This window comes from Mus caroli, unplaced genomic scaffold (genome assembly GCF_978045245.1).
Source record: "Mus caroli unplaced genomic scaffold, Mus_caroli_1 scaffold_5, whole genome shotgun sequence".
Taxonomy (NCBI): Eukaryota; Metazoa; Chordata; class Mammalia; order Rodentia; family Muridae; genus Mus; species Mus caroli.
Window position 1 is genome coordinate 146,478,398 of NW_028227260.1, and position 72,089 is coordinate 146,550,486.

The 72,089-nt window shown below is 43.5% G+C and overlaps 1 protein-coding gene across 1 annotated transcript; it reads right to left on the reverse strand.

The window, feature by feature from the left end:
- Window positions 1–6,500: 6,500 nt before the first annotated feature.
- On the reverse strand, window positions 6,501–35,983 carry Atp6ap2 (ATPase H+ transporting accessory protein 2). The gene is made up of 9 exons (XM_021153168.2): window positions 35,835–35,983; window positions 28,753–28,883; window positions 27,349–27,480; window positions 18,703–18,798; window positions 18,410–18,547; window positions 17,341–17,394; window positions 16,343–16,492; window positions 14,498–14,617; window positions 6,501–7,578 (listed from the first exon to the last, which is right to left on the reverse strand). The coding sequence occupies exons 1-9, from the start codon at window positions 35,872–35,874 to the stop codon at window positions 7,387–7,389; spliced, it is 1,053 nt and encodes a 350-aa protein (XP_021008827.1). The 5' UTR covers window positions 35,875–35,983; the 3' UTR covers window positions 6,501–7,386.
- Window positions 35,984–72,089: the final 36,106 nt, after the last annotated feature.

A 72,089-nucleotide genomic window follows, 5' to 3' on the forward strand; every position in this document is an offset into this window, starting at 1 on the left:
TTTCTGCAAAAGAGCCTTTTGCCTATACCACTACCATTAGGCATAGCCCATGAAATTGTTCATTTACTAACCCATTAGAAAGTTTACAGACTGGAGATAAAGCTCGGCTGATGAACTACTTGCCTAGCATGTCGGACCCTCACACAATAATAGTGGGAGACTTCAACAACCCACTCTCACCAATAGACAGGTTATTGAAACAGAAACTAAACAGAGAAACAGTGAAACTAATAGAAGTTATGAACCAAATGGACTTAACAGGTATTTACAGAACATTTCACCCTAAAACAAAAGGATATACCTTCTTCTCGGCACCTCATGGTACCTTCTCCAAAATTGACCATAAGACAGGCCTCAACAGATACAAGATTGAAATAATCCCATGCATCCTATCAGATCACCAGGGACTAAGGCTGGTCTTCAACAACAACAAAAACTTCTGAAAGCCCACATACACATGGAAGCTGAATAACTCTCTACTCAATGATAACTTGGTCAGGGAAGAAATAAAGAAACTAAAGATTTTTTAGAATTTAATGAAAATGATGACACAGCATACCCAAACTTATGGGACACAATGAAAGCAGTGCTAAGAGGAAAACTCATAGCTCTAAATGCCTCCAAAAAGAAACCGGAAAGAGCTTACACTAGCAACAGCACACCTGAAAGCTCTAGAACAAAAGGAAGCAAATTCACTCAAGAGTAGAAGGCAGGAAATAATCAAACTCAGGGCTGGACTCAACCAAATAGAAACAAAGAGAAGATACAAGGACTCAACAAAACCAAAAGCTGGTTCCTGGAGAAAATCAACAAGATAAATAAACCCCTAGCAAAAAACTAGAGGGCAGATACAGTATCTGAATTAACAAAATCAGAACTGAAAAGGGAGACATAACAACAGAAACTGAGGAAATTCATAAAATCATCAGATCCTACTACAAACGCCTATACTCAACAAAACTGGAAAACCTGAATAAAATGGACAATTTTCTAGACAGATACCAGGCACCAAAGTTAAATCAAGAGCAGGCAAACTATCAATAGGCCCATATCTCCTAAGGAAATAGAAGTCATTAAAAACCTCCCAATCAAGCTGGGTGTGGTGGCACACGCCTTTAATCCCAGCACTTGGGAGGCAGAGGCAGGCAGATTTCTGAGTTCGAGACCAGCCTGGTCTACAGAGTTAGTTCCAGGACAGCCAGGGCTACACAGAGAAACCTTGTCTCAACAAACAAACAAACAAACATAAAAACCTCCCAACCAATAAAAGCCCAGAGCCAGATGGCTTTAGTGCAGAATTCTACCAAGACCTTCAAAAAGGAGCTAAGTTCAACACTCTTCAAACTATTCCATAAAATAGAAACAGAAGGAACACCACCTAATTCATTCTATGAGGCCACAATTACTCGGATACTCAACAAAACTGGAAAACCTGAATAAAATGGACAATTTTCTAGACAGATACCAGGCACCAAAGTTAAATCAAGAGCAGGCAAACTATCAATAGGCCCATATCTCCTAAGGAAATAGAAGTCATTAAAAACCTCCCAATCAAGCTGGGTGTGGTGGCACACGCCTTTAATCCCAGCACTTGGGAGGCAGAGGAAAAACAAAGACCCAATGAAGAAACAGAACTTCAGACCAATTTTACTTATGAATATTGATGCAAAAATACTCAATAAAGTTCTAGCAAACCGAACGAATCCAAGAACATATCAAAACCATCATACCCCATGATCAAGTAGGCATTCATCCCCACCCATCACCAAACCTCCCCACTCCTTGTGGCCTCAAGTCTCTTGAGGGTTAGGCGCATCTTTTCTGTCATTCATCCCAGGAATGCAAGGTTGCTTCAAGATATGAAACTCCATTAATGTCATCTACTATATAAACAAACTAAAGGAAAAAATTACAGGATCATCTCCATAGATGCAGAAAAAGCATTTGACAAAATCCAACACCCCTTCATGTTAAAAGTATTGGAGAGTTCAGGAATTCAAGACCCATTCCTAAACATAGTAAAAGCAATACACAGCAAACCAACAGCCAATATCAAATTAAATGGAGAGAAGCTGGAAGCAATCCCACTAAAATCAGGAACTAGACAAGGCTGCTCACTCTCCCCATGTCTATTCAATATAGTACTCAAAGTTCTAGCTAGAGCAATTAGACAATAAAAGGGCATCAAGAGGAAACAAATTGGAAAGAAGTCAATATATCACTATTTGTAGATGATATGATAGTATACATAAGCAACCACAAAAATTCCACCAGAGAAGTTCTATAGCTGATAAACAACTTCAGCAAAGTGGCTGGATATAAATTTAACTCAAACAAATCAGTAGCCTTCTTTTATACAAATGATAAAAGGGCTGAGAAAGAAATTAGGGAAACAACAACCTTCACAATAGTCACAAATAATATAAAGTATCTTGGGGTAACTCTAAGCAAACAAGTGAAAGATCTGTATGACAAGAACTTAAGTCTCTCAAGAAAGAAATCAAAAACCTCAGAAAATGGAGAGATCGCCCATGCTCATGGATTGGTAAAAATGGCCATCTACCAAAAGCAATCCACAGATTCAATGCAATTCCCATCAAAATTCCAACACAATTCTTCAAAGACATCAAAAGAGCAATTCTCATATTCATATGGAAAAACAAAAAATCCAGGATATCGAAAACAATCTTTTACAATAAAAGAACTTCTGGAGGAATCACCATCCATGACCTCAAGCTTTACTACAGAGCAATAGTGATAAAAAGTGCATGATGTTGGTAGAGAGACAAACAGGTTGATCAATGGAATAGAACTGAAGACCCAGAAATAAAACACACACTTATGGACACTTGATCTTTGACAAAGAAGCCAAAAACTACAATGGGAAAAAAGAAAGGAGCTTCAATAAATGCTGCTGGTCTAACTGGCAGTTGTTATGTAGAAAAAATGAAAATAGACCCATATTTGTCACCTTGTACAAAGCTCCAGTCCAAGTGGATCAAGGACCTCAACATAAAACCAGATACACTGAATCTAATAGAGTAAGTGGGAAAGAGCCTCAAACTCATTGGCATGGGGAGAGGAGAATATTTCCTAAATAGAACTTCAATGGCTCAGGCTCTAAGATCAAAACTTGATAAATGGGACCTCATGAAACTGGAAAGCTTCTGTAAGGCAAAGGTCACAGTTAATGGGACAAATCAACAACCTACAGATAGCGGGGAAATCTTCACTAACCCCACATCTGATAGAGGGCTAATATCCAAAATATATAAAGAATTCAAGAAGCTAACCACCAAAACCAAAAAACCAAACAACCCAATCAAAAAATGGGGTACAGAGCTAAACAGAGAATTCACAACAGAGGAATCTTGAATGGCAGAGAAGCACTTAAAGAAATGTTCAAAATCCCTAGTGATCGGGGAAATGCAAATAAAAATAACCCTGAGATTCCACCTTACACCAATCAGAATGGCCAAGATCAAAACCTCAGGTGACAGCACATGTTGACAAGGACGTGGAAAAAGAAGACCACTCCTCCATTGCTGGTAGTATTACAAACAGGTAGAATCACTGTGGAAATCAATCTGGAGGTTCTTCAGAAAACTGGAAATAGATCTACCTGAAGACCCAGCTATACCACCCTTGGGCATATACTCAAAAGATGGCCCACCATGCCACAAGGACCTGTGCTCCACTATGTTCATAGCGGCCTTATCTGTGATAAGCTGGAAAGAACCCAGATGTCTCACAGCAGAAGAATGGATACAGAAAATGTGGCTCATTTACACAATGGAATACTATTCAGCTATTAAGAATGAAGACATCATGAGTTTTGCAGGCAAATGGATGGAACTAGAAATGGAATCCTGAGTGAGGTAACTCAGTCACAAAAGAACATACATGGTATGTACTAATAAGTGAATATTAGCAAAAAAAAAAAAAGTTAAGAATACCCAAGATACAATCCACAGAACTCAAGGTTATCAAGCTGAAGGGCCCAAGTGAGGATGCTTCAATCCCACTTGGGAGGGAGAAGAAAACAATCACAGGAGGCAAAGGGAGGGAGGGACCTGCGGGGCAGAGAACAGGACTGAAGCCCTGAGGGCCAGCAGAAAGAATGCAAACAGGCAACCTCAGGAGGTAGGAGGTGGGGGGGGGGACCCTTTAGAATGTACCAGAGACCTGGGAGGTGAGAGACTCTCAGGACTCAAAGTGAGGGACCTTAGATGAAATGTCCAACAGTGGGGAGAGGGAACTTGTAGAGCCCACCTCCAGCAGAAAGACAGGGCATCGAGTGGAGGGATGGGGTTGCCATCCCACAGTCAGACACTCTGACCCAGAATTATTCCTGTCTAAAAGAACTGCAGGGACTAAAATGGAGAAGATCCTGAGGTAAAGGAGGTTCAGTGACAGGCCCAACTTGGGATCCCTCTTAAGGGGAGGCCCGAAGGCCTGACATTATTGCTGATGCTATGGTGTGCTTACAGACAGAAGCCTAGCATGGCTTTCCTGTGAGAGACCCTACCAGCAGCTGACTGAGACAGAGGCAGATACTAACATCCAGCCAATGGACAGAAGCAGCTGACCCCTATGTTTGAATTAGGGAAAGGCTGGAAGAAGCTGAGGAGGGAGGTGACCCCATAGGAAGACCAGCAGTCTCAACTAACCTGCCCCACATCAAGATCTCTCAGACACTGAGCCACCAACCAAGCAGCATACACTAGCTGGTCTGAGGCCCCTGACATATACATATGTCAACAACAGAGGACTGCCTGGTCTGACCTCAGACAGAAAAGATGTGCCTAACCCTCAAGAGACTTGAGGCCACAAGGAGTGGGGAGGTTTGGTGATGGGTGGGGAGTGGAGGTATTGGGGACATCCTCTTGGAGACAGAGGGGAGGAGGAATGGGATGAGGAACTGTGGGAGGGTGGACTGGGAGAGAGGTAATGACTGGAGTGTTAAAAAAAAAAAAGTAATTTTAAAAATGTCAGCACTTGGGAGCTAGTGGCAGGAACATCATGAATTCAAGGTTAGCCTCTGCTACATATAGCAAGTTTAAAGCCAGCTTGAATGAAGTATATGAGACTGTCTCAAAATAAAAAGGCTCACGAACTGGCCATGGTAGTAGCACTCACCTGTAATCCCAGCACTTGGGGGGCTATGGCAGGAGGATTTTCCCAGATCACATAATCTAGCATCTATTACATCCTGAGACAGTGTCTCAGCAAAGCAGTTTATGGCTTCTAGTCAATTGAGAGGGGTATAAAAGACAAATACATGGCCAGAGAAAATAAAAATCGATTCTGTTAGCCCTTGAGGGTGGGCCAACAATATTTACCACACATAGAAGCTCAAACATTTTATAAAGGTGGGATACTTCAACACTAGAAGTGACCCAACAGTCTGCCATGAGTCTGCCTTGCTTTTCACACAGTCTCCACACTGTGACTTATGTTCCTCAATAAATTAGACTTCATTTTGGAGCAAATGGACAGCAAGAGGCATAGTCATCCTGGCAGAACACTTATTTTAACGAATTGCTTTCTACCTAGTGCAGACAGAGGGGGCTGGCGGGGCCATTTATCCTATAAGGATCAGTCCTGTCATGAACTCAGTTTTCTTTCCCTAGAACTTAGTTTCATCAGTTTTCAATTCCAAAGACATTGTTTTACTTTGTATCTAATCCTAACAATCTAACTTTCCTGGCAAAGTTTATGTCAGATACTTGTAGGGAAAAATGGATTCTAAGACCCTTGCTGCTGTCCACAGATCTGGTCAGATACCCAAGAGTCAAGAGTGGGAAGTTTCAGGGCTAGGCAGCTACATGACTCCCATCCCTGTAAACTTGGTGAGGGGTAAGCATGCTGGACACTTGTGTGGCTTTAGGACAGCATCCACTTTCTCTCCATGAAACCATCACCTTCACTAGGGCTTAACTTTGATAGGATGTAAAAAGAAAAAGATTTCCTTCACTGAGTGCAAATTTAACATCTGTCAAAAGCAAACTACCACTCCCTTTCAAAGCTGCCATGCTCAATGTTGTCTAGAAATGAGCTGATGAGCATTTCTGAAGAGGTGGACTCAGCTACAAGCCAACTAAGGGCTGTTTCTGGTGGAGGTGGGGTACCACATAATACAGGCAGGAAATTAAAATTTCAAATACATGTGTTTTAAGAAATAAAACTGTAACCATAATTCCTCACCTTAGAAAGCCCTTTATTTTCTAACCAAGTGTTTGTTCATCTTTTAAAAGGCTACAGGAAAATTTAAACCTTTCCTACACAGTCACGTGTAAATTTATTATGCACAAGTTCAGTAACAGGAAGAGCAATTAAAATACTTTCCTTACATTGGTACAAAGTCTTAGGAGGCAATGAGAATAAGCAAATGTAGAAAACAGTATGAATTCACCCTTGGTATAATAAAACAGCCCGTCCTGGTGAAATAACGCCCTGTTTACTTAGGTCTTTATAATATAAATTCAGAACTGCGTGACACCGATTTTGAATCATTATCTTTATTTGTCATTCTATATAGATATTGGTCCATTTGCACATGAACAGTAGCAATCATCCACTTCCATATAATAGTCTACAGATTGAAGCCATACCACACACAAACCAGAGTAACTTCACAGGGGGAAAGTTACAGAAATAAAAATATTTTATATTCATGCTTCAAGATATCCCCCACAGATTTGTTTTTATATACCTAATTACAAGCATCTATATTCCACAAAGCTAGTCTCTTCTGAAATCAACATAGTATTTTTAATATTTTTAATATCTCTACTAAACCACATGGATCACCAAGCTTGCAGAAGAGATTAAAAACAGCTGGCTTGCTAGTCATAGACACGCCCACAACTAAGCGATTGTAGAAGCATATCCAGTATTTTTGGGCTGCTCTTAGTTAACATATTTCCTCCCGTCTCAGAGATATTTACATCAGATCAAGACATTTACAAATAGTTCATAGTGACTAACAGCTGAACTTGCACGTAGCCTGTGCAAGGAAGTCAAGCATTTGAAAGCTTCTCTAAGAAACCCAGTGCGTTCTCCAACGCGAGTAACATGACTATTCTAAGTGGTTTACAGTTCTCTCAGTGCATATTCCCACATGTATTAAATGGAATGAAATTACATTATTAAATGGCTATGTCAACAATATTTGAGCACATTGAATCTATATCACAATTCAACTTGTCAACACTATAAATCACTCTAAAGAAACAATAGGCACACACAAAATAGATAACGAAATCTATGTTTTCTTTTTAATAAACTTAAGGTATACTGTCTACTTTAAACAACACTAAAAGATATACTTTAACAAAACAGCCAATTACCAAACCTGTTGTCTAAGTCTAGCATAAGGAAAATTCAATCTATTCGAATCTTCTGGTTTGTCATCCTATAGATGATGCTATCATATCCAGGATCCATATTCCAAATGTTGTAAGAGGTGATTATCACAGCCAAGGCCAAGCCGATCATAATCCACAGTACCAAGTTGAAAACCACTGAATACTCCAAATTATACTTATATGCAAGGTTATAGGGACTTTGGGTGTTCTACAAATGAGGAAAGGAAAAAATATAAATAGGAAAGAACTTTAAGATTAAAACATCATTCTGATTAAATGTCTGATTTGCTAGCTAACAGACACTTAGGACTTCCTAAGTGGAGTAATAGCTGCCTATCTACCTGCAGAGGAGCCAGGAACCCGCAGCTTCCTGGAGAAGACACTGGTACCGGTACCGGTACTAAAAGAAGAAAGTCCAACTTTGTGAGGATTTTCTTTGGTAACCAATGCAATTGGTTTGCAGATCCTGTGATCTAGAAGCCTAGCCCTGAACAAAACCATCTCTATGTGAACCAAGAGGCATGCACAAGACTATCTTTAACACAATGGACAACTGGGGCCTGTTCAGACAGTAGCACACAGAGCAGGAAGATGACTCAGCACCACTGATACTTGTTTGTTTAGGGTTTTGAGACAGGGTTTCTCTGTGTATCCCCTGGCTGTGCTAGAACTCACTCTGTAGACCAGGCTGTAAATCAGGCTTGCCTCTGCCTCCCAAGTGGTGGGATTAAAGATGTTCATCACCACTGCCTGGCCTCCAGTGATATTTTTTTAAAATAACACTAAGCAAAGAACATGTAAGCATGTATGCAGTGTGGTTCCATTTATACAAACCTGGGACAAATGAACCACCACTTAAGACTTATAGCGCAGGGCAGTGGTGGCGCACACCTTTAATCCCAGCACTTGGGAGGCAGAGGCAGGTGAATTTCTGAGTTCGGGGCCAGCCTGGTCTACAGAGTGAGTTCCAGGACAGCCAGGACTACACAGAGAAACCCTGTCTCGAAAAAAGAAAAAAAAAAGACTTTATAGGGCCAGCATTGGGGGGTGGGGGTGGGGAGATAGGGAGAGAGAGAGAAAGAGAGAACATGAATAAGAATAAATACACCTAGCAAACACAGGAGTGGATGTTCACAGTCAGCTATTGGATGTATCACAGGGCTCCCAATGGAGAAGCTAGAGAAAGTACCCAAGGAGCTAAAGGGATCTGCAACCCTATTGTTGGAACAACATGATGTACTAACCAGAACCCTGGAGCTCTTGTCTCTAGCTGCATATGTATCGAAAGATGGCCTAGTCGGCCATCAATGGAAAGAGAGGCCCATTGGACTTGCAAACTTTATATGCCCCAATATAGGGGAATGCCAGGGCCAAAAGAATGGGAATGGGTGGGTAGGGAAGTGGGGGGCGCTATGGGGGACTTTAGGGATAGCATTGGAAATGTAATTGAGGAAAATATGCAATAAAAATATTAAAAATCAAAAAAAAAAAAAAAAAAAAAAGAAATCCGCTTACATATGCAACAAGATGCTGCCTCCGAGACAAAGCAATGAGAGGGGTAATGCTACTGAAATCCCTCTGAGAACAACTTATTATAAAGCTCTGAAGCTAGAAAAAAAAAAAAAAGAATAAATACACATACATTCCAATTATAAAGGAAAGAAGGACCGGCTTCCCAGGATACTGGAGAGTAGTATAAGGGGGTGGCTCAGTGCTAGAGGCTTGCCTACAATGCCTGAATGTCTGGTTTCGTCTCCAGCATCATATTTTTAGAAAGGGTCAAACGCAAGAGAAAACTTGCAGAGGGATAAGATAAGGGGATTTGCCACGAACAAGCATTCTCTCCCGATAGAGTATTATATTTACCTTCAATTATATTACAGATTAGCTACTTAAGAGTGGAAAATGTGATGTTGCAGCTGCCTTTTCCATGCTGAAGTGGTACACGTGTCAGACCTGGGGGCAGGGATCAATTCCTTGTGTACACTGTCTGAAAAGCTAAATTTATTCTTGGGAAAGGTATCATTTGGAACACGTCTGTCATTCACTCTGGCTAGAAAATTTCAAAAGTAGGATGGCAGGAGAGGAGGCTAGAACTAGGGAAGCTATGGAGGATCTGGACTTGAACCTATATGCAGGGAGACACCACTGACTGATTTCAGGCATTGAAAGTAAGGGATACAATCAGATTTGCCTTATAAACAAAGGTGGCAGTGGCTCACCCAGGTCTTGAAGTTGCTGCTGCTGGTTTCATTTGCCTGTGCTAAGGAACAAATGGAGAGAAATCGAGAGCCTGTGTAGACTTGGCAAGTGTTCCACATATGCAAAGTCTTTTTGCTTTATTGAGATGGTTGACTTGCTATTCAGCCTTGCCTAGCCTGCGTTTAACAATCCTCCTGCCTCCACCTCCGGAATTCTGGGATTGCAGATGTGTGATCTCATGCCTGGCTTAATTCCTTAAACTCTCACCACAGCTTAAAGTAACAGAAGAGACTGATTTCAACTGGAAGACAGAGAGTAGACCATGGGCCCACAGCTATGTGCGCCTTCCTGTGGGGGGCTCAAAGCTGACACAAAGGACTTCCGTTAAGTCCCTCTTTCTTGGATTTATTTGCTGATTCGGTTCCATTTCATGTGCATTTTGAGTGTATATGTATTGAACAGAATTTTTCAATCTTGACTACATACAGTCTAATCTAAGACCATCACGTACTCAGAAGACACCTCACAGGGGAGTCTCTCGTCCTCTGTGAAGCAGGCCATCCTAGTACACAGCTAAGGGTACTGTGAATGTAGGGAGTGATGGCGCTGATGGTAGGTGCCCAATCACACTAAAATGATATTCCAAGGAATGTTTCAGGCCCAGATACATACAATCTTGCTGATCAATTCTAAGTCTTATCTCTTATGTCCATATGTTATTTGATGTTCTAGTTCTTGGTCAATTGGCCCTGCCCATGCTTTGTACTTTTGTGAGTTTGTATTTGGAGGACTAGCTGTGGGGGTTTCTCTGCCTTGGGTACTGACGGCAAGGACTAACAGAGGTTTTGCATTTACTTCAGCTCAATACCAGAGAGCTGCCATTGGTCTGGGAGCAGGTTTTATGTTAACTTCTCAATTGGAGGCTTCCTAGGCAATATACATTTAACCCTCAAATCCATATAAAGAAATCCCTGTGATTAAAAATGTCCCAGGAAATAAGTCCTGCTCCCAGGGCTGAGGCAGACGACTGAGTGTCTTTCTGTTTCCTTTTGCTGGTAGGTAAACAATTTGGCAATTTGAACATGTTTGGCCTATAGGGAGTGGTACTTGTAGAGGTGTGGCCTTGTAGGAGGAAGTGTGTCACCGAAGGATGGGCTTTGAAGCTCTGCCCAGCGCAGAAGAATCACTTTTCTCCTGGCTGCAGTCAGCTCAAGATGCAGAACTCACAGCTCCTCCTGTCCCATGCCTGCCCGGATGCTGCCATGCTCCTGCCTTGATGATAATGGACTGAACCTCTGAACCTGTAAGCCAGCCCCAATTAAATGTTGTTCTTCATAAGACTTGCCTTGGTCATGTGTCTGTTCACAGCAGTAAAACCCTAAGATACTATCACGATTCCCCTTTACTGCAGGTGCAGCTGTTTCTGCCTCCCTGACTTTATAAGGAAGTGTTAGTTCCAATCTCAGAGTCGATGCCTCTTGGCACACCCAACTGGCAGACTGCTAACTACAGATCCCCCTCTTTACTTTGTAGGATTGCCTTATTTGAGAGCTGAGCTATGCATTTGAAACTTTATTTTTTATCTAGAACTTCTAGAAGTTTAATAGTGGAAACTGAGGAGAAGAAAGAAAGAACTCCAGGTCTTAGCTGTGGCTAAGTGTTGCTATGTAGCTGAACCTGGCCTTGAATTGACACCAAACATTGTGATTTGAATATGCTTGGCCCAGGGAGTACCACTATTATTTGGAGTAGCCTTTTTGAAGGAAGTGTGTCACTGGGGGGGTGGGCAATGAGACCCCCCTCCTAACCACATGGGAGCCAGTCTTCTCCTGTCTGCCTTTGGATGAAGACATAGAACTCTCAGCTCCTCCAGCCTCACATCTACCCTAGACACTGCCATGTTTCCGCCTTGATGATGATGGGCTGAACCTGTAAGCCAGCCCCAATTAGATGATGTCCTTTTAAGAGTTGCCTTGGTCATGGTGTCTCTTCACAGCAGTAGAACCCTAACTATGATAGAGGTTGGTACTGGGACTGGCCATGCTTTTGTTTGGAAGAATGTGGGTTTGGGGACTTTGGATCTGGAAAGCAGTGCAATGCTTTAAGTGGGGTTTAATGGGCCATCCTAGTAGGAATATGGAAGACTTTGTTAGTGACAGTGATTTGGACTGTGGAAGCCCGGCTCTAGGTTTCAGAGGGAAAGAATTTTAATATGTGGACAAGGGACTGGTCTTGTGATACTTTGGTAAAGAATGTGGCTGCTTTCTGCCCTTCTCTGAAAAGGCTGAGGCTAAGTTAAAGAGATTTATAGTAATTGCATTGACAAAGGAAGTATCAAAAAAAAATGCCCATCAGAGACTTTGTTCTCTGGTTAAGTCTCACTTTGAACAAGCATAGCAAGCTGAGAAAGGAAACATAAAATTTACGGTTCAAGTAATAAATGGGCACCAGGAAGTGAAATGGAGATGAATCCTTTGTTCCAGGAGATAAACAGATTGAGGGAGTGGTGACTTTGTGGCAAGATCCCACCCAGCTAAATTTAGGTCCCAGCGTGGTAGTAAAAGCCTTTAATCTCTGGAGATAAAGTCAAGCAGATCTCAGAGTTCAAGGCCAATGTGGTACAGAGCAAATTCCAGGCAAAGAAAAGTTTAAATCCAGGCGTGGTAGTACATGCCTTTAATCCCAGTATTTGGAAGACAAAAGCCAGATCTCTAAATTCAAGGTCAATTTACAGAGTAAGTCCCAGGACAGCCAAATTTAGGCAATAAGGGAGTTCGAAAGCAGAAAGATGGTAATAGAATAAGAAGGGGCCATGGTCCAGTCCCTGAAAGCAGCAGAACTCAGCAACTTTGGCCATGTGGCTCTGGCTTTAGAGTCAAGAACAGAAGAGACTACTGGGACAATTGATGTTTGTCTTAGTTAGGGTTTTACTGCTGTGAGCAGACACCACGACCAAGGCAGCTCTTATAAGGATAACATTTAATTGGGGCTGGCTTACAAGTTCAGAGGTTCAATCCATTATCAAGGCAGGGACTTGGCAGCATCCAGGCAGGCACGGCAAGGGAGGAGCTGAGAGTTCTACATCTTCATCTGAAGGCTGCTAGCGGAAAACTGACTTCCAGACAACTAGGAACCTTAAAGCCCACACCCACAGTTACACTCCTACTCCAACAGGGACATGCCTGGGCTGGGGGGAGCAGGGAATGGAATGTGGTGGTTTGAATATGCTTGGACAAGGGCGTGACACTATTAAGAGGTGTGGACTTATTGGAGTAGGTGTAGCCTTGTTGGAGGAAGTGTGTCACTGTGGGGGCGGGCAATGAGACTCTCTTAACCACATGGGAGCCAGTCTTCTCCTGTCTGCTTTTGGATAAAGACAGAACTCTCAGCTCCTCCTGCATCATGCCTGCCTAGATGCTGCCATGTTCCACCTTGATGATAATGGACTGAACCTCTGAACCTAAGCCAGACCCAATTAAATGGTATCCTTTATATGAGTTGCCTTGGTCATGGTGTCTGTTCACAGCAGTAAAACCCTAACTAAGACAATCCTCCTGCCTCAGCTTTCTGAGTGTTTGAATTCTAGGTATGAGCCTCACTGAAATGCAGTCTTAAGCAGATACTCTTCCATCTAAGTTGGATCTGGAAGGCAACAATATCCAGCCAGTCATCTCTAGACTGTCTTAAATCAGCACTTGCTATACATAGCTATACTCTCATGCTAATCCTTCAGACTGAGCATGGAGGACCCTGTAAATGGGCCCATAAGTAATTTTTGTTTTTCCTAGACAAAGTCTCATGTAACCCAGCCCAGGTTAGCTATGAACCCACCCTGTAGGTGAGGATAGTCTTTAAGTCCTCGATCTTCCTGCTCTGGCCTCCCACATGCTGGGATTACAGGTGTGAACTGTCAGGCCAGTCTAGTGACAGCTGCAGCACTTTCCCTTCATGGTCAAATGTGCTGAGGCTTTGTGTTTGAGACCATGCACCCACACACATTTTACCATGGGCAGCAAGCTTCTCTCTGAGCCTCTATGTCAGTGGGTCTCACCCTTTCTAATGCTGCAACTGTTCATACAGTTCCTTGTGTTGTAAAGGTACTGTAATTTCGCTCCTGCTATGAAGTAGAAGGCAGATACCTATATTTTTCCATGGTCTCAGGCCATCCCTGTGAAAGGATCATTCAACAGCCAGAGGTCATGACCCATAGGTTGAGAACCACTGGCTGCTCTTTGTGCTTTCAGTCCAAGCAAGATCAACACTGACATACTGATAAACTAAATTAAAATTAGAGAGGTGTATGCAGGCGGTCCCAGAAACTGAGGAACTGGGTCACAAAAATAATGTGTCTCTAGAAAAGCAGAATCTAGAGGCTGAGACAGGCACCCACTCCCTCTCATTAACTGCTGATGGTTCCTTAACAGTAACTATCTTAAACACACTGAGAGGTTTTCTTTCCCTCTCAGACGAACAGTTTCTGGGTTTTTTTTCTGTAGGCGGTTACTGAGACAGGTTCTCATACAGGCCAGGCTGACTTCAAAGTTATTATGTCGTCAAGCATAATCTTCAATTCCTGGGCTGCCTGTCTTTACCTCCCAATGCTAGGATCACAGGCCTACACCATCACCCTCAGCTTCAAGATTTCAAATTTCTTAATTACACCTTATTTATTTTAAGTGTATATGTATGCAAGTGTGTGGGTCTGGAGGTCAGAGGACAAAGTTCAAGAGTCCCTTTGTCCCCTCTTCTACCATGTGGGCCCTGAGAATCAAACCCAGATTGCCAGGCTTACAGCCAGTATCTTTACTCACTGTTATCTCACAGTATCTTTACTCACTGCTAGCCATTTTGCTAGCAGCCCAGGCTTTTCTTCTTTAAAGTAAGCTAACTTCATGCATTAAAGCAGGATCCAAAAACTTACTCACCTCTTGTTTTGACTCAAGGATGGTCCTTGACTTCCTCACAAGGGATGTGTCGAATGATTTGACAGTCACTAACTCTACCACTGCGTTCCCACTATAGAGACTGTACATGTCATCTGCAAACTGAAAGTCATTTTTTTAACATTATGACTAATCGCAAAATACATACATTTTGTTTACATTTGTATCTTTGGTTAACAAAAATTTTATAAAACTGTCCCTTGGTAACAGGGAACTGGTTCTAGAACTTTCTACAGATTCTGAACTATATACTCTTACATGAAATGGCATAGTATTTGCATAGAACCTATGCTCAGCAGCCTGTATATTCTAAATCATTTCTAGAAAATATATATCACTTAACATTATTGAAATACTATGTGGATAGTTGTTATACTATATTGATTATGAACCAAAGACAAGAATTATGGATATAAATGTCATATACACAGTATTGTTTCAAAAAATATATACATTGTGGAATGGATAAATTAGCAAATTAACACACTACCTTTCATACTGATTATTTTTGTGTCTAAACAAATCCATATTTGTTAAAATTATTTGTAGCTTTACAAATTACATATTATACAATATTAATGCATATTAGCACAAATATGTTTAAGCTTTAATATGCAGTGTCTCAGATAGGAAAAAGCCTTACAGGTTTGCTTATGCTAAAATATTCAGTAAAGAGCCAGGCGGTGGTGACACATGCCTTTAATCCCAGCACTCGGGAGGCAGAGGCAGGTGGATTTCTGAGTTCGAGGCCAGCCTGGTCTACAAAGTGAGTTCCAGGACAGCCAGGGCTATACAGAGAAACCCTGTCTCAAAAAACCAAACCAAACAAAACAAAACAAAAACAAAAAGAACCAAACAAAATATTCAGTAAAGAGTTAAGCCTTAATATACATTCAAACATTTAAATAAAATGAGGGATTGAAGTTGATGGCATATAAAGCTAGGGTAGAAAGCAGAAAGGAGAAATGAAGAAATCTGCTTCAGTGTTCTCTGTTAATCACGGACCTCCCAGAGGTTTAGCAATGAGGCCTCAGTGAAGAGCTTTCCTTTCCACTGACCAGTAAACCCCCGTTTATTACATACACATCAATGGCATGAAGGCTACTGTGCTAGTGTGCTTTGTGTGAGTTTTCGATGGGGCGATGAAAACACTCTGCAGATAGACAGTGGAGATGGTTCTGCAGTTAGCATATGTATCACCAATGAGGCAGACTTAGAAACGGTTCAGATGGTATGCTTTAGGTTATACATACTGTCAGGATCTACAAACGCACAGTGCTGCCACTGCCAGCATTGGAGAAAGATTCCAAACATACACTTTTTTAAAAATAATGATTGGTTGATGGTGGTCTTTCGAGACAGGGTCTTACCATGTAGCCCAGATAGGTCTCAAACTTGTGATCCTCCTGTCTTCCCCTTGCAAGTGCTGGTATTAGAGACCTATGCCGCCATACCTCCCCAAATCCACCTCGGACTCTATACCATTCTTTACTTGTTCTGGTCGTGTTACTGGGAATTGAACTTAGGGCCTCACACATGCTAGGTAAGCACTCTGACACTGAGCTATATCCCCCAACCCTAGCGCTATACTATTATTAGACATAAGAATTAGAGAACCTTCAAAGAATCAAGTAATCTTTCAGTTGAACTGAGTTGGCTCAGTGCTGGAGTGACTGCTTGCCTAGCGTGTGAGAGACCCAGAGTTCCACCCTTGCACAGAGAAAAAAAGAAAAGGCTTCAACCAACAGCATTCCTCAAAAGATTTCTCCATCAAGAGACTGAAATGGTCACATGCCACCCTCTCTTACCAGTAGCATTGCTATTTACCTTTTGGAGAGCATCAACAAGGATCCTAGAAGCATCCCTGAACTGTTCAGAGTCTTCCCCATAACGCTTCCCAAGTTCATCCAAACCTGCCAGCTCCAATGAATACAAGTCGGGAGAATGGTCCTTGGCTAGATGCTTATGACGAGACAACTTCAGACAAACAAATAGAACAAATGAACAAAGGCGATGTCAAATGCAACCAAGTCAAGTTTTATACCTGACCACGTTAGGTGGCCACAGAAGCATACCACTGCACTATAACATGAAAACAGTTTAAGATGGCAGCAAAGAGAGCTCCCTTAAATGAGTTTCTGATCAATTCAACACAAATCTCATTGCTTACTTTTAAAAACTTAGATGAGAGACAACGCATGAAGCAGTAACTCCTTGGGCGGATATGGTGTGGGGAATTCAGGAGCCATCAGTGTCTTCTTCCGGCATACCCACCCAGAGTACCACCCTAGCCCCCAGCACTAAGCTTTCAAACTCCTTGAACCCAGCCCACATGAAAAGGTTTGGCAAAGAACTTCAGAAGCTAGCAGACAAGTAAGAAGATCTATTTCGGTCATGTGGATGATTTTTAAAACCACTTACTAAAAGATAACTTGCAGATAGATTTTTTTCCCTTTTCGACTTGGTTAATGCTATTAATCGTTCATACCAGTCTTCCTACTGTTGACCCACAGCAATGGATACCAGAATTAAGTCCTAATGTCTGACAAGGAATGGGTGGCCAAATTACAACTACAGCCAGGGTAGTTTTATTCCCAGGCCTACCTTCTTTGAGGATTTATGGCCTCTCCTGAGGGAAGAAATGCAGAAGAAATGGCTACTAACACTAGACCGAGGCCAGCATTTCCTCTACCACCAATAGTTTCTCAGTGTTCATGAGATCATAAATCTGGAGCAGACTGAAGCTTTTTAGCTGGCCTCATTTTATTTAAAGATTTCTAGGAAGCAAACCAGATAGGACTTGAAAGTGCAAGCAGCCTACTTACCAAACTTGAAATATCATGAAGCACTTGCAGTTCGGAGAGAAAGAGCAGGTCAACCTTCAGAGAGCAAAGAGTGGACATGGCTTTAAATACACAGCAGAGATCTGGACCCCACTTATCAAGGAAAGTACAACATAGTATGAATACTAATCAGGTAAATGTATATCATTTCCTCCCTTTGTACCTTCACTCTAATTGAAACAAGGAAGCTCTGTGGTAGAGAAATGCTTATTATTTGCAAGGCTCAAGGCCCATTATCAGAAAAGCATGCACATGAAACATTATTTCCTACCAAAAAGGTGATGGTCACTCCCTAATTAATACTAGTCTATTGACTACCGCTTGGTAGCTCTTACTTCTAACGAAGCCATGCCTGAGCATTGACCCCACTGTCTTAAGATCCTACCAGTGGACCAGTTTACTTACTTGCCTTGAAAACTTTCCAAAGCAGAAAATTAGGAATAATGGTTCCTAGCTACCACAATAGTTATAAAGGACAAGAGATCCAAGCAGGGATGGCTGGCAGGCATGGTGGTGCATGCAGTGCCCAAGAAAAGGAAGCAGGCACATCTCTGTGAGTCTGAGGTCAGCCTCATCTATAGTTCCAAGCCAGCCGGTACTAAATAGTAAGTGTAGCTCCAAAAAAACAAACAAACAAACAAACAAACAAAAAACAAACTCCAAAATCCAAATGAACAAAGCAGGAGTGTCTCTCTACTGCAGCATCCTGAGAACATGATGCAAAAACTGTGAGTCCACATTAGCAACAGCTGTGAATAATGACATCGAGTCACCAGATCTTCATAGCTCAACCAACCTCCAAGAAGACTGGTTTGTGACCTGTCTGGATCAACTGGCAACACGGGGAGGAAAATGAGAAGTATTTACTAAATGGCAATTCAGAAGAGGTGCATTTAGTCATGGACCCTGCAGCAACAGAAGAAAGAGCGTGCGCACCCCAGCAGTAAGTGAGCCCAATTCTTCATTCTCTACAACTTCTGTCTTGCTAAGGTTTCAAGTAGCATATGCGATGGGAATTTAATAATATTCACTCAACAAATGAACCACTTACCTCATTATTCCTACTCAGAGAATTGAGGGGAAGAGAGTTGAGAACGGAGTTTTCTTGAAACAGGCGGTTACGGAGCTGCCGCAATGTGACTGAAAGGTCTTCAAACACTGAATTTGCTTTCCCCACCATATACACTCTCTACAAGGAGAATCAAGAATGCTAGGTTAGCTGCCTTCTACAGATTAATTCCAACATACAGACAAAGTACATAGCAGTTTTCACACAATCACTTTAAAACTATCATTAAATAACAGTTCTTTATAAGGCTCTTAGATAAAAACTTTGTCACTTACCTCCTCGCTGGGAGCCAACTGCAAAACTACAGGTGTTTCCTCCGAAAATAAGGAGTGAATGGAATTTGCAACGCTGTCTAGACTAAAAGGAACTGCCTGAAATGCAAGAGTAAAACTGCAATTATTTTTTGAAACAAAGTGGAAAGAAAATTGACCCAGCTAATATAAGCAAGCAGCCTCAGGAAGGCACATATGAGGATAGCTCTTTGCATTATTCTTGCTATGTATCAACTGTGCGTATTACAGGCTTCACTCTGATGCCCAGGCTGCCATGTGCTTTGAACATGGGGAGGCGCCTCTTCTACCGTCCTTCACTCTCCCATCACCCCTCCTTCCCCAGGCTTTTCTCTACGCCCTCTATTATTTTTCAGTTGTCTCTTTTCCTGTTGGATTCTGGTTTCTACATGAGAAAAAACATGTAATATTGACTTTCAGATTCTGTTTTTTTTTTTTTTTTCACCTAACATTACTGCTTCTTGTTCTATTAAATTTTCCCCTGCAAATGACATGCTTTTTTCAATCTTCTTTATGGTTCCACAAAACATTTACCAGGATTTTTTTGTGGTATGTTTTCATATAATATCCTACCCAATCTTGCTTTTTTCTTTCAAAAACAAAAACAAAAACAAAACAAAACAAAACAACCCTCCACACACTGGGCGGTGGTGGCGCACGCCTTTAATCCCAGCACTTGGGAGGCAGAGGCAGGTGGATTTCTGAGTTTGAGGCCAACCTGGTCTACAGAGTGAGTTCCAGGACAACCAGGGCTACACAGAGAAACCCTGTCTCAAAAAAAACAAAAACCGGGGCTGGTGAGATGGCTCAGTGGGTAAGAGCACCCAACTGCTCTTCGGAAGGTCCAGAGTTCAAATCCCAGCAACCACATGGTGGCTCACAACCATCCATAACAAGACCTGGCGCCCTCTTCTGGAGTGTCTGAAGACAGCTACAGTGTACTTACATATAATAAATAAATACATCTTAAAAAAAAAAAAACTAAACAAATAAACAAAAAAACCCTACACACACACACACACACACACACACACACACACACACACATCACACCAGCACTTTTGATGGAAACTTAGAAGACTCTTTTCTACACAAGAGTCCCTTTGAAGGCACAGGAGATTCAAGAGCTCCTTAGTGGGCTAAGTCTATCTCCCAGTGCCTAAATGAGAAATAATTTGCAAACATAAAGACAGGACACTATTAAACACAAACTAGTTTTGTTGTTTATTTGTGTATTTTTGGAGTGAGGGGTTTTGAACTTCTGGTCCTTGTACCTCTACTTGCAAGTTCTAGGATTATCTGTGTGTGTATGTATAATATTATATATATATATATATGTGTGTGTGTGTGTGTGTGTGTGTGTGTGTGTGTGTGTGAGTTTGTATATGTATAATATTATATATATGTGTGTGAGTGTGTGTGTGTATATTATATATATGTGTATGTGAGTGTGTGTGTATGTATAGTATTATATGTGTGTGAGTGTGTATGTATAATATAGATATGTGTGTGTGTATGTATAATATTTTATATATGTGTGTGTATGTATAACATTATATATATATATATATTTATAGGTATATATTATAGGTATGTATGCTTAGCTTTGTGTATTTTACACAGCAATACATTTGGGTTGTAATATCAATTGAACATATATGTCACTGTAATTTTATCTGCTTCCATTGAAAGAGATAGTTTGAGGAAATCTGAGATACTGAATTTCACCAAAAGAGAAGCAGGCCTCATATAATGTTAAAATATTTACTGGTGACTTTCAGATAGAGTTAAGTCCCTTAGATAAAATAGGATGTATGCCAGGTTCTGGAGACCAGAAGAGGGTGTTGGCTCTAGATTACAGAATGGTTGTGAGCTGGCTGCCATGTGGTGCTAGGAATCAAAGCCAGGTCCTCTGCAAAAGCAGTCAATGCTCTTAATTGCTGAGCCATTTCTCTATCCCTTGGAATTTATTAAAGTGCAACATACTTACAATGCAGTACACAAACCCTGCCGTAAGGAGATTTAACCACATTTACAAGTGGGTGCACTCTCCTAATCCAACTAGATTAAGACAAGAACACCAGCAGTGCCCACAAAGCTGTCCCCCCCTACCCTTGGGTGTGACCAAAATTTGCACTTCTATGCTATGCTGGGTTTGTTTTGTTCTGTACTATTTAAAAAATAGATTACAAAAAAAATTTCTCTCAAAAACTATTGTACTTCTTATGTTACAGTATTAAAACAACAAGAGGCTAGAGATAAAGCAGTCCTCTGCTCCTTCAAACAGAGGACTCAGGGCTGCTTCCCAAGAACCCACATGGTACCTTAACACCATTGATCATTCAAGTTCCAGAGGATCTGATGCCCTCCCTTGACCTCTACCACTGCAGGCAAGCACACGATACACAGACATACATGCAGACAATACACTCCAAAACAAGGGTGGTTGGTTTGTTTGGTTTCGTTTTTGGAGACAGGGTTTCTCTGTGTAACAATTGTGGCTATGCTGAAACTCATTCGGTAGACCAGGCTGCCCTTGAACTCAGAGATCTGCTGGCCTCTGCCTCCTGAGTGCTGGCATTAAAGGTGTGTACTACCATAGCTGGCTACAAAAGAATTTTTAAAGCAGTAGTATTTTTTTTTTTCAAATAAGCAGTAGCTCAAACTGGCATCAAACTTAGTATGTAGCTTCATTACGGACTCAAACATGTGAACCCCTGGCCCCCACTTCACAAGTGTCTAAATTACACTGTACCCAGTATGTTTTTGTTTTACTGGAGATTTCTTGGTGACTTTTCATCCAGTACTTCCATTAGCACATAAAGGCTACTGTCAAAAAGCAGCAAATGAATGCCAGGGATGAAGGTAAGTATAGAAAGCTTATTGACAGAATACTGGTATCCAAAATTTCAGGATTTTATGACTGGAACAGACACGATGCTTTCCTCTTACTCAAGATGCATATTAACTCTTCCCAAAGTTCCAAAATGAGGTCACAAGACCGAGAGGGGGAAGAGCAACCAAGCTCACAAAAGCAAGTTGTCAGCAGCCTCTCAAGTGCCTGCCTTCTGTGGACACCGCCTCAGGCTTGGGTGGAAACACCTATGACACTAACTTGCCTGCCTACCTCATTCACCTGGCTCAGGAGAGTTGGAGGCTGAAGAGTATAGCCCTAGTAATCAACCTGGAGAAGCTAATGAAGGAGTTAAATACCAGATTTGGGAGGAAAAGAAATAATTATACAGTCTATATAGTAATTATATAGACTCCTAAGCTCAACGGGTAAAAAAGGCCTGGGTGATTGGTACATAGTAACTTTTCCCATGCTGTTTTAGAGAGCTTTGCATATTTGTTCAAGAATGTGAACAAATTAAGGTGCATGCCTTTAATCCCAGCACTTGGGAGGCAGAGGCAGGCAGATTTCTGAGTTCGAGGCCAGCCTGGTCTACAAAGTGAGTTCCAGGACAGCCAGGGCTACACAGAGAAACCCTGTCTCAAAAAAAAAAAAACCAACAACAAAAAAGAATTTCTTCATCAGGATCACTTGAAACTACAACAGGACAAAAGGAAGCCTTGCCAAGTAGAATATAAAGGTTATTTCTGCCTTTAGATTGTGTGTGTGTATTGTTCCCTGGGCCTTCTATCTCTTTCCCCATTTTCTTCCAAGATAATCAGAAGTAGCCATTCAAAGTCAGTCAAGGAAGTGAGCTCTTGTCATAGCTTCTTCTCATGCAAAGTGTGGCTAGTCTACTTCAAAATGTTTCGTTTGCACAGGGCTTAGTTGGTAGAGTGCTTGTTATACATGAAGCCCTGGGTTCAATTCCAAGCACCACATATACTGACGGTGCATGTCATGGTAACGCAGAATTCAAGGCCAACCTGGGCTACATAAATAAGACACTGTCTCAAGGGCTGGAGAGATGGCTCACTGGGTAAGAGCATTGACTGCTCTTTCAGAGGTCCTGAGTTCAATTCCCAGCAACCACATGGTGGCTCACAACCATCTGTAATGAGATCTCATGCCCTCTTCTGGTGTGTCTGAACACAGCTACAGTGTACATACATATAATAAATAAATAAATCTTAAAAGACCCTGTCTCAAAAATCAAATTTGGGTTTCTATGCTAATAAATTTTAAATGGTGCTCTAGGTTTTATATATTTGTACATAAATGCAATAAATATGCATTAATGAAATACATGGTGATTTTCATAGTAATCACATAATAAATTACAGAAATTGTCCTGGTGAATCTGCCTTTTTATCACCACCTTTCTTTTTTGTTGTTTGTTTTTTTTGTTTTGTTTTGTTTTGTTTTGTTTTGTTTTGAGACAGGGTTTCTCTGTATAGCCCTGGTTGTCCTGGAACTCACTTTATAGACCAGGCTGGCCTCAAACTCAGAAATCCTCCTGCCTCTGCCTCCAAAGTGCTAGGATTAAAGGCGTGTGCCACCACCCCCAGCTATCACCAACCTTTCTAAATAAAACATTTTCATGATATGTCTTGGTATGTAGGCACCATCCATTACCACAAATGAAGAGTTCACCATATCACCGACCACAGCGTGCTCTCTGTCCCCTCCACCCACCTCCAAGAGTTACATGAGAATTTTGAGGAGTCTGCAGTAAACCAGTGACCATTCATTCTTAGAACTATGTGATTCATTTCTGCTGCCTAGCTTTATACGATACACTCATACTTTCTTTTCTTGCTCTTCTGGTTTAAGAGAGAAATGATGAGATTTCTGTTTTGTGTGGTGAAAATATTTAAAATCTAACAGGCAATTTAAAAATGTTTAAAAATGTTTATGCTGGTTAGTGTTCTGCCGATTCGATACAAGCTATTGTCATCTGGGAAGAGGGAACTTCAATTAAGAAAAAAAATGAGGGGCTGGAGAGATGGCTCAGTGGGTAAGAGCACCCGACTGCTCTTCCGAAGGTCCAGAGTTCAAATCCCAGCAACCACATGGTGGCTCACAACCATCCGTAATGAGATCTGACGCCCTCTTCTCTTCTGTCTGAAGACAGCTACAGTGTATTTACATATAATAATAAATAAATAAATCTAAAAAAAAATTACAAAGAAAAAAATGCCACCATCAGATCGGTCTATATGTCTGTGGGGCAATGATTAATGATTCACGTGAGAGGGCTGGGGCCCAGCCCACTGCAGTAGCACCCCTGGACAGGTGAGCTTGGGTAGTTTTTGTTTGTTTGTTTGCTTTTGGTTTTTTGAGACAAGGTTTACTCTGTATAGCCCTGGTTGTCCTGGAACTCACTCTGTAGACCAGGTTAGCCTCAAACTCAGAAATCCACCTGCCTCCCAAGTGCTGGGATTAAAGGCGTGTGCCACCACCACCCGGAGAGCTTGGGTTGTATAAAAAGCCAAGCTGAGCAGCCATGGAGAGGCAGCCTATAAGCAGTGCTCCCCACAGTCTCTGCTTCAGTTCCTGCCTTGAGCTTTCTTCCCCGAGTTCCTGCCGCGATCTCACTTCATGATGGATTGTGAGCTACAAGCTAGCACAAACCCAGTCCTCTCCAAGTTGCTTTTGGTCATGATGTTTATCACAGCAATAGGAAAGAAACCAAGGCAGAAGTTAATTATAATCACCATCGTTCAGCACATTACACCACTAAAGCATGCTTCAGTAGTGCCACTTCTAGGGACATAGCTAAAGGCTTATTATTTTATTAAAATTGTATGCAGCTGTGTGTGTGCCTGACAAAGCCAGAAGAGGGTATAGGATCATCTGGAACTGGAGTTAGAGGCTGTTGTGAGCGGCTGGATATGAGAGCTGGGAGAACTGAGACCAGCGGTCTGCAGGAGCAGCAAATGCTCTTAAGCCGCAAACCATCTCTCTGGACCACTGGGTGCATATTTAAGGGTAAGAGCAATCAGTACACTGAAGACATCTACTATGCCCCCCCATGCTTACTGCAGCACTAGTCATAAAAGCAAAGATATGAAAGCAAACAAAGTGTCTTTCTAAAAATATGGATAAAGAAAATGTCCTAGGGCTGGGGGTATTGGTCAATGGGACAGTACTTGCCTGGTGTACAAGCCATCCTAGGTTCTACTGCAGTACCAGAAAAAAAAAAATGTAGCATATATACATATTAGAAATACCGGCTGGGCGTGGTGGTGCACGCCTTTAGTCCCAGCACTCGGGAGGCAGAGGTAGGCAGATTTCTGAGTTTGAGACAAGCCTGGTCTACAAAGTGAGTTCCAGGACAGCCAGAGCTATACAGAGAAACCCTGTCTCGGAAAAAACAAAACAAAACAAAAACAAAACAAACAAAAAACATTTATAAAACATTTATAGAAATACCATTTAGCCAGGAAGTGGTAGTGCACACTTTTAATCCCAGCACTTGGGAGGCAGAGGCAGGAGGATTTCTGAGTTCGAGGTCTACAGAGTAGGTTCCAGGACAGCCAGGGCTATACAGAGTAAACCATGTCTCGAAAAACCATAAATAAATAAATACATACATACATGCATACATAAATAAAAAGAAATACCATTTAGCCTTCCAAGGGCCACAGGGCAGGATGGGGGTTGGGGATGGAGACATCTTTTTGACCACATGGGTGAGAACATTATGCTAACTGAAATAATCCTGGTGCTGAACAAATAGCACGATCTCACTGATGTGCAGGATCGAAGGAAGTCAATTCATCAAAGTAAAGTCAGGACTGGGAAGTGGACGGGGAAAGGGTATGACCCAAATACATGGGGTTTTGGGTGTCTTTGGGACAGGGTCTTATGCCACCCACACTGCCTCAAACTTACTATATAGCCCAGGCCAGCTTCAATTTTGCAGTACTCCTCCTGCCTTAGCTTCCCAAGTGCTAGGATTACACAGACACTGGATCCTTATTGTGCTCAGCTTTGCTTTGTGGTCTAGGTCATGGCCGTGTGTGTGTGTGGGGGGGGGGGGGGGGCGGGGAACTGGACCTAGGGCTTCCTGCAAGCTAGGTAAGTACTCCAGCACTGAGCTAAGCACTCCAGCACTGAGCTATGAAGAGATTTCCAGCCCACATAGTGTGCTTCTATAAGCATGCCACATGTGCTTATAAATAGGATCACAGCAGAGTGAGTCTGCAAAAGAAGGTTCCCAAAGTGAACAGCAATACACATCAGTCTTACAACATAATGCAATTAGAAATTAAAACAGTAATTATTGAAAAAGAGCTCAGGCATTTGGCAATAAAACATGTTTGTAAGTAACAAATGAATTAAGGAATCACAATCAACATTTCAATTAAAATATAAACAAAAATACCACCCATCAAAAATGTCTTGTAATTTTTTCCTTTAAGTTCCAGTTTTAATGCATGTTTTGATGCATGTTTTTGATGCATTTTTTGCAGTGCTTGGGATGGGACCTAGGACCTTGCTTCTACTAGGCTATCCATTCCACTACATCTTCAATCTTAATGCATGTACAAGTTTCTTTGGGACTGACCTGTTAACTATAACTATAGATCCAGGGGACTGAACATCTTACTGCACCTGTTTTCTGATTCAAGTTGCAAATTCACCTCACCTTCATTTTTGTTTTTCTTTTTTTGAGACAGGGTTTTCCTGTGTAACAGAGCCCTGGCTGTCCTGGAACTCACTCTGTAGACCAGGCTGGTCTCGAACTCAGAGATCTGCCTACCTCTGCCTCCCAAGTGCTAGGATTAAAGGTGTGTGCCTCCATGCTCAGCTCATCTTCAATTTTCAATCAAAGGAGCCCTGGTTGTGGAAATGCCTCCCAAAGTGGAGATCATGTGACTGTGGGAGGAACCTCTCTCTCTCTAACTGTAATTCTGAGGGTTTCCAGGTGATTCTCGGGGCCTCAAGACAGAGAAGGGCAGGCCAGCCCTTCTGAGGCAGCTGCAGTTTTACTAGACTTCTTCCTAAGAAACGGAAGCAGTTTATTGTCCCTAACCTCCTACAGAAAAGAAAATTTCACTGTCAACTGCTGCTCACCTTCCTCTTTGGCACCCTGTTGGAAGAAGTGTGCCACTGGAGTGGCCTTGCAGAGCCTAGATTTGTACCCTTTTGAGCTTGTTCCCTCTGCTTGTGCTTTGAAGATGTAAGCCCTCAGCTTCCTGCTCAGTCACCATCCCTCCACCCCACCATGACTATTATCCCTCTGGAACCATAAGTCCCAAAGCCCTTCTATGTGTTGCCTTGGTCACGGTAGATTATAACAGCAATAGAACGGAGGCAGAGTCCCTTACCTTACAACTCTCCTCCTTAGAGCATGACCACGTTCTAGTAAACTTACAACCACCATGTAATTTTTTACTTTCAAAAGAATTTCAAAGGAAACTGTGTTTTAGAGAGGTTGCTCTCAAAAAAGAGGTTTCGACTATAATTCACTTTTTAAATGAGAAAACAAGCAAGATAATAAAGACAGTTCAAAGAAAGATACAGAGATTGAAAATACATATGCACACACAAACACATGCAAATTCAATGGAGATACTGCAATAAGGTTGCATAGGTAATACTGAGATAATATTTAACAGAATAATACTAATCTTGGGTGTTGTTTATACTATTACACAGAACTCATCTGCATTCATATCAGTTGACAGAGAAAGTTTCCAGTGCACCAAGTTTATGTAAAAAATACTCACATTCTCCAAAGGGTAGGAGATGACGCTGCCTGCGGGAAGTGCCAGTTTATCCACCCCCTTCACCATCACCATAATGGTAGCCCGTGGCCGGTGGAATAGGTTACCCACGGCAAGCCCTGGCCAAGACAGGTCCTAAAGATTGAAATGTGCAACACAGTTCTTAATTCTCAAATATGGAAACTATCTCCCCAGGAACACCTACTAACTAGAGTGAAGGGGTCTAGGGATGACACTGGCTGGGGACACTCAAAGGTGACATGGGCATCTTACTGAAGCAACGGCCACAGTGTCCTAAGGAGGGAGGGTCATGGATGCCTGCCTGCCTGCCTTCTTTATGTTCGTAAAGAACTTTTCTTTATCAGAAAGTTCACTCACAACTTTTGTGTAAAAAGGAAGCGAGTAAACAAAGCCTGTGTGCTCTGTACTCTTCCAGCTGGTGAGCTGTTATTTTCTTCCCCTGAATCATTTTCCTTTATGCACAGCATTGCTTTTACCTTGCAGAATTAGCAAGAACTGTCAAAATGTTCTCTCTCCACTAAGCACTTTATACATAAAATGCCTTTAACCGTGATTCATGTTGCCTTACTAATAATTATTTCTGAAGCTTAATGGAACAGTCATTTATAGTCAAATTTAAGCTTGCAGAGAACTAGATACAAATCTCATCCTTCAGTGTAAACAACAGAGCCTGCTCACTCAGGTTGTCCAAAGAAACCAGAGCTTGTGGGCTGGACCCTTAGCCCAACTGCCAGGAGTGCCCAAGCAGAACTATGGGTGTGAGATTGCTCCAAGCAATCTCAAGTGACTGATGATGTCAGCAGCCAACTTACAAAGCGGCAAGAGGCTGTAAAAGCAAGACAGAGCAAGTGGCACCCCGTCCTCCTAAGGTTTGAGTTTCAGGCCTCTTGGACTGAATGGGTCCAGGCCCCTCTCCTACAGTTCTATCAGTAGCTAGGGACTACCATGGATCACAGCCTCATTTTAGGAAAATAGCCACAGTTACATTATCTAACTTCAGATGAGATGTGTAGGCATTTTTAGCAGTTGTAGCAAATTAACTGCACTTAAAAAAAAAAAAAGACAACCTATTAATAGCAGCACACCTGTAATATGTAAATTACATGTCAATTCAAAATAAAAATATACTTAAATGACTAGATAGATGCATCTATACACATGCAGGTTGTCACGATGATGGAGAGGCTTATTGATAATGATGTATGAAGAAGACTTGGTTTTAGAAACATGTACTTAAGATCACCCCAAATACTGACGAGCCTTTAACGTTTTGTAATCCACAGCAAATGTACCTGTGTTTGTCTGTTGCTCTTTTTGACTACAGGAAGAAATCAATAAAAAATGTTTTAAAAGCAGTTACAACTATTTATTTTTAAGTATACATACTTCCTTTACAGAGAAGCCCATGGACAGTGCAGCTACGTCTGGGATTCGATCTCCTGGTATAGGCCAATTTCCATTTCGGAAAACAACAGACCCTGGCGATCTTAATATGCTAAATTCATTCCCTAAAGCACCTAAGGAGAGAACAGACAAATGAGCATCATTATATATCTTTTGCATCCACCTTGAAGTTTATTAAACATAATACATTTCCCCATTCTTCACTGGCTCAACATGCTAAATTATATTTGGACAAAATACTGAATCATAAATATAGCGAAACTTCTGGTGGGATTCTAGGGATGGCATGCAAGTCTTCATAGTATAGGCGCATGTGCTACTGCATATTTTAAACAGCCTAATCCCAGATTGGAGCTATGCTCCAAGACTCATCAACAATTTACCCCCCAAAGCATCAGCTAAAAAGTGTATGTACATATCTAACTCTGCCAGAGAATATTCTTTTTAAAAATTGAAATTAGCAAATATTAACTATGCATAATGAGTTTCATTATGGTATTTTTATAGAGCTATAATGAATTTTGATCATATTTACCATTATCCTCTCTTGCCACCTCCATCCCCCACCCCCTTCCTTCCTCTTCCTAATTAACCCTCTATTTTCACGTCTTTTTTGGGGGGGGGGGGGGAGTGAACCAGAGCTTAATAAGGCCTGAACCCTGGAGCATGGGTAAAGGATTATTTACAAGTGTATGGTTCCTTATCAGTGGCTACACCAAGAAAATCCGCCCATACCCTGCAACCACTCACTGCCTATAGGTCTTCAGGGATGGGTGGGGCCTCATAAGACTCCCTCCCCCAGCTCCTGTTAACTGCCTATAAATCCTCAGCAAAGGGCGAAGCTTCCTGAGCCCTTCACAGCATATGGCAGGGTGCATGGAATTACAGCTGCTGTGGCTTTAACAGTGCCACGACATACCTCGAAGAGAGTGGTCCGCAGCAGCCTTTCTTCAGGCTCGTATACTATTTATGTATTTACTTTACATGTAAGAGCATTTGCCTGCATGTATGTCTGCGCACCACGTGTGTGCCTGGTGCCAAAGGCCAATAAAGGGTATTGGATACCCCAGAACTGGAGTTTCAGATGGTTGTGAACCACCATGTGGGTGCTGGGAACTGAACACAGCTCGTCTGGGAGAGCCTGAGTGCTCTTAACTGCGGAGCTTCTCTCCAGCCCCAGGCTCTCACATGCTCTCTGCCTTTCCCATAATGTTCCTGAGCCTTGGGGGACTGAAAGAGGTTCCTTCTAATGATGAGGATACCTGTCTACAGATGACCCTTAATGGGGGACCGTGGCAGATTAGCAAGAATTAGTCATCAATGGCAGTTCTCTGGACTTTAAAAAGCAAAAAGGGTTTTTTTTTCTTTCTGGTACTAAAAAGGAAGGAAACCTGAAATCTTCGCATTATTCTGTTTCCAGACCATTTATGATGTTCTTATTTTACTACTAGGCGGGTGGGCCAGTGCATCCTTACAGGTTAGTATACATCTCCAGATACAGGGTGTTTCCTTATGCCACCACATAGGTAACTTAGTGAAACCAAGACTGTCAAGGATGTGTGTGTCTATGTGTGCACAGGTGTTAACAGGTGGGATATAAAACACTTCCGTCTTCAGAATCAAAGTCCATGAATAGTGTTTTCAGTTGACACACCAGGATGGTGAGAAAACGTGCAGACCCTATAATCACCAACTAATCAAAGCGTGCACCATCTACCGCTAAAAAGTGAAGGACGAGAAGCAAAGGGACTGACTTAAAGACCTCCCCCACGGTCAAGGGCTCCGTTTCGTCTTTGTGGTGCTGGAAATGGTCTCCAAGGCTTGACGCATGCTACAGCAAGCACCCCACCCCTGAGCCACACCCCTAGAACGACAAGTAGCTAATAGAAACTTTTGGGTTCCTGTGGAAAAAAAATTAGTTCCAAGTCTAAAACCAATCCTGGCCAGGCCTTCTATGGGAAAATGAGGCTTTGGTACGGTATCCGTGTTATTCCCTCAAGCTCAAGAAAGAAATGCTTAAGCCTATGCTATTCAAATGACACAGAAAGCAACAACAGTCAATGTTTTAGTCGGGCAGTATTGACAGTAAATAAAAGGCCTCAGGCTGGTACAAATGCAGGCCCAGTTAGGAGTTTCAAGTCAGCCCAGGGCCAGAGCAACAATTTCTAAAATTTTAGCTGAAGGCACATTTTAAAAAAAACCAACAAATTACCAGAATGGAATGGTCATCTGTAGGCAACAGAAATCTGGGTTTATTACCCAGTAGAACTACACAGAGCCTCCAGGGCAAAACTGAAAATGAAACACCTCAGGCATCTTGACAGCCTTACTTTGTGAAGGCTGGGGAAAACAGGCAAGGAGCCTATACTTTCCAAGAGCACACCCATTTCAGGCACCTCTCTGGCCATGCAGATAGCTTTGTTCTGAGATGTGGCCCCACACCTTCAGCTCCCATGGCATGCTGTAACTGCCTCACCTTTGGGGTTACCTTCAACCACAGCTGCCCAACACTCCTTCAGCAGCCCACGGCTCAGAAACCCATTGGCAGCATTATAAGAGTGACATTGTCCAAGTTTCTGCATGTTACAGGCGTCATGCCAGCCGTCCCTTACTCAGTGATGGGGGAGTGCCACCTCAATTTACAAACACTGTCTGCCAGAGGTCAGCTCCACTGCCCTAGCACGCTAGTTCTTAGAAAACCTTTTCCTTGTCCTGAACTGAAATGGGCTTCGTGTCCCTCCAGTCGATCTCCAGATAACCTACCCCCAGCTTTACAGAGAAAGCCTACAGACTCTAGGCCACCCACTTGCTCTCCTCACCTACAGTCCCTAGCTGCTTCAACTTCTAGTCACAAGAATACCTTGTCTAACACAATCTTCTGTTTGGCTTGCTCACAGACTTTCATTCATCTGTCTAAGGAATTATTCACTTACCATTTATTGATCCACTTTTTAGATAGAAGACACAGCAAGAGATAAGTGACTATATGGAGGTAGGCAGGGATTTCAGTGTGTCTTGTTCATACATTCCCAGAGCTGAAAATAGCACCTGACACACAACTGCCTGGCAGATGTTTGCGGGCTGATGAGCGAGTGAAGTCACACCCGGAACTACCAATTTCCCCTTCTCCTCAGCACAAACCCAAGTCCTGTGTGCTGCCTAAACTCAGAACCACGAAGACAGGTGTCTTGCCAAAGCAAAAGCTATCTCAAAATGCTTCCCTTCAGGGGAAGAACCCTGGAACTGGAACAGTCCAGTCTTCGCTTTTCTACTTCATCTCATGCTGCCTGCTTTGGCCCCCAGTCTCTGCCTACACCCTGAAACAGCACACCAAAGCCTGAGGCACAGTTCTCCTGCCTCAACTGCCTCATTTCCCCACACATGTGACAGAGTCCCTCTTTGGAATCCCACTTTGGCCCCTGGTTTTCTTTCCAATTCCTCTGACTGCTGCCACGTTCTCCTCCTGTTCCACCCGTCAAAGTTATGGTGCTGGGCTTCGGATACCAGTTCTCTCTACCTGTTTCTATAATATATATGATATACATGTAGATCCAATCATTGATTACAAATCTGTACTGTATGATAATGCACCCATAAAACATTTTAACGTCTACAATGTTCTTCCCAATGTAATCATGATATAAACCCAAGTTTAAAACATCTGACCATTCCTATTTAAAATAAAAGGCTTAAAAGCACCCCACATGCCGGGCGTGGTGGCGCACGCCTTTAATCCCAGCACTCGGGAGGCAGAGGCAGGCGGATTTCTGAGTTCGAGGCCAGCCTGGTCTACAAAGTGAGTTCCAGGACAGCCAGGGCTATACAGAGAAACCCTGTCTCGAAAAAAAAAAAAAAAAAAAAAAAAAAAAGAAACAAACAAAAGCACCCCACATACAGGAAACTCTAGTATATCCTCCCAGCACCCAACTGAATCATGTAGCATACTCTCTATTTGAAAGCTCGGAAGACTCAATTCTACACCATGCTCCCTGACTGAGCCTATCTACCCCTAAGGGAGTAAACACCCAATACACTGCCTGCTCCCAGGTTTTTAGTCCCACTTAGCTCTCCTCCAGTCTTAGGCCTACACACTCAGCACTGACATTTCTTTGTAAGTCTCACTGCCCCCTCAAACTCAACAGTTGGTTTGATTCTGGACTCACTAGCTTTCCAGAGACTTCTACAGTCTCTCTTCCATTTAGCTGCTTGAACACTTCCTCTTTAAGCCCTTCTGCCACTCCACAACCAACCATCCGCTGGTTTCTGCTGCTCTTTTCCCATTATTTCCTGACACCCTTCAACCCCCCAACAGCCCCCCCCCAATACCATGGCCATCCCTCACCAGGTTTGCTGCAGCTGGCTGCCTATGACCCTGTCATATTACCCTCAGCTCCAGGTTTCTCTTCATATTTCCAAAATACAAATCTGTTTATTCACCCTTCGGCTTAAATGCCTGTGCTCACTGCCCAGAGTCTTTCGGGAAAACAATGTCCCCTGGCCAGCTCACCAAGCTGACTTCTAAGATTTCAACAAGCCCCCTGCTCTTCCGCTCTCATTACCCTGTGCTCACATGCACACACTGTTGCGTTTGAATTCTTTCCCCCACCTCAGCCTTTCCTATAATCTTCTTGGGAGACACCTCCCCTGGGGGACATTCCTTGAGCTTCTCCAGTCTGTCTTGGAGAGGGAATTAGTGTCCCTTCCTCAGAGACTCCACGATCTTGTGCAGTGAGCTTCTATGAATGATGGAATAAAAATCAATCAACTTAAAAAAAGGGATAGGGGCTACTTCTGTCTCCAGGCCATCAGAGACCAAAATCAACTCCCTCCTTTACAAGCACCTGTACCGATACCATGTGTTAGCTCTTGGTCCTTTTTCTCTAGGCTAAATATCTGAACTTTTTCAAATATGCCTCAGAACTTGGTAGTCATAGCCCAGGTTCCCTAGTTCGTTCTAGTTCCCTAACACTGTTTCAAAGCAAACAGTGAAATCTGAGCTCTTAAAGATGTTTTCCACTAAATCACGCTTAGTCACCGTGGAAAATAACACTGTACTGACACCTGACAAGAGCCAGCAGCTCAGACAACTGTTATATGAACTAAACCACTTTAGCAAGGCTAGCATGTCCGGACCATGGAGAGAAATAATTATTTTACCTTAGACAAAAACCAAACCAAAAACCAAAACCTCCCTGACTCAAAATGTCATAGAGCTGAACACAGTGGTACTCAGAAGGCAGAGACAGGCAGATCTCTCTGAGGTCAGGGACATCTAGGTCTTCATAAGATGTCAGGCAGGATATAGATGTCCAGCTGAACTACAGTGTCAATGGAAAGGTTTTGTTTTTAACTTTTAAACCAAATTAAAACAAAAGAATTCTCCCAACGTGTGTGTGTGTGTACACGGACACATGGATGTATATGCAAGCATGTGGAATCTGAGGTCAACCTCCAGTGTCTTTCCTCAGGAACTGTCCACCCTGTCTCTCATTGGAATGTGAAACTTACCCATTAGGCTACAGTGGCCAGCAAGGAACTTATAGGAATCCACCCATCTCCACCTCCCCAGCCCTGAGATTATAAGCACACACTGGTGTTTATTTATATGGGTGCTGGGGTTTAAACTCATGTCCTCATGCTTTTGTGGCAAGCAGTTACCAAGTACCTTGAAAAATCCCCCAAAGTATCTTTGATTAAATCAGAATGGCCTTTCCAGAACCAACAACAATGATAGAGACCCTAACACTTTGGAGGCCTGAAATATATGTTAACTATTAACACAGAGGGCTGGGCACCTCCAGGGCAGAGAAGAGCTTTGGTGTTCAAAACCATTACTAGGTCTTTTTCACTTCAACTGCCATTCCAAAAGTAAGACCAGCATCTCACACAGCACAGGCACAAGGTATCTCTTTGACACAAAACACCCATTCCTCCCCAAGGTGCTCTCCAGTTGATTTTTTTTTTTGAAACAGGGTTTCTCTGTGTAGCCCTGGCTGTCCTGGAACTCACTCTGTAGACCAGGCTGGCCTCAGACTTAGAGATCCACCTGCTTCTGCCTCCCAAGGGCTGGGATTAAAAGCATGCACCACCATGCCTGGCTTCACTTGACTTCTTGTATCCTATTGTCTGCAAGCCCAGCGTCTGTCCCACTACTCCCACGCTGCCACACAGAACTCCCTGTGCCACACACATAGAGTGGAAAGGCATCCCCTACGTGGAAGTCATCTGATCTGTCTGTCTTCAAATCCAGCTTTGATACATATTCCCCTTGTCATGCCCAGCTTTGATACATATTCCCCTTGTCATACCCAGCTTGATTCATACTCTGCAAAATGGGAATACTTTCTTCTAAGGATTACTGTAAACGAAATGCATTACTACATGATACTCAAGCCACAGGCCAAATATTAGCTCGTTTCCATTCTTCTTATTCCATGTTAGAGAACCTAGGTTCCACTAAGAAAGCTACCATTTATTTGACATGTGACCCTAAAAGCATGACTCATACCCTGCTCTCCAAATCCTTCAAATTGGGAACTGAAATCAATACTAAGAAATTGTCTGCGACCATCTTAAGAAATAATCATTATTTTAAAAACGAAGACTCAACTTCGCATCTTGATACGTATATATACGAGGGAGGTAAGGTTTCACCCATTGTCAGTAACAACCATTAGAAATGAAGGTGGAAAAAAGCAGCTAAAAAGCGGCAGCTAAATTCTTAGCTAACCTTTCCTTGGTAGTGGGTTGTGGTTCAACGGTGTATTAAGAAATGCAAACCCATCCTCCAAAGGGCCTCGAACAGGGAAGGAGTGATCAGACAAATGGGAGGACTGGGTCCCAAGCGGCTACGCGCCTTTACCCCCGAAAGGCTAAAGTCAGCTCCAGAATCCCCCCAGGTGGCCCTGCTCGTCTCCAGAGACCACAAGGCCGCTCCGCCCGAGCCAGATCAAGGTCCAGAACCCCAAAGAGGGCCGCCAAGCCCAGACCGCCCCCACTGCGGCCCCCGCCAGCAGCCGCTCCCTCCCAGGGTCCCCGCGCCCCCTAGCTTCCCAGCTACTCACCCGCTACCAGAAAGAACAGGAGAGCGGCCAGCACAGCCATGGTGCCACGGTTGCTGAAGCGGAGATGAGCCACAAGAAAAGGGACGCCGGGACTGGAGCGAGCACTGCAGCTCGACTGAGTGACGCGCTCCCGAAGGTTCCGATCCCCAAGCCCCTCCCCTTTAGCCGCTCCAAGACAAGGTCTCAGCCAATCGCCAATTACGCCGCTACACGAGCGAGACGTAACCTGGGCGACGTCAGCAATTGGGGCGGAGACGAACGTGATGAGTGGCATGCTCTGCCAATAGGAGTCAAGAGTTTTAAGAACAGGGCGGTTCTGTCCCGCCGGCCCACAATGACCGGTCACGAGATGAAGGGTAGGGCCCGCGGTTAGAGCAGGTGCCCCCACCGGTTGCAGGTTCTCTGAAGCCCACAGTGAGGCTCACTCCCGGGTGTGGACCCTTTGTCCAACCTCCGGTGACGATTTTCAACCCAGGCTTCGGTCTTTCCCGATCTTGCACCTCCCGCCCGCTGCGACTGACAGATGGAAAGCGCTGGGCTAGCTCAGGTTTTGCTCTCCGGAGTACACAGACGTTGAGTACCTGAGGGAAGGAAGCCTGGCGCCTAGGGGGACCCCTGTCCGTCTAGTAGAGATGCTACTTAAAATATAAGACTCCGCTTGAATCTGAATTGCAAAGAGTGATTTTTAGTGTGTCTAAAATATTTATTTTATTTATTTTTATATATTCAAAGTATCCATTGTCTGAAAGTGAAATATAACTGGGTATCCTGATTTTTGATTTACTGTATTGAACACTCTGCCTCCAAACACTGCGTACACAAGGAGTGATCCGATAGAATATTAATTATTTCGTTCTGAAATAATTAATATTTTCTAATCTGAACAAGGTGTTCAGGGAGGCTATGTGACGGCTAGACACACTAATTAGACCAAAATCATCCCTTGGCTCATAGCCTCTTACCTATGATGTAAGGCAAGAAGTGACATTGCCCATAATCTGTGGTTAGAAAACAACTTCCCAGTTGATGACCTTGAAGGATGAATATGATTTTAATATGTAAGTGGAGGATGTGAAAAGTGTAAAGAAAGAGTGTAGCATATATGGTAGGGAAATAAATGCCTTTTCCGGTGAACTTTTAAGTGTTTAGTTGGACAAAGGAGATTTTATAGGATAGAAGGACAGAGCTAAAATTTTAGTTTGTTCCTTCCTTCCTTCTTTCCTTCCTTCCTTCCTTTATCGTTTGGGGATGGAACTCCAGATCTATGCACAATCTAGGCAAGTGCTCTACCACTGAGCCATACCTCAGGAAAATAATTTCTTTTAAAAGATCTTGACTTGTACACAGAAGAACTACAATTCATTCAGTACAAGTGGAGGAACCATTGGAAGTGGCTGAACAGTGTTCAGTACACAGATGTAAGATAGGTGCCCTTGAGGGGAAATGGCTGTTTTATTCTTGGAACTGACTACGGGAGAACAAAGGGTTGCAGCACCTCCAGCAGTTAGTTCTCCAGGTGAAACTTAGCTAGCCCCAGAACTGGAATCAACCCCTGCCCCCTTACTCAGAAGGCAGTTTCTAGACATCGCTATGTTTACCAAAGCCACTCAATTTATAAAGCATTCTGGACTTCCTCACTCAAACTCAGAAAGCTCTAAACTCTCAATTTTGTGTTTTTGTCCGTCCAACAGAGAATTTGCACACGTGTCTTTAAAGGACTATGAAGAGCTGGTTGTCTTTCTATTAGGAATGTAAAATTATTATATTAGAACCAAAATGTCTAAAGCAGCTAATTTCAAAAGCATAAGCTGTGCCAGGACTACCACAAACATTTAAAAAAAATTTAAAATTCTTTTTCAAGGGCCAAGGAGTTGGCTCAACTGGTGAAGGCACTAGCTGTGTAACACTGAAGATGCAAGTTAGATCCCTGAACCAATCTGGATTTGGTGGTGTGCATCTCAGCACTCCTGTGTTGAAATGGGAGGCAGAGACGAAAGAATGATCTGGAAGTTCCAGGACCCGTTGGCCTGGAGTACACAACATAGCAGCAGAAACTAGAGAGACCATGCCCCACAAGGTGGGAAGATAGACCCAACCCCTGGAAGATATCATCTATCACACGCGCACACACACATACACACACCACAACATAAGTAGATAAATAAAAGAGAATTTAACATAAACTCACTTCTGTGTACACCAACTAAAATTCCATGCTGCTCCATTTTGTTGCCTGTTGGAGAACAGGTTTGAGCCAGTATCCCTGCAAGAATGTGTCTAAATGCATCTCATTTAGGGATATAGTCAGGTAAAGTGGAACCAAGCTCCCACAAATTCAAGGGGAAGAAACATACAGCCTTTTCTGCTCTTAAAAAATCCTAGGGCATCCTGATTTATTTTAATTTGAGAAATAGCAAAAACATATAAGCAGATTAGAATATAAAATAAGACTCTCTTATGTTAACTTCATGCCTATTCTCTGTCTTGAGAAATACCTTTTTTCTTTTGACTTGTGAGTCTTTTACATCAAAGTCTTCCTTTCAGCTGAGGTATCAAAGAGGCATTAGCATTCAGCAGGATAAACACTGTCCTAGCAAGCCTCCTCTTTGTAGCATAGATGGAGAAGCTGAAACCTAGGGGAGGGCAAATGTCCTCAAGGGCACAGAGACTCATCAGCATTTCTGCCTTATGAACACAGCCCTCTGGTTCAATCTTTAGTGAAGAACCGGTGACGTGCAGTTCACCTTTCTATGGAAACGGTTACAGGTGGAAATGTGGCAGAGCAATGTGTGCAGTAAGGACCAAAGTAGTATTTTACAAGAAACCTTCCATCACAAGCCCTCAGCTGAGGCCAGGGAGAGCATAGACCAGGGCCCCACTGTCCTAAGGGGAGACAGGAGACAAAAGGTGCCTTTCACACTGGGGCTGGCAGTGGGCACTAGGGCTAAAGAGGTGGCTTTGCAGTTAAGAGAGCTTGCCAAGGACCTAAGGTTTGGTTCCTAATAGCCACATTAGACTCCAGGGTTTCTGACGCTCTATTTTAGCGTCCAAGGACACCACCACATACATGTGAATACCTGTGAACACATGAATACTCGCACACATGTGAATACTGCAAACAGAAAGGTCCAGACCCATGGACTTTGCCTCAGTCATCTGTCTTGGATGGTGCTGTTCCTGCTGCAGTGGCTTCCCTGCCACAATGGCCTGAGATAGCTCAGAAACCAGGATCCCAGATCAAGTTTTACTCCTGTAGGTTGTTTCTATTAGGTCATTGTTACACAAATGTGACTAACATACCCAGTCCAATCCACAGAGAAAACCTGGAACACAGTCTAAGAGATGGGCTCTAAAATGCCAGTCCACTCCTCCCTGAAAATGTCAAGACACCAAAAAATAAGTTACTCAAATGAGTAACTGTCACAGCCAAAAGGAGCCTAAGGAGACACGATAACTAAATGTACTGAGGGGTCTTGGGTGGAATCACACAGCAGCAAAGGACAATCTGAATAAAGCAATGACTTTGGATAATGATAATGTATCCACACTGGGTCATTAACTGTGACAAATGGGCCATATTAATGCAAATAATAGGAAAGACTGGCTGTGAGGTATATAAGGGATCTCTCTATTGTCCTGTCAAATTTTCTGTAAATGCCAGAATGTTCTTTAGCAAAGAACGGAGACACTGTAAAGTTAGTAAAAAATACAAGCCCCAAAATGGAAAAGACAAGCAGTTTCTAGATTACAAGTCTTACTGAGTCAGCACAGCTTTTAGGAAAACGAGTAGCAGACTTGCAGAAAGAAGCACTTCATAAAAGAGGACATCCAAAGGCCAGTTAGATGTAATGACAAACTGCTCAACCTTGGTATTAGTTAGGGAAAAGCAAGTTTGAAGCCCTCAGATGCCACATCACATTACCAGATTGGCAAAAATGAGTGGGTCTGACCATACCATGTGTAGGCAACTCTCTCTCTCTCTCTCTCTCTCTCTCTCTCTCTCTCTCTCTGTGTGTGTGTGTGTGTGTGTGTGTATGTCTGTTGTGTCTAATGAGGGTGTGCTCATGCATGCATTCATGTGTGGAGGTTTATATCTAGTGTCTTCTTCACGTGTTCACCTTATTTTTTGAGCCAGAATCTTGCCTAACCTGGAGTTTGTCAAATTGACTAGCTGTCTAGTGAACTCCAGGGCACCCTTATGTCTCTGCTTTCTCAGTGCTGGGATTACAGTATGCACTCCTATGCCCAGCTTTTATGTGGGTGCTGGGGATATAATCAGGTCTTTATGCAAGTACATTTTTTAATCTACTGAGCCCATTTCCCTGTCAATATTTGTATCTAACAACAGCAAATTATGATGGCTCAACAGCCATTTGCTGTCTCCGAGATGCATATGTAGCTGCTGACTTATCTAAGACAGGTTATGCACATAAATTAGAACTTCCAAGGTGTGCCAGAAACTCGGTATCTTTTTCTATCCCCTCCTCACCTATTTTTCCTCTTATATCTCAGGCTGGAAAGCTAAAAACTACACTACCCAGCTTCCTTTTCACTGGAGGTTTCCCGGCATGGTTTGGATTTCAGTGCTGAGATGTATTTTTGTGATATTTTGGAAAGCAAAAGCAAGACAGAAGCCATGTTCCTGCTGTTGTGGTGCTGGCTAGGAGGATGAAGCAAAGGCTCCAGACACCATTCTCAGGTCCCAAAGAAACCTCGGACAAGGCTCATTCAGTGCCTGCAGCTCTTCCCTGCACATCTCATCCTGCTACTCTCTATTCTAAACCTCTCCAGCCCAGCCCAAGGGCAGGCCTTCCCTTCCCCCAGCTTCTCTTTCCTATCCTATAGAAACCAGCCATTTTGGCCATGCACTCTCTTGCTCACTTTTGGCCTCTCTCTGTCTGTCTGTCTCTTTGTGTCTGTCTGTCTCTCCTCTCCCCTCTCTTCCTTCTCTTCTCTTCTCTTCTCTTCTCTTCTCTTCTCTTCTCTTCTCTTCTCTTCTCTTCTCTTCTCTTCTCTTCTCTTCTCTTCTCTTCTCTTCTCTTCTCTTCCTCTCCTCTCCTCTCCTCTCCTCTCCTCTCCTCTCCTCTCCTCTCCTCTCCTCTCCTCTCCTCTCCTCTCCTCTCCTCTCCTCTCCTCTCCTCCTCCTCTCCTCTCCTCTCCTCTCCTCTCCTCTCTCTCTCTCTCTCTCCCCCCCCCATGGCCCAGTGTATTCTGCTGGCCATGTTCGGTCTGAACTACAGATGCATCTGACTACACTCTCCCTCATAACCACAATAAAACCCTTCTCCTCAAACATACCCGGGAGTGTCCATGTCCTCATTTTCATTCAACTACATCTCCAGCTTCATGGTATAACTAACAATCATGGAAACAAAATGGTGGCTTCATAATCTCTAGGCTGCAGCTGAAGCCCTGGGATTTTGAAACCAGGGACAGTCTCTTAACTTTTGCTCCTCTGGCCCTTACAGTGATTTCTTCAGCATCAGCAATCCTCAGCCTGCAATCTTTCTGCTTGAAATATTTTGTCTCCTAATTATATAGTCCCTGACTAAAATAGAGAGAAATCTCATACAAGTTTTCATGAATGTTTTATCTAACTGAGCCATGGGCTATTGATTCTCATGAATTTGGAATAGTTGTACACACACATACAAACAGAATCAGTCCAACTGTAATAGCATATCCACTGTTTTTGAGGATAAGCAAAACTTGGAAGGGGCACAAGGAAACTTGCTGGGGTACTGGAAATTTTCTGTACTTTCATATGAATGGCGTTCGCTGGGGTGGGGGGGAATACACATAGGCAGAGAGGCACAAGTTATTTGCTTACCATTTGTGTGCTCTGTGGCTGAGGATGTAATTCAATGGAAAAACACTAGCCTAGCATACTCAAGGCTCTGACTCCAACCCTAGCAGAAAAAAGAAAGGAATGGCATGCATTTTACCATGTGTAAATCACACCTAGGATATTTTTCCTTTGGTGCTGTGGATTGAACCCATAGCCTTTTGCACATAACATGTATTCTACTACTGAGCTATACTTTAGTCCTTAGCCCCCTCCATTAAAACAAAATAGGACAAGTATTCTCAGATTTTTGCCCGTTAGATGAGCATATTTAAATTTCAAAGAATAGAGAGTATGTACACTCATAATATAATATAATATAATATAATATAATATGTTTACAATGTACTCTGAATCCTGGTTCTGATCAATCAGGGAAGAATCTTTGGGAAATAAGCTAAAATTATGGTCTATTTGAAAATCTATGTTCTATCTGAAGTGGGGTACCAAAGATCAAACTAATGAATGGGTGAGTGTTTCTATTAGTATGTAAAATAGGAAAGAGGGGGATTTGTCTGATAATCAAGCACCTTTGCTTTCTGTTCTGTGACAAGATGCTTGAGGCTGAGCATGACAAAATGAGGCTTATTATAGCATACAGTTCAAGAAGTCAGGAGTCCAGGATTGGAGAGCCTGCCGGATCAGTCTCCGGTGAAAGCTTTATGAGGATGGCATCAAAGAGGGGAGAGAACATGTCGCACAGTGAGAAAGAGAACCACAGAGAGTCACAGGCCAGGCTTTTGTTTGTTGGCTTGTTTGTTTTATTTGATTCAGGCTCTAATGGATCCCAGGCTGGTGGGTTGATGGTGCCTTAACTTGGTGAATAGTGCAGGATAATCCTTGATCATCTTGTCTCTTCTCTTCATCTGTGAAGTGCTAAGATTACAGATGTGTGCCACAATGCCAGCTAGAAAATCTCTCTATCTCTCTCTCCCTCTCTCTCTCTCTCTCCCTCTCCCTCTCCCTCTCCCTCTCCCTCTCCCTCTCCCTCTCCCTCTCCCTCTCCCTCTCTCTCTCATTTAAGAGTCTTGAAGACTGAACCCAGGGCCTCCCCAATCCTAGGCAAGTGTGCTACTACTGAGCTATATCCCCCTAACTCCGGGGCCAGCCTTGCTCCTGCAGGAACTCACGGGAGCCCCAAGAGGATCATGCCTGTTTCTGTCAGGAGCTCATCACCTAACTACATTAACCTTCCCATTTTCTTCTCCCTTCAACAGTCTGATTTCCTTTCCTTTCAGGTCTTCTGGAAGCATATGGCTGTTTGCCAGTGTTCCTACAAAGGTTTGCTGATTAGCAGGGTGGAACTGCTGCTGTCCCTGGGATCAGATCTCAGCTGCGCTCTGCTTAATCACCCTGCTCACAATTTCCTCCATTTCTCCCCAATTTTTGCAGCCATTTAAAACTTTCAGCCGGGTGTGGTGGCGCACGCCTTTAATCCCAGTACTCAGGAGGCTGAGGCAGGCGGATTTCTGAGTTCGAGGCCAGCCTGGTCTACAAAATGAGTTCCAGGACAGCCAGGGCTATACAGAGAAACCCTGTCTCCAAAACAAAACAAAACCAAACCCAAAACAAACAAACAAACAAAGCTTTCAACAAGTGTCTTTCAGCTCCCATTTTCTTTAATTAATTAATTAATTAACAATTCGAGACAGGCTTTCACTCTGTACTTGCTGTAACAGTCCAGGCTGACCTTGAACTTGTAAGCAGTCCTCCTGTTTCAACTTCCTGATTGCTTAATAGCAGGAGCCACATGCCTAGCCTTCTTGTCTTGGGAGAGCGCACTGCTCCAGCTAGCTGCTTGTGTATCTGCACTGCTGCACTGTTGGCCAAAAATGGGAAGTCTGTCAGGCATGTGCATCCTGTGGCTCATGAGCCCCACGGCAACTATGAATGCAGTCCAACACAAAATTGTTAACTTACCCAAATGAGATTTTCGGGGCTGTCATTTCTCTTCCGGTAACTGCATTGTGTAACTCTGGATCGTGCCATCGACACATCTGTAGATGACAATCTCACCTCTTACGTTAGAAGTTTGGCCACACTTGAGGGACTTTGAATTCTAAAATAACTTGAAGGTCTAGATGTTCACTGGTACAGTACCTACCAAGTATGCACAAGGCCCTGGGTTCCACACCCAGTAGTGTGAGTGTGTGTGTGAGGGAATGTGAATTGTTCATTGCCAATCCATCTGAAACATCAAGAAACCTGTGGTCCTTCTCTGCTAACCCTCTTTGACCTCCACAGCATCCCCTTATCACCTCAGGGGGGCCACACCAGGAATCCCGCTCCTCAGCTTGTGGCAATACCTTACAGCAGCTACTCTAAGACATTACGGAGGACAGGGAATGGAATCTTGGAGCTTGTCATGTGTTGTCCAAGCTGTTGTTCCCTCTGCACAGACCCTGGGTTGCAGGGAGAAATAGGAGAGAGAGAGAGAAGAGAGAGAGAGAGAGAGACAGAGACAGAGACAGAGAGAGAGAGAGAGAGAGAGAGAGAAAGAGAGAGAGAGAAGTGCATGCAGGTCTTCACAGAGGCCAGAGAAGGACACAAGATCCGCATGCCTCTGCCTTCCAAGTGCTAGGACTAAACATTTTTGTACAACATCACCAAAATGCTATTTTCTTCTCTCTCTCTCTCTCTCTCTCCCTCCCTCCCTCTGTGTGTGTGTGTGTGTGTGTGTATGTGTGTGACACACACATACACACACACACACTCACACTACTGGGTGTGGAACCCAGGGCCTTGTGCATACTTGGTAGGTACTGTACCAGCGAACATCTAGACCTTCAACTTTATTTTAGAATTCTATATGATGTTCCCCCTCCCCCCAGGTCGATGGTGGCACACGCCTTTAATCCCAGCACTCAGGAGACAGAGGCAGGTGGATCTCTGAGTTTGAGGCCAGTCTGGTCTACAGAGTGAGTTTCAGGACAGCCAGGGCTACACAGAGAAACCCTGTCTCGAAAAACCAACAAAAATCTATATGACATGGATAAAACCACGGTTCTCCTTTCTTCCCTCTGTTAACACTCTCTAGCAGTAACATTAAGTTTTCTATCTAGACTTCCTCCTATACTTGTTCAACCAAGTATATTCCACTTTTAGTAACATTTGGATCCCCTGGAACTGGTATTGCAGATGGCTATATGCCACCATGTCAGTGCTGGGAACTGAACCGAGATTTTCTTCAAGAGCATCAAGTGCTCTTAACCACTGAGCCAGCTCTCCAGCTTATTCTTTTTATAAATAATTACATAGTATCCCATTGTCTGAGTCCAGGTGGTTTCTGTAATTTGTTATTTTCAAGCTAACCAATTTTATCAGAACCAAATGATGACACAGTAAAATCTTATCTACATACCCACATGTGCACGCATGGACATACATTCTTTGCAACCTTATTGTGCCTTTTAGAAAGCAAACAGTTGAGCCTATTCCTCTGCAGAGCTTCTGCAGCTGGAACGGTAACTAAAGAGGTTAGTCTTTTTGTTTTGTGATTTTCACCTTTTTTTTTTTTAAATGATAGCATCACTCTTCTCCTGGGGAGACAGCTTGTCTGAGTCATTACTTTCTTCAGAGTATCTGGTTTTCCGTCCTTCAGGTATTTGGACACCACATTGGGATGCAGATGTGGGCTAAGCCTTGTTTTTCATGCATCTGTCATGTTCTGTCTAAGTCTCAATGAAGCCTTCTTTTTGCCCTGGTCCATTTCACTGTGCTCCTTTTCCTCTTTGCTAACCTCAGTTCTCTTAACCACTGTGGCTGCATAGCACCCTGGATAAGTGTTGTCTTCTGGTGTCTTCCAGCCAGCTGTATGAGCAAACATTTTTTTGGTGTACTTGAGCTCCCAGGCAGCGGCAGATCCTTTGTCAACAACCAGGGGCTTACCAACCACTTTTGATTTCTCAGAGCAGCTGTAGCTCCTCGTTTCCTTCTTTGTCTGGCAGTCTGGTCATTGTTCCCACTCTTAGGCCCAGCATCTGTATCTCTTCCTGTGATGCTCTGGTTTCTGGTATCTCTCTGGGTCCTTGTAATGAGGCATCTTGGTAGTGGAAGGTACATATTTCCTACTATATTCAAGAATGGCCATATTGGCTTTTGGAGATCTCTTTTCTCCCAGGTTCTCTTTAGCCTTCTTGCTTAGGGCTCTCTATCTTACATATGATGGGACCTGTATGAGCTTGCCGATGACAATGTCATTTGGAGTCAGTGCAGTCTGGATCTTCAATGCTCAGACAGTCATTCTTGCTATGGATAATATTGATGGAGATATTGCTGGTAGCGTCCTCATCCTCATTAAGGTTTACCACAGGTCATTTGGCTTATGTGCTTTATTCTCAAAAGCTACTTGGTAAATGTTGAGGCCTAGATATGTTTTAAATTCCTTCTTATTTCCAGAAACCCCATCTTTCTGGGTTTCCTTCTGGGTCCTTTTCATCATCGGCCCTTCCTCTTGTTCTTTCATGGCGATTTCTTCTAGAGCTTTTTGAAGGAAAGCAAAATCCAAGCCTTTTACCCTTTGGATGTGTTGGACGTTACCATCTAATTTGGACTCAGAGGCTAATTGGTTTCTTTGCTCTGTGAGAAATTGTTTGGCCCTGGCAGCAACCCCATAGATAAGCCAAATAGCTTGGCTTCCTGGTGTTCTGGCTCAGGCCCTCTCTCCATTCATTGGCTTGGTATCGATACCCTCTGCTCTGCAACATCTCTTTTCCTCTCTCAACTCTTTCTTGAGAGAGCTTGACATAATAACTTTTCTTAGCCGGGCGTGGTGGCACACGCCTTTAATCCCAGCACTTGGGAGGCAGAGACAGGTGGATTTCTGAGTTCGAGGCCAGCCTGGTCTACAAAGTGAGTTCCAGGACAGCCAGGGCTATACAGAGAAACCCTGTCTCAAAAAACCAAAAAAAAAAAAAAAAAAAAAAAAAAAAAAATTTCCTTTTCCTCTTTTGCTTGGCTGGGTCTTTCCTCTTAATATGCCCCCTTGATGCCTCGTGCTGAGGAGACTTAGATGGTAGAGACTGGGTTTTCAGAAGTCTCCTGAAGTCTTCATTCATGAGTTTTGGCTGGTGGAAAAGATGAGGAACAACTGCCTTGCCACAAGGTGGGGTGAAAGGGAAGGAAGATGACTTCTTCTTTTTAAAAAAAAAGATTTATTTATTTATTATATGTAAGTACACTGTAGCTGTCTTCAGACACACTCCAGAAGAGGGTATCAGATCTCATTACAGGCTGGGCGGCGGTGGCGCATGCCTTTAATCCCAGCACTCGGGAGGCAGAGGCAGGCGGATTTCTGAGTTCAAGACCAGCCTGGTCTACAAAGTGAGTTCCAGGACAGCCAGGGCTACACAGAGAAACCCTGTCTCAAAAACAAAAAAAAACCAAAACCAGATCTCAGGTTGTGAGCCACCATGAGGTTGCTGGGATTTGAACTCAGGACCTTTGGAAGAGCAGTCAGTGCTCTTAACCACTGAACCATCTCTCCAGCCCCAGAAGATGACTTCTAAGCTCATTCAGACATTTCCCCAATGGCCCTTCTGATACCCCAAGGGAGGATCAAACATCCGTACTGAGCCTCTCCTAATACCACAAATTTTCTCCCAACCACATTAGATGTTTTGACAGTGACCAATCTGCAGAATGACTACTAGAAATGATGTCTTCTTAGGCTGGGAGTGTTCCTCAGTGGTAGAGCACATCCTTAGGTGTTCATTGCCCGGGGCTCTATCTTCAACATCACAAACAAACCGCTTTTTGTTAAATTGAAACACACACTGCACCCTTGCAGACACACAGCTCACTTTTTCGCAGACAGGGTAATTGAATCTAGACCAGCAGGTAGTTTTGTGCTCAGTGGAATCTAAGGCTGGATCTGTGACAGGGATCCAGGTTTGGTAGCTCTTGCCAGGAGGCTGAGGCCAAAGGATGCTACATCTGAGGGAAACTTGGGTTATATAGTAAGACTCTTTGTCAGGAGAAGCCAAACATAAAACAAATATATTGAATTGCTTCTTTGTCCAGCCCTGAATTTGGGCATTCTGTTTATTTTTTCCAAATGCAACCTAAAAGGCTAAAAGTTTCCTGTTTGTACAAGGCTGTAGCCACAGTCTTAATTATAACACTATAGCCTGTGCCCCAGTTAGTTCTCCCGCTGAGTCACTCCTCCACTTAGAACTTGGTTACCTCTGAGTCTAGAAAGAGCTTCTAGAGCTCTAGCTGTTTGTTTCTGTCTGAGTGGATTGTTTGGACCAGGTACCTGTTTTCGCTGAGGGGCAAGGGAAGGAAGAATTGGCCCTATCTAGCTCAGATTTATGGTGGCTGCAAGAGCGGCTCAGGCATGCCCGACAGAAACGGCTCCAGTTGGTTCACAATATAATACTTAATAATTTAATTTTTCCCAAACCTTTTCCCACAGATATCTAAAATGCTTCCAATATTTTGTACTTATATGAAATGCTGAAGCACAACCTATTTTTAAACTATCTGCATAATTTTTTAATAACTGCAAATATTTTTGCATCTTACAATTTTTTCAAACTAGAATCTAGACTTGAACCTAGTTCTGGCTGATGCTAAGGCCCACGTGTTTCCTCATACATGCTGAACAAAGTTTCTGGAACACCGAACTTGGAAAAGAAAGTGCCAGAAGTTAGTCGTAGATAGTACTGTTTCCCTAGTTCCTATTTAGGGTACTATGTTCAGATCTAATTAGCTTTTAACCTCCCTGGGTTAGTTTTAAAATGATTTGCCATTTTTGTTATAGGTATGATTCCCCCCCCCCAAAAAAAAACCAAATACAGACAAAATTACATCCTTACAAATTTATTTTTAAATCTGGGAAGGTCCAAAGCTCAAACTGTCAATATAGGAAGTTAAATATAATCTTTCACACTGGAAAATATATCCAATGCCCACTTAATAATTTAGGGCATCTAGTAAAATCTGAAAGGATGTTAGACGTACATTTCCTGTTTATGGGAGAAACTTGTTCTTTTTGCTGCATTCTACATTGTTCTATGTCTTAGATAGGGTTTTACTGCTGTGAACAGACACCATGATGGAGGCAACTCTTATAAAGAACAACATTTAATTGGGGCTGCCTTACAGGTTCAGAGGTTTAGTCCGTCATAATCAAGGTGGGAGCAGGGCCGCATCTAGGCAGGCAGAGTTGAGAGTTCTACATCTTCATCTGAAGGCTGCTAGTGGAAGATTGACTTCCAGGCAGCTAGGAGTAGGGTCTTAAAGCCCACGCCCACAGTAACACACCTACTCCAAGAAGACTACACATACTCCAAAAAAGCCACACCTCCAAATAATGCCAGTCCCAGGGCCTAGCAAATACAAACCATCACATTCCACTCCCTGGCCCCTATAGGCTTGTTCAAGCAAACATATGAGTCTATGGGGGCCATATCTGAACATAGCATAGTGCAAAATACATTTAGTCCAACTTCCAAAGTCCCTATAGTCTATAGCAGTCTCAACAATTTAAAAGTCTAAAGTTCAAAGTCTCTTCTGAGATTCATCTAATAACTTAACTGTAATTCCCAAAGCAAAACAGGAAACCAACTGGGCAAACCCCAAACTCTGCATCTCCATGGCTGATATCAAAGTGGTCTTCAGATCTCGAATTTCTTTTTCATCTTTGTTGACTGCAACAAACTCCTTTCTCCTGGGCTGGTTCCACTCCCTGTTAGCAGCTGTCCTTAGCTGTCCATGGCTCTGGCACTTCAAGCATCTCGGGGTCTCCAAGGCAACTTCAATGTTCTCCTGCTTTCTGGAGCTGGAACACGCTCCCTACCCCTTATTCTATTCCCAGCATTCTGTTTTCCAACTCCCTGCTCTTTAGATTGACTTTGAACTGAGAGATCTGCATGGCTCTGTCTCTTGGGTTTAAAGGTGTGTCCCATCATACATGGATCTAAATTTAGCTGGGTAAAATCCCTCAAATCCCTTAATCTGTTATCTCCTAGACCATAGGATTCAGTTCCATTTCACTTCCTGGTGCCCCTTTAATACTTGAACTATTTATTTTATATTTTTCCTCTCTAAGCTTGTTATACTTGTTCAAAACACTTTTCATGAGACTTAACCAGAGAACAAAGTCTCTGATAGACTTCCTTTGTCAATGCAATTAATCTGAGTCTCTTTACCTTAGCCTCTTTAAAAAAATTTTATTTATTATATGTAAGTACACTGTAGCTGTCTTCTAACACTCCAGAAGAGGGAGTCAGGTCCCATTACAGATAGTTGTGAGCCACCATGTGGTTGCTGGGATTTGAACTGAGGATCTCCAGAAGAGCAGTCGGTGCTCTTAACTACTGAGCCATCTCTCCAACCCCTCACCTTAGCCTCAAGCAGACTCTTCAGACAAGGGCAAAAATAGCCACATTATTCACCAAAATACCACAAAAACATTTCTAAAATCTGATTTTGGAGTAGGACTAATTTATTTTGGAGTGCCTGATAACTTACATGGCCAGTCAAGCAGCCCATGTTGTACAAAATGTCATTTTAACACTAGAGGCTTCAAGTCATAGAGCATTTCACTGAAGTAGTAACTCACCTCCCTGAATCATATGTTGGATATATAGTTCAGTGTATCTTAACTCCTTTTATCCTGTGCTGAGAATCTATCCCAAGGCCTGGAACAATCAAGACAAATATTCTCCTGCTGAACTGCATTCAAGTCCAAAATGTAACTTATTTTTTTTCTCAATGAATCCTTTTGTGATTTTTCCTCCTGCATGTTCCATTCATATACTCAACACAGCTCTTCTTCCCTGTTCCCCAGGCCACCTGAAAGTGAATTCTGACTTTTCTGGTCCTTCAGAATAATTTATCTTTATCTTAAATTTATGTATATAGGGTCTCACTATATATATATATATATATATATATATATATATATATATAGCCCAGGATGGTTTCAAACTCTCTATCCTCTTGGGATGGCAAGATGGCTCAGTTGGTAAAGTGTTTAACACACAAGGGTGATGACCTCAATTTGATCCTCAGAACCGAATGAAAAAGCCAGATGTGATGGCATGTACTTGTAATTCTCACACTGCAAAGACAAACACGGGTGGATCACTGGGACTCATTAGCCAGGCACAGCTGAGTTGAACCGATGAGCTCCAAGCCAGTAAGACACCGTGCCTCAAAAGCTAAAGTGGATGGCACCAGAGGAATGACCTCTGAGGTTGACCTCTGGTTTTCACACACACACACACACACACAGAGAGAGAGAGAGAGAGAGAGAGAGAGAGAGAGAGAAACAGATACACATACCACACAAACACAGACACACACACACACCACACACACACATACACCACACACCATACCCCCGCACACACGACACACACACAGACACACGCAAACCACACACACACACACACACAGACACCTCTATTCTTCTGTCTCAAGGCCCTGAATGCTGGGATTTCGGATGTGCAACACTACTTTATCATTCCTTCGTTAGACAGCAGGATACTTTTTCTGTTTGGAACCTCAGTTGGTATCTGAGCAAAGGCAGTTGCTCGTTCAAAGTTGCCTGGCTTCTGTTTATAAGTGTATTCAGCACAACATCAGTAGTAGTTGGATTGCACATCCCCACTGATGAAGGACTTCCAGTTAAATAACTTAGGTGACTGCACCTCTGCTGTTTGTGGGAGTTTGTTTTCAGAACTTTCTTAAATAGCCAAATGTCCTTGGGTGCTCAAGCCTCTTATAACGAGTATTTGCATCGAGCCTACAGATAACCTTCTGTAAACTTCAAATGACCCGTAGATCATTTACCATTTCTGAGACAATATAAATGTTAAGTAGCTATACTGTGTTGTTTAGGGAAAAGAAGCTAACAAAAAGAGTTGGTACAGGTTCAGGAAAGACAGGTTTCTTTTTTTTTTTTTTTTCCTGTAAGAGTTTAGACATGGGATTGGTTAAATCTTTATACTTGGAGCTTACGCCTACAGAGGGCTGGGCCAACTGTGCATTCACACTTTGGAATGTTCTACAGTTGTGGTAAAACCAGAAAGGTTTAGGGATTTATTGTTAAGATACAGTGTTGAATGAAAAAACTGACAGAAGTGCATGCCACTACTTCTATCAAAGGAGCAGACAGATGATGGTTAGATAGAAATGCATCTTTGCTTGGACAGATAGAAGACATCTCTGAATAAAGCACAAGCAATTGATAAAATGGCTTCCTTTTGAGGGAGAGGGGCAAGGTGGCTGAGGGGAGGGGTGGGAAAAGCACTGTCTATTCCGGTCGTCCTGTCACCAGGATTGAGAAACACAGCTCAATGTTGCCAGCTAAGCAACCTCAAGAATTCTCTTCAGAGCCTTAGGGACATCTACACAAGCATGGTCTAAAGTTTGACTTCCATCATGAAAAAGAACTTCAGGGTGAATCAGCGAGAAGCACAGTTAGAAAATGTACTAACCAGAAAGGCAAGACTCACTTGGAGAAAGCTGAGTGACACTGCCTTTATGCCTTAGTGGCAGCCATGTGAGTGATTTGTGGCTCTGAAGTTACTTAATCTTCAACTAAGGTTAGGTCTTAGCCACAGATTCTGTCCTTGAGGGGAGAATTTGAAAGTACACTGTTCAGGCTTGCGGGTGGAGAAGGGAGTGCAAGCCAAGAGAAGGCCATTGATCAAAGGGACTCTCTCTGATCCATAGGTCATGAGGAGGTTGGGTTTAAGGCATGCTTCATTAGGCATCTTAACAGTGTCATTTGGGATGGTTCCCAGAGCACTCTTGTGCAGGTGGTCTAGTAAATGATCTCAAAATCCCTGGGTACCATGTAGAATGAAACATAAATCTAAACTGGGAGAGTAGTGGAAGGAAGTCCTTTCCTTTATCATGACCCCTCTATTTCCTAAGCAACTCCCCTCCCTCAGGACCCTAGTATCCTTCAGGGGTTGGATTCATACTCTCTCACCTCTGAAGACACCAGAATCTGTGACCCTTTGTATGGAATGGTGCAATGTTTACATTTGATCTATGTGCGTCCTCCTAGCACCTTTAAACTCTCTTTATTTGTAGTGCCTAGTATGATATAAACGTTCTGTAAATGGCTGTTAGATTGTTGTTTAGGAAATAATGACAAGAAAAAAGTCTGGAGATATTCAATAAAGGCACAATTTGGACTGTAGTTTTCTATGGCAGGTTCAATCCACAGATGCTGTACCCAGAGGTATGGAGAGTCAAGTATACATCTTTTGTTCTCTTATCTATTTTAAAGGTCTTTTTGTGTGTATGTGTTTGTGCCTAAGTCTATAGAGGTGCCCCACATGCATGCATGTGTCTGTGGAGCCCAGAGAAGTTACTAGAGTCTTAGGTGAGCCACCCAGTGTGGCTACTGAGAACCAGACTTAGATACTCTGCAAGAGCAGCACGTGCTCTTACCCACTGAGCTATCTCCCCAGCCCATTATTTCAAAGTTTGAAAAGCAAAAATACAAGACGTGTACAAAGACATGAATAAACAATGAAACAGCCCAAATCGGAAGGCAAGCGACTAAGAGGAATGTGTTGCTTAATCCTCTTGTTACTGCAACAAAATATGTGGTGAAAGCAAGCTAGGGACGGAAGGTCTTCCCAGTTGAAGAGCTTATGGTACATCTTGGGGGGTGGGGAGGCATGGTGGCAGGAGCAGGACGAAGCTGGAGGCAGATAGGAAAGTGGGCGCTTCATTTTACTTTCACTTTCTCCGTTTTATTTGGTCTGGGATCTTAGCCCAAGGAATACTGCCACCCACCTTCAGAGCAGAGTGGGTCTCCTTGCCTCGGCGAATCTATTCGAGAAGCTTCCCTCACAGATATGCCTCCCAAAAGTGTGTCTCCTAGGTAATTCTGGATCCCGTGAAGGTGACAATCAAGGTAATTGTCACAAAGTAGAAGCAGGTTATCTTTGGGAACTCTTTGGCTCTCCTGCCTTACCTCTCCAAACCTTATGAGTGGCCATTGCTGGAGAAGGGCTATGGCAAGGCCTTTCTTGTGGCCTTTCTCACAAGGGGGAGAACTCTTGGTGCTACGTGGCTGTCCCAGGACAAATAGGTGGGAAAGTCAGAGAGATCCCTAGGAATTGAGGGACCAGAGACTCAGCTCCTCATGTTTGCAAAGTTAATCTTCTTCTCTGGTGGCTTGAGATGGTCAGTTGCCATGGGAGGGACGAAGGAACCTTTGGGAAAGTCACCAAATAGGAATAAGTTGCTCAACGTGGTGATATAGACTGAGAAAGCCAGCTTTTTCTGTGATGGGACTGGGCCTGTATTACCATGCCTACTTCCTTACCCTTTTATCCCCAGAGCATTTTCCAAGTGCTGGGGAAAGGTTAAATGAATGAGTCTAGCGTTGTGGAGTGCCATGAGTGGTCCCTAATGAACCTTTATGGCTCCAGCACTCACACCCTGTGAGTCCTCCCATCCTGACTCTAAGCCAGGTATTGGCAACATGTCAGTTCAGCTCAAAACCTAGCAGGCAGGATCAATCACATGGCCCTGCATAATGGCAAGATGGAGGGAGAGGTGGGACAGAGGTATGATACAAGTTCTCTAAAGCATGATTGGCTGAAATCCTAACAACCCCTTGCTGGTTCACCTCTTCCTAGACTTTTGTCTTTCTAATAATGACAAATATTTGGCATAGGATTCTCTTACATGCAAAATGCTCTTTGACCCTTAAAGGAATTATTGGAACAGTAAATGGAAGCTGTGGGTGGTGGCATATACCTGTAGTCTCAGCACTTGGGAGGTAGAGGCCGAAAGATCAGGAGTTGAAAACTAGCCTTAGCTACACAGTGAATTGGATGTTAGCCTCAGCTGCATGAGACCTTACTTTTGCCTAAATGGTAAACTGAGATAAAATAAAAATCTAAAGGTCTTAGTTATTGTCTTGGTTAAGGTTTCGTTGCTATGACAGTGTGACCAAAAAGCAGGTTGGGGGAAGAAAGGGTTTATTCAGTTTATACTTCTGCATCATGAAGGAAGTCAGGGCAGGAATTCAAGCAGGGCAGAAACCTGGAGGCAGGAGCTGATGCAGAGGCCATGAAGGAGTGCTGCGTAGTGGCTGGCTTTTTGTGGCTTGTTCAGCCTGCTTTCTTATAGAACCCAGGACCACCAGCCCAAGGGTGGCACCACCCACAATGGGCTGGACCCTCCCTCATTATCACTAATTGAGAAAGTGCCTTTACAGGTCTGCCTACAATTGGATCTGATTGGAGGCATTTTCTTAATTAAGGTTCCTTCCTCTCAGATGACCTCAGCCTGTGTCAAGTTGATATAAAACTATCCAGCACAGTTATCTAAATAGAAATTGGGTGGTTCCCACCAGGAGTCATTCAGGAGCTCCACCTGGAGATGTAGCGGGGATGGCTCTCACAGGCTGGACAGGGACAGAGAACAAAGGAAACTGACCACAATGACACAGCTACCTTCTTTAATTATCCCATCTGAAAAAACCATTATGGAAGTCTATGTCTGGTGGCTTGACCCTGAGATGCCAAACCTACTCCATCTTGGGACCATCTTAAAGAAAAGAAGAAAAGCCTAAGAACTTGACACACAGCAGAACCCAAGCTGCACCCACATACTAGAAAGGACCCCACAGCTTGTCCTTGGCTAGAGTTACTCCCTAGCTACTTCCTTTGAGTAACAACAGTTACTCAAAGGTTAGTCTGATTCTTTCAGATCATTTGTGATTGTATGATCTTGCTTCAGAGCACCCACTTGTCGGCTCTATTAGATGTTTGCCAGGGTGGACATCCCCTCTCTCACCCCCTCCCTTGTTCCTATTTTCCTATAAAAACTTGTCCTGCTGAGGGTTCGAGGCTGCTCTGCCTTCCCCTCCTGTCCTGCTGTGGCAGGGTTGGGTTGGAGGAGGGCTCAAGTCCAAGTCTGTAATAAAGAGACCCTAATGCTATTACATCAGAAACGGCTCCTTGGTAGCCTTTTGGGGTTCACAAATGCTTCCTGACACAACAAGCCTACATCATGTGCTTTTCTCTACTATGAAGAATTACAAAAACTAGGTGATAACTCAGTGAGGAAAGTGGCACCAATATTGTAGGTTTTTTAAATTAAAGATGTCTTTATTTTATTTTATTTTATTTATATGAGTACATTGTAGCTGTCTTCAGACACACCTGAAGAGGACATCAGATCCCATTACAGATGGTTGTGAGCCACCATGTGGTTGCTGAGATTTGAACTCAGGACCTCTGGAAGAACAGTAAGTGCTCTTAACCACTGAGCCGTCTCTCCAGCCCCAATGTTGTGTTTTATAAAAAGATATGAAGGAAGGAATACATTTGGTGGAAGGCACTGTATGGTGTGGGGGAAGGGGGTGCCTCTGTGAGCCCATACTATAGTATACAATGGTATAGTATAGATTAGAGTTTATTCAGGGCATAGGGAGGAGAGAGAGAGAGAGAGAGAGAGAGAGAGAGAGAGAGAGAGAGAGAGAGAGAGAGAGAAGAAGAAGAAGAAGAAGAAGAAGAAGAAGAAGAAGAAGAAGAAGAAGAAGAGAAGAGAAAGAGGAAGAAGAAGAGGAGGAGGAGAGAGGAGAGGAGAGGGAAGGAGAGGAGAGGAGAGGAGAGGGGAGAGAGAGAGAGAAAGAGAGGGAGAAAGAAGAGAGAGGAGAGAGAGGAGAGAGAGAGAGAGAGGAGTAGAAGACAGCCATGAGCACATGCAGAGGGAGGAGGAAGGGGGTGAATGTGGAGAGAGGGAGTAAAGAGGAGCAGGAGCAAGAGCAAGAAGGCGAGAGAGAGAGAGAGAGAGAGAGAGAGAGAGAGAGAGAGAGAGGAGGGGCAATCAGCCCCTTTTATAGTGAGTCAGACACACCTGTCTGTTGCCAGGGAACTGTGGGGTATACCCTAGACTAAATGCCAACAGAAAGTGTTTGCTGTGCAAGTGTGACCTGGACTCCTAGCTCCCAGGTAAGAGCTAGGTGTAGTGCTACATGGCTATACCCCCAGCACCAGGGAAACAAAGACAGGTGGAGTTTTTGACATTGACCTCTGGTCTTCTACACACACACACACACACACACACACACACACGCACACGCACGCACACACACACACACACACACACGAACATGAAACAGCTGACAGAAATTATAATGTGTCTCTAAAGTTGATGTGCTAGAAATCTAATCTCCAATGCATCTTCGAACCAAGGAGTGCTAAAGATTGCTGAAAACTACCAGGAGTCAGGGGACCTTCTAGAGAGCCCTTGTGAATGTATTCAGGGGGTGGGACCTAGACAAAAGCAGTTTGGACCCTTCTCTTTCTTTGCCATGCCACTATGAGGCAGGGGAGCACAAGATCCTCTCCAGCTGTGGCTCTTCAGGCAGGCAGGCCATGCCTTCTGAAGCTTCAAGTGTTTTGTAATATCATGGGAGATACACTAAGGCACAACTCAAGCGACATTTCAATTCTGTCTGCTCATGAAGCTGAAGTCACTTGTGAGACTTAACTGTCTGCTCCCGGACTATTCTTCAGGCTCTGTCCCCATTTGAATTGAATTTAACAAGCTGAGAACAGTAGTATGTGTCTGTCATCTCAGCATTCAGGTAGATGGATAAAGCATGCAAGGCCAGCTTGGTTTATGCAGTGAGACCTTGTTTAAAAAAAGTTTTTTTAATTACTCACATCTGTTGGCATACCATCCACAATAATCTCAGTGTTTGGAAAGCAGAGGAAGAAGGAGCAGGAGTTCAAGACCAGCTTTGGCTACATTCTCAGTTCAAGGTCAGCCTGGACTATAAGAAAACCTTAACAAAGGCTCTGAGCTCAACATCATTGATACCATCATATTTTATCTCTAAGAAAACTAAGACACAGGCTAGGCACATTGACTTGTGTCTGTACTCCCAGTGGAGACTGGGGCAGAAGAATTGCTGTGGGTACCTACCACGAACAGACAGGCCTAGCCAGGAGGAACCTCGGTACTCCGGCTCCCCAATCCATGTTTTAAAGTATTTCGATATTCTAAAATGCAGAGAAAGACACAGGGAGACTCTGACCAGCCAACTTGGGGTACATGCCTATACCTATATAGCAAGACTATAAAAGTATCCTTTATTTCCCTTGGTGTAATTGTCATCTTGGAGGCCTACTGCTGAGTTAGCTCTCCCATTCTAGCTCTTTCTGAACTCTAGCTGGCTGCTTCAAGTCAACTGTTCTGGTTCAAACTCCTCTCCAAGGTGACTAAATGAATCTAGCTTCTCTCAGCCTCTGACTGAATTGCTCTGCTTGGTCTCATACTAACTCTGGCAATGTGTTCTAATCTTCTGACTCCTCCTTATCCTCTGGCTTCAGCTGCCTCTGCTGACCTGCACTGCACTGTGTGAACTTATGAAGGAACTCAACTCCCCTGCGCTGCACTCACTGCGCTGACTCCCAACTCACTGACAAACTGACTAAACTCTCCCCCCTCCCCTCCCCTCCCCTCCCCTCCCCTCCCCTCCCCTCCCCTCCCCTCCCCCCCTCCCCTCCCCTCCCCTCCCCTCCCTCCCTCCCCCTCCCCTCCCCTCCCCTCCCCTCCCCCTCCCCCCTCCCCCCTCCCCCTCCCCCTCCCCTCCCTCTCCCTCTCCCCTCCCCCGCCTTCCTCCTCCTCCTCCCTCCTCCTTCTTCTTCTTCCTCTCTCTCTCTCTCTCTCTCTCTCTCTCTCTCTCTTTCTCTCCTGGTCATCAAATAGCTTTTTCCTGACAGTTGGCCATATCATATCTTCATATGTCTTACTCATTCTGTCGACTCTTTCTCTGATTAGTCTTCCAGAGGGGTTAAAGGTGTGTACTAAGGGCATGCCAACATTCCAGCCAGACCACACAGACCTAGCAGGTCTTTGGATGTGATCAGAGCAGCCATGTTGCTGGATTCAAATTCCTCCTTACCACAGAATAGGGTATGCTGTGGGAGCCATATTGAAAGGAGGACCCAGTCTTATAGAAGAGGGGTTATCTTACTAGAGGAAGACAGCCAGGCATGCTGAGGTGACAAAAGTCAGAATGCCCACTAAGTTTGGAATAAGAAGTGCTATGGCACTTCTACAAACAAGGAATCCCAAAGATAGCCAGCATACCACCAGGAGCTAGGGGACAGGCAAGAGCAGCCAAATCTTCTTACACCTTGGTCTTGGATCTTAGCCTCCAGAGGAATGAACTGATGTCTGTCTGTTGTTTATGCCACCAAGTGTGTGGTTTGTCCTGGTTCTAGTAGGCTGAAATATTTGGCTGTATAGTGTGGGACTCTGACAAAGGGCTGCTATTAACTCCTCTCTGTCTCTGACTCACTTTGATTTCCTTTGTTCCTCAATTCTTACATCACTGTTGGTCTTCAACCCACCCATGACTGTCCAGCCTCCAGCCAGAAATGCTACACCCCCAAAGCCTCAGCTGTGCTATCTTGAGTTTCAGAACTATGCTCTTGCCAAATAAAAGAATGGCCTGTCCTCCAGAGGAGGGATAAAGTGTGGTTATGTCTGGGCTTTACCTGTGTGACTTGTCATCTGTGTCACTTACTCCAGACAGGGTGCAGAACTGTGTGGCTCATGAGGCTGGGAAGAGCATAAAACCTACAGACCTGAGCTGGAGAGATGGCTCAGTAGTTAAGAACACTGACTGCTCTTCTAGAGGTCCTGAGTTCAATTCCCAGTAACCACATGGTGGCTCATAACCATCTGTAATGGGATCTGACACCCTCTTCTGGTGTGTCTGAAGACAGCTACAGTGTACTCATATAAGTAAAATAAACAAATCTTTTAAAAATGTTTTTTAAAACAAAACAAAAAACAAAAACCTACAGACCCGAGGAGGAGAATCTCCCAGATTCCGATGCAGCACAGCCAGCTGGCCGGTCAACCTGTAGTGAGAACTCTCCTTTATAAGTGTACAGAGTGTCGCCATGTGCTTCCAGTGTTTTCTGCTTCTCCACTGAGGATTTCTTTAGGGTTTGGGAAAGTTCCTTTAACTCAGTGCATGCTGGTTTTTTTTTTTTTTTCTTATAAAGGACAACATTTAATTGGGGTTGGCTTACAGGTTCAGAGGTTCAATCTATTATCGTTGAGGGGGGAAGCATGGCAGCATCCAGGCAGGCACGGTGCAGGCAGAGCTGAGAGTTCTACATCTTCATCTGAAGGCTGCTAGCAGAAGACTCAGTACATGCTATTTTTGTTCATTTATCTTAAGAACATCTTTCGAGGCTTTACTACATTTAGTGTGTGCATGTGTGTGTGTGTGTGTGTGTGACACAGCATGCATGACAGTGCACGTGTAGAGGTCAGAGAACAACTTTCAGGAGTCGATCCTCCTTCCTAGCATGTGATTTCTGGGAACAGAACTCGGGTCATCAGAGTTGGCAGCAAGAACCTTTACTTTTCTGTTGCTGTGATAAAACACCATGACCAATGCAACTAATAGAAGGAATTTATTTTTGCTTATGGTTCCTTAGGGAGAATCCATCATGGTGAGGAAGTTTGGCAGTATATGGTAGGCACAGCCAGAGGAACGGGATGCTGAGAGGCCACATCCTTTACTTCAAGCACAAAGGAGAGACAGAGAAACTAGAAATGGTGAGGGGATTTTTAATCTCAAAACCCATCCCCAGTGACTTACTTCCTCCTGCAATGCAGCATGACCTAAACTTCCCCAAACAGTGGGGACCAAGTGTTCAAATGTCCAAGACTATTGGAGACATTTTTCATTTAAACCACTATGGAAACCACCATGTAAAACACTAAAGAATGTGGTAGAATTGAAGGTGGTGACAGATGCTATGGAAGTGACATGGCTCAGGTAGCAGCAGGAACAGCAAGTTATCTAGACTTCCAAAGAGCTCATTCTCTTACAGAAAGTCTGAAAGTGAGGACCCCTAGCCTAGAACTTCTGGGAGAATTGAAGCCTACAGGAGGCAGTCAAGCTGTTGTAGATCTGAAACAACAAATGGCTTGCTCTCAAACTGGAACCTATGCTACTCACTAGCTGGGTGGCCTAGGAGTGAGTGATGGGCACAATGGTCTCCCTCAAGGGAGGGTGTGTTGCTTCGGCTACTATTAGTAGAGCTGTTGGCAGATAGCCTTCAGCTGTAGGAACCTTTGGGGTCTGCCTCAGCTTCAGAGAGAACTTTATCTAGATTGTAGCCTTTGTGGGGGTGGGGGTGGTCTACATTCTTTGACCGATGGTTCCTAGAGTACAAAAGTACAGATATCTTGGGACAGCTGTGAAGGACCATTCTCTTTCCATAGTTAACTGTGGGGGTTGACCCTGGGTTTGTATCATGGCTGTCTAACCTCCCTTTCCTCTTCCTTCTCTTTGCAAGTATATTTCATCAGCCTCCTGTGTTGCAGAAGCTGAATGTGTCTCCCAAAAGCTCTTGTGTGGCTGAGTTCAGTAGACACAGATACACATGCCTATAATCTCAGCACTGAGGAAGCTGAGGCAGAAGAACCAAGCATTTGAGGCTAGCCCATGCTATATATTAAGTTACTGTCTCAAACAAGTATAAAACAATTTAAATACCCACCCTCAACTCAAAACAAAACACGTTCTTGTGTTGGGAACTTTTTCTCAAATCCTGTGTCCGTGGTATTTGGAGGTAAGGCCTTTGGAAAGAAATATAGATGGGATTGTGAGGATAGGGCATCCTTGGTGGCTTTATAATGAGAGGAAGAGAGACTTCACTTAGTAGGTCTGTTCTAGGTGATGTCCTGTGTCATGCTCTAATGTACCATGATGCTCTTCATCAGATGCCAAGACTATGCTCTTAGATTTTCCAGCCTCTAGAACTGTGAACCACATTAGCCTCTATTCTTTGTATACTCCTCACCCTCTAGGGTTTTATTATAGTAATTGAAAATGGACTAAGACATACATACTCATCTCTGCCCAGAATTTTCTTCTCAAGGAATGCAACCAAGTAGATGCAAGCTCCTGAGCCCTGCATGGCTGAGCAAGGGAAGATGTGTCATGATGATTCCCTGGAGCAGAGCCAGTAGGGCATGGGCTTCCACAAGTGTTGACAGTTGCTAGGTGTGAGACTTGTTTGTATAATAATGTACATAATTCGCTTTATGTTCCTTCTCTGGGAGGTGTTCTCCCAGCCAAGGTTAATGACTCCATGATAATTAGAAGTAGCTTGTGTCCAAGAGGCAAGGGTGTGTTTAATGTCCCTTAGCAAAATGCTAATTGCTGTGACCTTCAGGACAGCCCTTAAGGCTATAGGAAAGAAGTCTAAAAACATGAGTTCAAAAATACATAAACAGAATTTCCCAATGATACAAAATATAAGGAAGCAACACGAATTATATGAAGGGCTTCATGGACCTAAAACAACAGAGGCAGGTTGTCAGAAAGATATCAAGGAAGGAGGTAAAGAGATTTGGGGAGTGATAATCACAGGGCAAGATCTCAGCTAGCTTATTGTCTGTGCTTACAAAGGCAGGCAATTTCTGAATTCATTTGCCCTGTTTTAAAAAAAAAATGTACTTAGCCGGGCGTGGTGGCGCACGCCTTTAGTCCCAGCACTCGGGAGGCAGAGGCAGGCGGATTTCTGAGTTCGAGGCCAGCCTGGTCTACAAAGCGAGTTCCAGGACAGCCAGAGCTACACAGAGAAACCCTGTCTCGAAAAACTAAAAAAAAAAAAAAAAAAAAAAAAGAAAAAACAAAACAAAACAAAACAAAAAATGTACTTGCTGTTATTTTCTAAGACTCAGGGGCTAAGGTCATAAAATGTGGATTCATGGGATAATCAAAAGGGAACCTGGATGGACAATTGAATTGATACGTAAAATAAAAGACTGGGCTTTGGTCTGCAAGAGCTGAGCTGTCGGGAGCTCTCTAGAGAGATTTCTCCAGCAGAACACAAGGCTGTCAGCTTCTATCCACAATTGCCTTTGAGTGGTTCTTTTGCTGCTCCCAAACACCCAGCACCTCAGGACCCCCTCTTCAGGCTCTCTAGCCAACCCTAGCTTCCTTAGTCTGAGAAGGGCATGTGGTGTAACCAGAATACATCTGAGCTTGAAGCAGGAGGCCCTAAAGGGGTCAGAGACAGACGTAATACTTTTCAAGTTGGGCATGTTGCCATATGCCAGTAAGCCCAGCACTTGGGAGGCAGAGCTCAGGCAGGAGGATGGCAAGTTGGAGGTCAGTCTAGACTGATCTGAAAACAAGTTTTTAAAATGATTATTATTATTTTTAAGAATTATATGTACATATGTGAGTGTAGGTGCCCAAAGGGTCCAGTAGAGGGCGCTGAAGCCCTAGAGTTGGAATTGCAGGTGGTTGTGAGCAGCCAGACGTGGGCACTGAGAATCCAATTTAGGTCTTCTGCAAGAATGGGTACCTAACTGCTGAGCCATCTCTTCACGTCCACCACAAACTTAAAAAGAAAAAAGTCACTTTCAAGCTACCACTGGGAATCCATAGAAGAATATACATAAATGTGTACTCATGAAAAGGAACAAAGAATGTTTGTATGCTTCTGTGCACCTGTAGAGATAAAGGGAAAACATTTGGGGGTGGGTGCCCAAATACTTTATCCTTTGTTAATCCACCATCAATAGGAAGTGTGCTTATGTCACAGACATGGCTAAACTGTCAGTTGAGCTGGGTGTGGTGGCGCTTGCCTTTAATCCCAGCACTCAGGAGGCAGAGGCAGGCGGATTTCTGAGTTTGAGGCCAGCCTGGTCCACAAAGTGAGTTCCAGGACAGCCAAGGCTATACGTCTCGAAAAACCAAAAAGAAAAAAGAAAAAAACTGTCAGTTGAATGGGATGCACTTTGGAAAGTGAGCGAAAGTGTTTGTACAGTGCAGGCCATTCTGTTCACAAGTGCCAAGATGTTAGCCAGAGTTTCCATTTCTGCAATTACTATCAATTCAACTGCATCTCTCCAGTCTTGCTAGTGACACTAGGGTCTGGGCTAGCTCTTTCCCACATAGTGTGGCCCTTATGTGGTGGCAAAGTAATACATCAGGGATGTCCCTGAGAAATATCGAGAGGGTTTGGCCCAGGTCTCCAATTGCTCTGTTTCTTTTCTTTTTCTTCTTTTCTTTTTTGTTTCTGTCTTGAGGCTGGACACCAAGGCATCCTGAGTGCTGGCTGCACACTTGGCACCACAACTCTCCAGATCCCACATTTTCTTTCTTTCTTTTAAGATTTATGTATTAGCCGGGCGTGGTGGCACACGCCTTTAATCCCAGCACTCGGGAGGCAGAGGCAGGCGGATTTCTGAGTTCGAGGCCAGCCTGGTCTACAAAGTGAGTTCCAGGACAGCCAGAGCTATACAGAGAAACCCTGTCTCGAAAAACCAAAAAAAAAAAAAAAAAAAAAAGATTTATGTATTTATTTAATGTATGTGAGCACACTGTTGCTGTCTTCAGACACACCAGAAGAGGGCATCAGATCCCATTCCAGATGGCTGTGAGCCACCATGTGGTTGCTGGGAATTGAACTCAGGACCTCTGGAAGAGCAGTCAGTGCTCTTAACCTCTGAGCCATCTCATCAGCCCCAGCTCCCACATTTTCAATAACAGTTGGTTTTGGATTTTTTTGAGACAGGGTTTCTCTATGTAGTCCTGGCTGTCCTGGAGCTTGCTCGGTAGCCCAGGCTGTCTTTTGATTATTGGTGAGTTCCTCTAATTGCCTGTCTTTAGAAGCCATGCCCTCCAGAGGATGTGGTCTAACTGCACATCTGTTTGCAAGGCTTCTGGTGATCTCACTACTCCAGTAAGGACTCAGTACAGAGCTGAGGTGGGTATTCTAAACCACAACATACCATATGTGTTTCCAAGGCCTTCCTTTATTAGTGGAGTGCTATGAATTCCCCCAGCACAATGGCACCAGCCTGAGGTCCCATTAGCAGCACAATACTGGGTATGACCACTGAAAACTAGTCTGGCTTTTTTTTTTTTTTTTTTTTTTTTTTTTTTTGGATACAGGGTCTTGTGTAGCCAGCTCAGGCTAGCTTTGAAGTCACTCTACCAGAGGATAACCTTGAACTTCTGGTCCTCCTGCCTTTGTCTTCTGTGTGCTGTGATTATAGTCAGGCAGCACAACGACGAGTTTTGTCAGTACAGGGGCTTGAACCCAGAACTTTGTGCATACCAGGCAAGCACTTTAGATACTGAGCCTGGGATGCTGTTTTTTTTTTCATTATTAATTTCTTTTGTTTGCTTGTTTTAATACAAAATTGATTATGTTGCTGGTTTTGTTTACTTGTTTTTAATCATATCTGGCCACAGATTAGAATGAGTAAGGAGCCACATCTAAAGAAGGATTGCCTGATTGATGGGGAAGACCTACTCACTACTGTGAGTGGCACCTTCTGGTAGCATCCCATCTGAAGAGGACTTCACAGGCTGGAGAGATGGCTCAGTGGGTAAGAGCACTGACTGCTCTTCTGAAGGTCCTGAGTTCAAATCCCAGCAACCACATGGTTGCTCACAACCATCTGTAATGGGATCTGATGCCCTCTTCTGGTGCATCTGAAGATAGATACAGTGTACTTATGTATAATAATAAATCTCTGGGCAGGAGTGAGCGGGGCCAACCAGAGTGAGCAGAGGTCCTAAAATTCAATTCCCAACAACCACATGAAGGCTCACAACCATCTGTACAGCTACAGTGGACTCACTTGCATAAAATTAAAAAAAAAAAAGAAAAGAAAGGGATTTCAGAAGGAAGCTCATGGCACCTTTTGCTGCCTTGACTTGCCCTCCTCACTACTGGATTTGCCTGGCTGCTGCTGGTTAAAAGGAAGATGTCCCCTGTAGAGGTAGCCTCTGTTAAAACCCCAGGCTATGGTTTTCCTTCATGAGAACTACTCGCATGTGGCTACTGAGCACTTGGAACTGTGGCTCTTCTGAACTGCGATGTAAAAGACATGTCAGATTTCCAAGAGCACAAACCCCTAACATAGACTATCTCGTGGGTCACATGGATCACAGGTTGAAGTGATAATATTCTGGATCTATTGGCTTAAGTCAACATTAGTTTCACTTGGTTTTGAATCTAGACAAAATACTGTTATTTTGTCATTTTGATTCAGGCAGTGGGCTGTGTGGCAGCTGTCCTGGCCAGAGTGATTGCGCTTCCCTGACACCCTCATTTATTTAAATCCTGACATCTGAGCCACAGACCAGGGAGCCCAGCCCAGGCTGTCTTTCACACATGGCTGGGTGCTGCTGGGAAAACTTGTTGCCCAACCCTGAACCTCTGCACATCGGGTCTTAGCCAAGTCTCAGTGGATCCTAGTGCCAGGGAAGTTGCCCTGTTATCACAGCTAGGTCGCCAAGGTCACCTGTCCCCCTTCAAACCAGAACCTCAGGGCCCGCCTTTGGGTTATCTGTAACATTTAGTTGCCTTAAGTCAGAACGTTTATTTCATTTTTTTGTCATCCCTATGCATGTATACTACACATTGTGAGCATATTCTCCAACCACCACGAGAACCTTTAGAAAACAAACAAAAGGCAACCATAGGACCTTTAGGAGGTGGGCCTGACAGGCAGGAGTAGGTCACTAGGTAGGGGCAGGCCTCTGTGTGTGTGTGTGTGTGTGTGTGTGTGTGTGTGTGTGTGTGTGATGGTGCACATGTGGAGGTCGGAGGGCAACTTTCTGGAGTGGGTTCTCTCCTTCCATAATATGGATTCCAGACACTGAACTCAGGCCATCAGACTCTGTGGCAAGTACCTCTACCTACTGAGTCACCTTGTCAGCCTAAGGAAAGAGAAGTTTTTGTTCTTTTTTGCTTTGTTTTAATACCAGGGAGAAAAAAAGAAAGAGAAGAAAGAGAAGAAAGTAAAGCAAAGATACCAGAAAGTGGAGCAAGTGAGGGTTCCATTAGCCTTGGCGGCGGTGGCAGCCGCAGCAGCGGCTGCTGCTACACTACTCTAGAGCATCATTATGGGGAGGCCAGCAAGGAAAGAGCCTTTGAAACCATCTGTTTCTGCAAGAGGGCCAGGTGCTGCCCTGTCAGATGGGCAGCAGCATTGGCTTGGCACAGAGCCAGCTAGTTCTTGGCCCAATGGCAGAGAGAAGTGTCTCTCCGTAGTTTGTGTGACCACCACCCTAGCCTGGCCAAGGGGTGTCCACAGGGGCATGTGGCATTCTGCTTTCTGAGGCAGAGTTCAGGGGTGAGGGCTATGCCTTCTGTGAAGGTCGCTGTCAGGAAATGGGCAGCAGTGTCGTGCTTTGCTGACCCTGTGCTGCTAAAAAACCATGGGGAACATTTTCTTCACACTCTTGGAAACTGCCTGTTACAGCAAAGTTAAAGTTTCCCATAGCATTCCTCTATAGCTCATACTAATGTAAAGTTAACCCTCTGAACAATAGGGTTACCAGGAACTCCTAAAGTCTTTTTAATGCACTGACCCTTTAATACAGTTCCTCGTGTTGTGGTGACCCTAACCATAACATTATTTTCGTTGCTTCTTGGTAACTGTAGTTTTGCTGTTGTGAATTGCAATGTAAATATCTGCGCCTTCTGATGGTCTTAGGTGACCACTGTGAAAGGGTTGTTCCACCTCCAAAGGAGTCTGGACCCACAAATTGAATTGCTACACTAATGGATTTCCCAAACTGCAGATAGTACCCAACCTTATTGACACAGCATTTTTCCTGTACTGATGGATAACAACATATCTATGATAAAGTTTAACCAATTAAATTTTGTCACCATGGCCGACCCAAAGTGCCTGATCCTCTTGTGTTTAACTTCTGAGCTCTGGAGTTCTAGGCACTTGGTTGATGCAGGGACTGACGTCAGGGCTTAATGAAGATCAGGCAAGCATACTAGCACGTGAGCCGTATACCCAGCTAGTTAATAAATCTTCTAATGCTAGTTTTTGGGGGTAGAGGGGCACTACTGAGGATTGCAGTCAGTATCTTGTCTATGTTAAGCTCTACCTCCAGCCTCCCATGCATCCTATGATATCTTGCTTTCCTTTAATGTAAAACCTTCTTTATTGGGTTGTGAATTCCATCAGATATAATTTAGGGTTGCTTTTCTATGTCACTGAATACTTTCATCAGTATAGATAAACAAATGTATGTGTATGTTATTTTGAACACACCGAGATATTATTTCAAATGTTTCCTGACTATTTTAGCATAAGTCTAAAGAAAACTTTCTCTGTGGCCAACGTTGGCATTTTCATAAATACAAAGTATAATTTACAAGACAAACCTTTGACCCCAAAGTCTTATTTTGAACTCTATTGTTACCTCACTAGTAGGTGACCTCGGGCAAGCCAGAGCTTTGGATCTAAATTCATAAGGTGATGCCATGCTAACCTTTTCTGAGTTCTGTGTCCTTGTACAAAAGTCTACAAGGTCCCCTATATAACATCCTCTGACAACTCGGAAGTCCTGTGAAATGACAGTTACTGGGGAGTCAGGAAAGTGAGCCACCTTTAAACCAGTATGTATGCCTGTCATAAGAAACCTTTGACTGGGGCTGGAGAGATGGCTCAGTGGTTAAGAGCACTGACTGCTCTTCCAGAGGTCCTGAGTTCAAATCTCATCAATCACATGGTGGCTCACAACCATCTGTAATGGGATCTGATGCCCTCTTCTGGTGTGTCTGAAGACAGGGACAGAGTAGTCATATAAATAAATAAATCAAAAAAAAAAAAAAAAAAGCCGGGCGTGGTGGTGCACGCCTTTAATCCCAGCACTTGGGAGGCAGAGGCAGGAGGATTTCTGAGTTCGAGGCCAGCCTGGTCTACAAAGTGAGTTCCAGGACAGCCAGGGCTATACAGAGAAACCCTGTCTCGAAAAACCAAAAAAAAAAAAAAAAAAAAAAGAAAAGAAAAGAAAAAAGAAAAAGAAAAGAAACCGGGCTGGTGAGATGGCTCAGCGTGTAAGAGCAGCTGACTGATTTTCTGAAGGTCCTTAGTTCAAATCCCAGCAACCACATGGTGGCTCACAACCATCCGTAACGAGATCTGACTTCCTCTTCTGGAGTGTCTGAAGACAGCTAGAGTATACTTACATATAATTAATAAATACATAAATCTTAAAAAAAGAAACCTTTGACTGAAGCAGGTTAATATAAAGTGGCCAATTAAGTAAATAAAGACCGAATAACACACTCTATGTTCTAGCTTATTCTACTGAGTCTTTGGAAAGAATTCTTTTTTAAGGGGACATTTCTAGGTTTGAGGTGATTTATTTGCTAATGTCTAAACCAGCTTCTAACTAATTTAAAAGTAGGAGGATCTTGCTGCCCCCTCACACCCCCAGAGTGCATCCGTGTGTTTGTGAGTGTTAGAGGGTGTATTTGAACCCAGGTCCTTACACATGTTAGGCAAACACTTTGCCATTGAGCCGCTTCCCCAAGAGTGTATGTAGTTTGTGTGTATGTGTGTTTGCATGCATGCCCATGCTTGAGCCTGAGTGTGTTTGCCTATGTGTGTGCATGTGGAAACCAGAAATTGAGTTCTCCACTTTAGTTTTTTAGAGTTCGTGGCTTTGGCTATCCTGACTATCAAGAAAGCCCCCAGCAGTGGCCTGTCTCTGGTTTCCTCTACTAGCCCTGAGGTTACAGGTGTTCACTGACACACCCAGCTTTTAAGTGGGTGTCAGGATCTGAACTCAGGTCCTCATGCTGACACGGAAAGCATCCTGCCCACTGAAACATCTCCCATCCTAAGCCACAAGAGTGCATTTGAGTAAGATATACCTTGGCACAGGTAAGTGAGGACTATTTTATGCTACATACAAAGTAGTTCAGGTAATTCAAATACAAATATATCTAGCTCTAACGTTTTGTCAGGAGGAGCACACCTGTTTCCAGAGGCATCTGTAAGGTAGAGATTGTTATAGGAGCTGAGGTGATGGAGTTGTGTTAAAAAATACTTCTTAAAAACATGTATTAGTTTGTGCATGTGTGTGTGTGTGTGTGTGTGTGTGTGTGTGTGTGTGTGTGGATGTGGATGTGGATGGGTGAGTGCATTTGTGTCTGTGTGTCTGTGTGTCTGTGTGTGAGTGCATGTGTGCATGTCAGTGTGTGAGTGCATATGTATGTATGGTGCATGTGTGGGGGTAGATGCAGTAGGTGGGTACATGTGTGTGGGGATGGGGGATGTGTGGGGGGCAGATACATGTGGGCTGGTGCCTCTGTGTGTATGGGGATTTGTGCAGGTGGGTGACTGTCTTAGAGTTTTATTGCACCATGACATGACCAAGGCAACTCTTATAAGGATAACATTTAATTGGGGCTGGCTAACAGGTTCCGAGGTCCAGTCCATCATCATAGTGGGAAGAAGCACGGCAACATCCAGGCAGGCATGGAGCTCTACATCTTGATCCAAAAGTAACCAGGAGAGACTGTCTTCTGCGGGCAGCCAGGAGGACTACAAGAACTCACTTTCTCCAACAAAGCCACACTCTTCCAACAAGGCCACTCCTAATTGTGTCACTTCCCATAGGCCAAGCATATTTAAACCATCACAGTGCATGTGAGTGGGTGGGTACATATGCGTGTGTGTATGTATACGTGCATGTGTGTGAGTGTGTGTATGTGTGTGTGAGAGTGCATGTGTATAGGGGGTGGGGTGGCTGAGTGCATATGTGTGGTTGTGCCAGGTCAATGGTGCATATGTGGAGGCCAAAAAAACCCCCAAAACAACAACTAGCAGGAGTTGCTTCTCTATCTTGTGGGTTCCAGGGTTTGAACTCAAGATGTTAGAATTGGAGGCAAGCACCTCTAGCCACTGAGCCATCTCACCTGCTCCTGTCTACTTTTGGATGTCTCATTGAAGAGGTGGAATGCTCAATCCCTAGAACTCTCAGACAGATGGCTAAGGTTGTCACAGCCTAGTTGGGTTTTTTTGTTTGTTTGTTTGGTTGGTTTTTTTTTTGGCCATTACTACAAAAATGGCTTTGGCTCTTACTCTTTCTCCTCTATTGTGAAGTTTACTTGGGTTGGGAAATGCTAATGTAGTCCCAGTCATGACTGCCAGCTCAATGACATTTGTCATCTTAAGTCCCAACTTGGAACTGAAAGCTTTCGTGTGTTGCCAAAGCTACATGAAATCGAATAGTAGGAATGTTAGCAATAACTTTTCCAATTGTAATCTATAAAACACTGTGAGTTTTCCAGCGTCATTTAATCCTTACATTAAAACCTCCATTTCCTGGCTTCCAAACAGTTTGGGAAAAAGTACTTTGGGAAAAAACAACAACAACAAAAACCCAAATAAACCCTCCACCCTGATGAAGCACTTACCCGTCCTCAGCCATTCTCAGAGATAGGGCCATGTCTAGTCAGCAGTGACTCCTTTTGGAGCTGTGGCACTACAACTTCCAGTAATTTTCCATGTCACACTCCTGGGGGTGGAGTGAGCTGGCAGTGAGTAGCCACTGTTGCTACACACCATGATCAGTGGCATTTATGTGAGTGTAAATGTATTTATTTTTGCGTCAGGGTCTCACTCAAACTCAAGGCAATCCTCCTGCCTCAGTCTTCCAAGTACTGGGATTATAGTCATGGACCACCACACATTTATAGGGTTTTGCTATGTAGCTAAGACTGGCTCATGGTCTTCCTGCTTTAGCATCAGGTTTAACATACAAATTAGTAACATCATCAACAACAACAATAAATAATAGTGACATAGGAAGAGTACAATAATATACTGAGCAGAAGCTATTTGGGAGTGCTAGGATGGTGGTGCATATAGATAATCCCAGGAACTTGGGGGTATTGCTTGAACATGAGTTTGGGATCCAATCAGGCAGTGTAGAGACTATTGCAAGGAAACAAACCTATTTACAACTTAAGAATAATTTCTATAATTTTCCATTTCATATTATTAGCAAACTTCAGTTGACTACAGGAAACTGAAGCTGGAAAAAACATCATAGCAAAGAGAACATTACTATGGTGTGTGTGTGTGTATGTTGTGTAGAGATGCTTCAGTGATTAAGAGCATCCACTGCTCTTGTAAAGGACCACATCAGGCAATTCACAACAGCCAGTAACTTCAGCTCCAAGGAGTCCCAACACCCTCTACTGGCCTCTGTGGGTATTTGTATTCATGAGCACATTCCCATATATAAATACATAACCACATAGTTAAAAAAGAAAAAAAAGCATAATGGGTGTAGTTGTATATTTTTCACAGCCTACTTTAATAAGGGTTCAACCTTCCCTCTAGCCCACCACCCACTAGACATACTGAAAAAGAAAGGTTATTAGGATAGAGGGGAAGTGGACCTGCTTAGAAATAGTTCTTTGGGTCAATTTCAATCTTCCTTCTTCCCAGGCTAGTCTACTAGCAAACACCAAACACGAATCAGCTGCTGCAGTCCAGTCCACTTGACAGATACCACACAGGAATCAGCAAAGGCAGTTTGATCCAGAAGAAACCACAAGGTTTGTCAATCGTCCCAAGTCCCAGAA

Excerpts from the sequence above, each read along its gene's own strand:
- Atp6ap2 (XM_021153168.2), bottom strand. The coding sequence starts at position 35,874 with ATGGCTGTGCTGGCCGCTCTCCTGTTCTTTCTGGTAGCGG. Across the intron at positions 27,481-28,752 it reads TGGGCTTCTCTGTAAAGGAA|GACCTGTCTTGGCCAGGGCT; the intron begins GTATGTATACTT and ends TTCAATCTTTAG. Across the intron at positions 18,799-27,348 it reads TCTCCTACCCTTTGGAGAAT|GCAGTTCCTTTTAGTCTAGA; the intron begins GTGAGTATTTTT and ends CTTGCATTTCAG.